At 35.7% G+C, this 72089-nt stretch overlaps 4 pseudogenes; 3 read left to right on the forward strand and 1 right to left on the reverse strand.

Moving 5' to 3' along the window:
• The first annotated feature begins 16915 nt into the window (after positions 1-16915).
• LOC101277221 (ATP-dependent RNA helicase DDX3X-like) lies at positions 16916-18858 on the forward strand (annotated as a pseudogene).
• Positions 18859-35704: 16846 nt separating this feature from the next.
• Positions 35705-38993, forward strand: LOC101279921 (elongation factor-like GTPase 1; annotated as a pseudogene).
• On the forward strand, positions 37404-37486 carry LOC117196617 (uncharacterized; annotated as a pseudogene).
• Positions 38994-55905: 16912 nt separating the features above from the next.
• LOC101276967 (tubulin beta chain-like) lies at positions 55906-57221 on the reverse strand (annotated as a pseudogene).
• Between the last annotated feature and the right edge of the window lie 14868 nt (positions 57222-72089).

The raw sequence follows: 72089 nt of genomic DNA on the forward strand, positions 1-72089 counted from the left end.
TGGTGGTGCTGAATTCTCTTAGCTTTTGCTTGCCTGCAAAGCTTTTGATTTCTCCATCAAATCTGAATGAGAACCTTTCTGGGCAGACTATTCTTGATTGTAGGTTTTTCCCTTTCATCACTTTAAATATATCCTGCTACTCACTTCTGGCTTGCAGATTTTCTGCTGAAAAATCAGCTGATAACTTTATGGGGAGTCCCTTGTACGTTATTTGTTGTTTTTAATAATTTTTCTTTGTATTTAATTTTTGTTAGCTTGATTAATATGTGTCTTGGCATCTCTCTCCTTTGGTTTATCCTGTATGGGATTCTCTGCATTTCTTGGACTTGGGTGATTATTTCCTTTCTCATGTTAGGGAAGTTTTCAACTATAACCTCTTCAAATATTTTCTCAGACCCTTTCTCTTTTTCTTCTTCTTCCAGGACCCTTATAATTTGACTGTTGGTCATTTAATGTTGTCCCAGAGGTCTCCAAGACTGTTTTCATTTCTTTTAATTCTTTTTTTTTATTCTGTTCCATGGCAGAGATTTCTACCATTCTGTCTTCCAAGTCACTTATCCCTTCTCCTACTTCAGTTATTATGCTATTGATTCATTCTAGAGTATTTTTCATTTCAGTTATTGTCTTGTTCATCTCTGTTGTTTGTTCTTTAGTTCTTCTAGGTCTTTGTTAAATTTTTCTTGTATCTTCTCGATCTGTGCCTCCATTCTTTTTCTGAGATCTTGGATCATCTTTACCATCCTTATTCTGAATTCTTTTTTTAGATAGATTGCTTATCTCCAAGACATCTTACAGGATGAGTGAAAGCATTTGCAAAGCACATATCTGTTAAAGGATTCTTACAACTCAGTAGTAAGAAGACAAACAACTCATGTAAAGATAAGGATTATAAATAGGCACATGAAGTATGCTCAATGTCTTCAGCTTTTAGAGAAAGGCAAATTCAAATTATGAAATATCACTACAAATATTCCAGTATGGATAATATGAAGATGATAAATGTTAGATATATAGATGATAGGTAGATACATAGATAGATGATAGATATTTAGATAGATATGGATTGATAGATGGATGGAATAATAACAATCCTGAGAGTACCAATAGCTGATTGGGGGTAAAGCAGTTGAATTGTCCATATATTGCCAATGGAAATTCAAATTAGCACAGCCTCTTTGCCTAATGGTTTGAGAGTTGCTTCTAAAATCACATCAACTTTTGATGTGATCCACTTATCCCACTCCACAACTGAAATGTATATATATATATATATATATATATATATATATATATATATATATATATATATATATATATAGTGCTTGTATATATTCACTAATACCCAAAAACTGGGATATTGAACATATGGCTCAACATATGGTTGAACATCTATAAAAAGGAATATTATTTTGCATGACCTGCTGGTACAACACCCTACCCTGCCATCCTTCCCAAAAAAGAAAATAGATGGATCTCAGAAATTTGAGTGATTGAAGAATGGGAAATGGGAATGTCATGCTATCTGATCCTATTTATATGAAAGTCTTGAAAAGGCAAAGCAGTAAGGATGGAAGTCAAGTTAGTGGGTGCCAGGTTTTTCATATATTTTCCAAAAGTCACCAAATCATATACCTAAAAAGAGTGACTATTTTAATATGTAAATCCTATATCAATAAACTTGTAAATAAAAGTTACAGAAAATAAAGATTTAAAAAACAGTCATGGAGGTTACAAGGACATATAGTTTGTTTCCATTTTCAGAATGGTACCTCTATTAATCTCTAATAATCTCTTCTATAGAACCCAATCTTTTCTGGGAGACATTACTCAGGCCTAATTGGGCTGCACTTCCAGAAAGTTCAGTCACTGGAGAAGAAATAAACCCATTTCATAATAATTTCTTATGGTACCTAGAATCCTCACAAGATCAGAGGCTGCTGAAACTTAGTAAGCTAGTTTCCTTTGATGGCATTTAAGTCAGTGAGAAGACAGAGGGAATAAGAAGGATATATTGGAAATACATTACTAACCTCTCCATCCCTGAACACAAAGAAAAAATATCAGGTGGTTTATGCTTGCAGTTTGTCAGTGTGCTGCTCCATGGAATCTGACAGTGATGATTATGTGACTCAAATAGTAAATTCACCCTTGGTCTGTTATGTATATAACTCCCCAAAACTATTTTGGTGAAATAATTTCTTTATATTTTAAGGATTTTCTTATATACACTCTTCAGCATAAGGCAGATTATAAAACTCTAAATTTCATTTTGAATGAGAGTTATTTGTTCTGTGAAATATGGATGAAAATCAAATTTTACCCTTGAGTAAAGGGAGACCTTATTGCTAAAATAGTTTGCATTTTTCTGAATAGGAATATATAATTACTTATTCCCTTAGATTTAGCTATTCATATCAGTATTCATTCTTATTCTCTTTTTCCTCCTTTTCCCCTTTCCCACTATAAATTTTATTGATTCCTTTGAAATAATGAAGCCTCAAATAAGTACAACATTACTCCTAAACAATGTACCTCCATGTTGCATCTCTATGAAAATGAAAAAAAGATGCCTAATAAATAAATGATATTAAGAGATAAACACAGATCATCAAAGTAATAAATGCACATTTTAAGTAAGTTTTTTTTTCTTAGAAAATTTAATGCTAGCATTAAGCTATAGCACTTTCTTCAAGTTTCAGGTAGATCTACCCTTTAAATGTAGGCCATAATTTTCATCATAGTTGTGTTTCAATACTTGTTTATCACTACTTATGAGAAATCTGAAACATATTTTCCCTCTAAGGGTCTGTACAAAGGAAAGCTTTAAAGCACAAGGAGACAAACATAAGGACATTAAAGAACTATGATATATTTTGTACTTATGCCTACAATGTACACTAACATCCCTACTCTTAGCCAGATTAGTATAAATCCTCATGTTGAAGGTCTGTGTATTTAAATCCTTATTTATTACTTTACATAATGTCAGCTTCAATGGAAAAAAAAACCAAAAAAAACAAAACAAGGCATGCTAAAGGGAAAGAAAAAAACTTCTGAAAAAGTAAAGCAACTACCAGAATCAGACTCAGATATGACACATGTGGGAATTATCAGATGAGAGAATTAAATTATTAAGGTTAGAACTCAAAAGGAAAAAGTAAACAACATGACAGATTATGTCAATAATGTAACAGATGAAAATGCTAAGAAAGTATCAATGGGAACATTAGAAATTAGAAATACAGTAACAGAACTGAAAAATACTTTGCATAGGTTCATTAATAGACTCTACATAGGTGAGGAAAGAATCAGTGAGCTTGACGATAGATTAATAGAAATTTTCCAAACTGAAATACAAAGAGAAATATGAATTAAAAATTAAAATAAAATAAAAATAAGGAAAGAAAATGAACAGAACATCCAAGAACAGTAGGATAATCATAATAATTAAAAAGTAAAACTTACACACAATTGGAATATCAGAAAAGAAGAAAGAGAAAATGTAGAAGAAACATTTTAAGTAATATGACCAGTTAGTAAATTAGTAAATAAGTAATTACTAATTTAATGACAGGCACTAAGCCATAAATTGAAGAATCTGAGAGTACACCAAGAAAATTTAATAAAAAGAAAAAAATAACCTCACAACTAGGCATACCATATTCAAACTGCAGGGGAAAAAGAGAGGAGATAATATTGAAGGAGGATAAAAAAAAAAGGACACTCATTTAGACAGAAATAAGAGTAAGAATTTCAGCAGGCTTCTCATCAAAAAACATGCCAAAAAAAAGAGTGTGGGTTGAAACGTTTGAAGAATTAAAAGGAAAAAAAAAAAAAAACCAACACCTAGAAATCTATATCCTGTGAAATTATCCTTCAAAGGTGAAGAAGAAATAAAGACTCAGAAAAAATGATGAAAGAAATCATTTCTAGCATCTTTGCTCTGCAAGAAACATTAAAAGAAGTTCTTCAAGCAGGAAACAAATAAAAAGAAGATACAGGTCAGAAACTTGGAACTACATAAAGAAGAGAGTTGCCAAAGGTATAAATGAAAACAAAATAAAGTATTTGTTTCTTGTTCTTTGTTGATATGAAAGACAACTGCTTGTTTAAAGTAATTTTGTAATTATGTATCAGGAATATATAACCTATGGACAATTGATATACATAACAGCAATGTCACAAGGTATGGGAAGGAGGAATTGAGGATAAATTCTTAAAGGTAATTGAAGAGGTTGGCTCCTGGTTAAAAACCAATGTGTGTTTTTTCAGGCCTGACTGTAGGCAATTATAAAGGCTTTACCTGTCATGTCTTACAGGCCAAAGCTGCACTGCAGTCTCTGAAGAGAGTTGCGTCAAGGTCTGAGGCCCCTGGACAGTAAGCTCTTCACACATATGCAGCCACAGCCTCTGTGCCTTCATTCTGAGGTCTATTCAGCTGAGGCCTTGGGCAGAAGTCCTCTTCAGCCTCCTCTGGTGATGCCTCCTTAAGGGGGATAAAAGGGGATAAAATGGGGCAGGAAACCATGAAGACACTTTTCCCCATTATGCCTCGGTACCCAGTACTTTTCCACTCCTATCCACTCTCTCCAGCCTTCCCTGAACTTAGGATCCTTAAAAGTGCCAGACCCTTCTCTTCAGGATATCAGCAGCCAGCAAACCCGCACATCTGCGCTGTTCCCTCTGTCCCTTGACTGGTGCGCTGTTCCACCGGGGAAAATGAAACGCAGAGTTGGGTTACTTCATTCTAGCCTCTTGCTTATTGCCACTGCGGTAAATGATTAAAGACTAAACTCTTTCATTTGTTGGCTTGTTGCTTGAGTTGGCTTCTCTGACATCCAGCAGCTCATTTCTCTCTAGCTCAACTCAGCCGAGCTACTGACAGAAACCGCACCACACAGAAAGTTATAGCGAAATTTGATGGTGCACATACATTATTTAAACACACATATTGTAAATTCTAGGACAACCATTAAAATAGTTTTAAGAAAAACAGAAGGATAAATAACACACAAAAAGAAAATATAAAAATAGAATCAAATAAAAAGTTGGAGGTTTGAAACCTATCTGTTATAAATTGATAGATTAAGCAGGTAGAAAATCAGGAAGGACAGAGTTGACCTGAACAGATCTATCAATGAACTTGATCAAATTAACTTTACAGAATTCTCCATTCAGCAACAAAAGAAAACACATCTTCTCAAGCATACATGAAAGATTTTACAGAATTAGACCACATTCAGGCCATAAAACAGAACTGATCTGGGCAGGCTTGTAAGAAAGGTGGAATGCTACCTCTGTTAGCCCTCATGGGAAGTTCAAACCACAGAAACCCAGTGGTCACATAGGAAACCTTCCCCACAATATCAGACCCATGCTGCAGGAACCCAAGCCAGTCTTCCTTTCCTGCTTTTTCAAACCATTTTTGGACCTGCTTGGGAGTCAACCCTGCTCTCCCTAGAAAGTCTTATTATGTGATTAATAAACATGTCTATACCTACTTGGTGCATATGTGCTTTCATCTATACTCTAACCCTATGTATGTTTGTGTGTGTTTGTGTGATTTACACACAATTAGGGTAAGTGTAGAACAATGACCTGTAATAGGTAATCAAAAATACAATTATAAGGAATTTAACATTCAGTTTGGTTTAAAATAAAATACAATTAAATATTTTTGATTTTATTAAACATAAAACAATTTCTTTCCAAAATAGAAAGAACTGTGATTTCCCTTTAGATACACTTAATTTAGCCAAGCTTGTAGATGGTTTAAGAATACACAATTCTTTCCAATTCATTGAATCTTTTCTAACTATTGACTTACTCATTCCACCTTGAGGCCATGTATTTTTCTATCCCCCTCTGTGTCCAATATATATAAGAAAATCTGTCTGTGGATCTGAAAATCAAAATCTTTCTCACCCAACACAGATTCCTTTGAAAACCTAATAGGAAAGCAATTGGAAAAAGAGACAGGGGTTCTTCTTTACTTTTCTCTCATCCTTCCTGTTTGATACCTTTCTCTCATGACTTGGATTTATTTTGGTCTTGGTTTGTGGTCACATGCTAATTTGCACAGCTCAATTCACCCAGATGGAAAATATAGCTACCTATGGGGGTAACAGCACATTTTAGATATCACTTTTTTCAAGGTCTAATGGTTTATATATCCCCAGGACTAACTTTCTTAAACAGCAGGCAGTCAGCATCTTCCCTGATTGATAAGTAGTAAAAAGTGTTTTCTAAACTCTTTGTCTTAACATCTTGTACCCCTTATTGTATGCCCTAATAATTTCTAGTAATATCACTAGAGAACCAAAACTCACAAAAATCACCTTTTAGAAGAGAATATATTTGTGCAGAAATTTGTAGAATGTATGGCACTTATGTATTCTGCACATCTCAGTTTCTATGTGTAGTCTAATATTCATCTATCTTGTTGACACAAGGTTAGCTACTTTGGGAACTAGTTTTTGATTAATAACTTCAGGAAAGATAAAAATTTCCTTTTACATGAACTGAATGTGTTTATGAGCGTATCTAACATTGCATTCATTCCCTCTCCCCCATGTTTGCAAGTAAATGCAAAAGAAAAATCAGTTTGCAACAAAAATCATTTAAACTTTAATTTAGGAGGAAGGGATATCCATTTAGGGGAAAGTATATTTTAATTTATTATTAGAGACAAATTTTGCAAGAATATACTGAATAGTTCTGTCAGCATAAGCATGTCTATATCCTTTCAATGAACTAGAATTCATTTATGGTGTGGAAAGCTGTACAATTTCACTCTGCAGTCTCACTTACTTCAATGGAAGTACTTTAACACCTTTACTCTCATCAGCCCCCACCCCATGTTATAACATCCTCAACTAGATCAAAAACAGAAATAGAAGCATCAGAGTTACCCAGGGTCATCTGATTTTGTATTGGGAAATCACACTTTGAAATGTCTTTTGTATTTTATCTTTATTGTTGGTTGCTACCTTAACAGAAACTAGTATAAATACAATTTAAGAAAATAGAAAATGTTATCTTCCTCATGTAGGTAGCTGAATGCATGTGCTGTCTTTTCCATTTTTACATCATGTTTCAGACAATTACACATTTTTTTCCCTCTGGGATCTTAGAAAAACGTGATTTGTTGCCAAATGCATTAACTAGCAGGGGGTAGAACACAATGATATGATTCTTTGATGTTAGGCTCTCTTTACGTACTACCTCTAAGGCTTCATTTCTTACTCAGTAAGATCTTCGTATCCATAGGAACATCTGGAGTAGGTTTTTATATAAAGTGAAGCTTCACAAGAAATATTAGCTGTTTTAAGTAATGGTCAATCATTTAATGATTAAAGAAACTTGATCAACTGTGAAACTATTTTCTCAAGATTTCATATTAAGAAAATAAAAAAAAAACCTGGACTAGATAATAGTTTTGCTGATGCGCCCTATCCATGTTTTTTTCCTATACATGCTGCTTTGATCAGTTTATCTGCCACTGAGAATCTACATTCATATGGTATAGTATTTTACACACTGCAATTAAATGATAATTTTATTCTTATGTCTTCCCCTATAGGTTGTACTATTACTAAAAGAAAAAATAAAAAGAGATAACATGGCATTCATTTTAAAATCTTTAGTGCTTATCACATGGTCACAGTTCTCAAATGTCATTCAGTAAACCTTTGGTGATCTGAATGAAAGTGCTATATTAATGCTATTTATAGAATGCGGGTATTGAAATGAAATAATTTAATTAAGTGCCACATGTAATCAGAGTATATTAATCTGGAGTCTCACAAAAAAATTGTAATTTAAATCATGCCAATTCTGCTTCTCCCACTACTTAACATTTTGTTATTTTTATAACAACAATGCTACTCTAAAAAACAATAACACATTCTCAAAGCCTCCATTCTAAGGGCCATCTTACAGGCAAAATCTCACCATAATTATTTTTTTATTCTTGTATCAGAAGCCAAAAAACACTCATTCTTTATTAAATTCTGTTCTATTGAGATATATGGTGTATTGACTTAGAGGTTATCGTGTTTACAGTTCAGACATATAGGGAACAACCAGTGAATGATATCTCAGGTAAAACCCTGTTCATAAATAAAATGCTTAGGTAAAAGTTTTCCCATAACTCAATTCTCAGCATCATATCCAGTAAAAATTTAAACTTAGGGATATAGAAGTTTACTTCAGTAGAGAGGGCATTGTTTATCTTTGAGCTGGGAGCTGAGAAAGTTGGTTATATTTGGGGCTAAACATTTGAGCTAAAGCAACTTTACTGGATGCAGTGCAACATGGTGGGCAGGACACAGTTTCCTGCGGACAGTAGGAAGCAGGATTTTGGACATATAGTCACAGCTTAAGACTTACCTCTAAAACTTTCTGTTTTTAACATCAATATATGTCAATCTCTTCAGATGTTTTAAAATGGAGATAATTACAAATGTGTAAAATTAACTATAATTTTGGAATATGTATTTAAATCCATATCTACATATTTTACTAAAGTGAATTTATTTACAATTGATTTTCAATTGCTTTAAAATGAAAGCATAATAAATTTACTTTTACCTTTTTAACTTTTACAGCATTATATTCATTTTTAAATTTGTGAGCATGTTATTACCTATTTTGTGTTGATTATAGGATACAGAAAGAAATTCATATGCTTCAGAATTATTATTATTATTTTAAAGGACTTTTCAAAATCAATTTTAGATTCACAGCAAAATTGAGAGGAAAATGCAGAGATTTCACACATATCCCCTGTCTCCACACATGTATAGTCCCCCCCCATTACCAACCTCCCCCACCAGAGTGGTACATTTATTACAATTGACATACTTACCTTGACACACCATAATTACCCAAAGTCCATAGTTTACATTAGTGTTCACTCTTGATGTACATTCTATGGGTTTGGACCAATATATAGTGATATGTATTCATCATTCTAACCTCATATAGTGTATTTTCACTGCCTTAAATATGATCTGTGCTCAGCCTGTTCATCCCTTATCACTCCCTGCGCCCCACTCTTGACAAGCACCGATCTTTTTCTGGCTTCATAATTTTGCTTTTACAGAATGTCATATAGTAGTAGTCTTTTTAGATTGGCTTCTTTAGATCAGTAATACGTATTTAAGGTTCCTCCTTGACTTTTCATGGTTTGATAGCTCATTCCTTTTTAGCACTGAATAATATTCCTTTGTATATATGTACCACGATTTATTTATACATTCACCACTGAAGGACATCTTGGTTGTTTCTAAGTTTTGGCAATTGTGAATAAAGCTGTTGTAAACATCCATATGCAGGTTTTATGTGGACATAAATTTTCACATCCTTTAGGTAAATACCAAAGAACACAATTGTTGAATCATATAATAAGGGCATGTTTATTTTTGTAAGAAACTGTCAAACTCTCTTCCAAAGTGGCTATACCATTTTGCATTCCCATGAGCAATGAGTTCCTATTTCTCCACATCCTCCCCAGCATTTGTTGTTGTCAGTATTCCAGATTTTAGCCTTTTTAATGTGTTGTTTAATTTATATTTCCCTGATGACGTATGATGTGGAACATTCTTTTCATATGCTTATTTGAAATCTCTATATCTTCTTAGGTGAGAAGTCTGTTAAGGTCTTTGAGTCATTATCTTGATTGTTTATGATTTGTAAATTGCATGCCTACATGTAGGTTTTCTTGGTATTTGTCATGCTTGATGTTCTCAGAGCTTTCTGAATCTATGCTTTAGTATTTGGCATTATATTACAGAAATTATTGGTCATTATTCTTTTAAATATCTAATCTTCCTCTCTTTTTCTGTCCTGACATTTCCATCATGCATATGTTATACGTTTTATTATTGTCCCACAGTACTTGAATATTCTGTTCTATTTTTTAAGTCTTTATTCTCTTTGCTTTCCAGTTTGGGGGGTTTCTATTGAGATACGCTGAGCTCAGAGATTCTTTCCTCAAGCATGACCAGTCTACTAGTAAGCTCGTCAAAGGCCTTTCTCGTTTCTATTATACTGACTTTTATTTCTAATGTTTCTTTTTGGTTCATTCTTAGGATTTCCATCTCTCTGTTTACCTTGCCCATCTGTTCTTGTATGATGTCTATTTTATCCATGAGAGCCCTTAGCATATTAATCATAGTTGTCTTAAATTCTCCTTCTCATAATTCCAACATCCTTGCCATGTCTGGTTCTGACTTGCTCTGCCCCTTCAAGTTGTGTTTTTCACCTTTTGGTATACGATATAATTTTTCTTGATAGCCAGACAGGATGGACTGGATAAAGGAACTGCTGTGAATTGGCCTTCACTAATGTGGTGTTGAGGGCTCAGGGGAAACATTTTTAGTCCTGTGATTAAGTCTTAGTATTTTAGTGAGCCTATGCCTGCCTCTGGACTGTGATATTCACAAGTGTTTAAACTTTTTTCTACTCCCCTTAGGTGGGAGAAGTTGGCTACAGTGGTCTTGTTTTTTTTTTTTTTTCCTCCCCTTCTCCCAATCAGTTAGGATGTGATAACATGCCAGCAGGTTAGGCTCCACTGAACTAGTTTCTGCTGAGAGCAGGCTTTGCTAAGAACAGAGTGCTCTGGTGTATTTCAAAATGATTCGTTTTCCCCAGCCTCTGCTTTTTGTAGGAGGGGATTTTCCTCTGATATTTACAGTGGGGAACTGGTTGAGCTCCTGGAGGTAATTATCACATTGTGCTCCCCACACCAGGACTCATTCCCCATGGAGTTTTAACTCTCACAATTGTCCCCACTGAACCTCCAGCAATTTGGCAATTGCAGTTCTTGTTTTCCTACTTAGGCACTGGCTCCCATGGCAGTTTCTGCTCATGTCTCTGCTTTAGTTAAGTTGTTATTCTCTGTATTTTTTGTCCATCTGATCTCTTTTGGGAACAGTGATTTGCCTTCTGTCCTCACCTCTCTTGGGGATTCTAGAATAATTGAAGAAGATTTTTAAGTCTTTCAGCTTTTACTTGTGTTGGGACAAAGTGGTGGCTTCTACATTTCTTACATTCAGAACTGGAAACCTCACAATTATTATTTATTTAGTAAATGTTCATTGAAATTTTACTGTGTGCCAGAAATCTACTAGAAGGGGATCCAACACAAGTAAGACAGACAAAATTTATTTATTTTCTAGGTGTTTATGATTTACTAATGGACAATTACAAAGACTTTTAATATTAACTGATTCAATATTAGAGCTAAAAAAGGAAGCACAAATCGTTAAAGATCTTGCTGTAGAAGAATACATTCTTTCTATATGGCTGAAATTCTGTTACTTATATAATCTAACTGATCTCATAATAATTTTGCCATAAAAAAATTATTGTAGTATACTAGATTAAGATACTGAAAAGAAAATCAAAGAAGTAGAACGACTTTCCTATGGGCAACCAAGCATAAGACAAATGAGAATTCAAATCACCAAACTTCTAGCTGTTTTAAGTATAAATAGATGCTATGGTCTGAATGTTTATATGCCACAAAACTTCATCTGTTGAAGTCTTAACCCCCAAAGGTGATGGTATTAGACCCTTTGGGAGGTGCTTAAGTCATGATTGTGGAACTCTGGTGAATGGAATTAGAGCCTTATAAAAGAGATGAAGAGATCCTGGGACATTTCCGCCATGTGAGGACACAAGAGAAGTCTCACTTGACATGCTGCCCCCCAGATCTCAGACTTCCAGCCTACATAATTGTGAGAAATAAGTATTTATTTTGTAGAAGCTACCTAGTCTGTTGTATTTTGTTATATCACCTAATGGACTTATACAGTATATAACCTACATAAACTTCAGTAAATTGTCTTAATAGTATGGTCTTTTTCAGGCTAGCGTATAATTCATGAATACTGAGAATCTAAAACTATTGTTTATCAATATTAAAGGAAAGTGAGTGCTTAACAGAAAGGTTAGAAAATAAATTTAATTCTTAATAAGTTTACAACTGGCATTCAGACTTTCTGGCTGACATCAGACAAGTTATTAATATGTTAAAATTGTGAATTCACTAACTGTATAATAAATTGGATATTAATACTGACTCCACTGTGTAGACAGTTTATGTGATTCAGCCAATACACTTCTGTTAAATGCTCAGAAGACAGAAAAATCACATAAAGGTAGTAGAAATAATTCTTAAATTTTATTTTCTCATCAAGAATAGGGATTTTTGTGGTGTATATGCTATAAGAATCTATTATAAAGACACTAAATGGTCACCAGAGCTCACATGTCAAAGATTTTTATTTTGAAGACAAATTTATTATCACATCACTACTGGTGAAAAAAGAAAGAAAGAGGAAGAAAGGAAGGAGAGAGGGAAGGAAGAAAGGAAGGAAGGAAGGAATTAAAGACCAAACAATGTGACAGCAGATTACCTCACTGTATAGAAATATAGAAATAAATGAAAAGATTAACAAGGCACCCAAGTTAAGGGAGGTGTCTATGATGTAACAGACTTATAGTCAGAAAGTGTGGAGCTAAACCCTCATCTAGGATTTATTGTGTTTTACTTTGACCACCACTCTTTATTTCTCTAAATTTCAAATTCCTCATTTTAAATGCTGGATGATTATGCAGTCCATAGAACTGCTGTAAAGGTGAAAAAAAAGTGAGATGTTTGGAAAAGCCATTGACATATTGTGTAGCACCCAGTTGAGGCTCTATAAATACTTGATCCTTTCTTAATCAATCAAACAGTTAGTGACAGTCAAAGGAGATAGAACTTGAAAAAAATGAAAATAATAACAAGAACAAGGAGATATAGAATGAAGAGAAAACTTAAAACCCTACACTTTATTGTTTTTAACAACTAAACTCAATGAAACTAACTGAATATTATAGCTCAGAGTGGGAGTCAACTGATGGATGTGACTGTGCCCTGGGTAAGATATTTCCTGGAATCACTTATGTTGAAGAGTTCTTCAGCATAGATGAATGTTATATCTTAATAATGTTAATATAATAATCATCATAATAATCATCATAATAATACTCTAAGTAACTCTGCAAAGTCATTATCTAGGAAATCAGATAGTTTCCTTTTATTTATCTGTGGGAAGGAAAAATTAAAGGGATTGAAAAATTATTATTAAAAAATTATGGCTCTAGTGGCATAGCTTTCAATCCTGGGGCTGTGAAGAAAATATTTTTAACAGTTCGTCAATATGCAGATTTTTACAAGACTTCCTCACTGATCCACCTTCACCTCAGTGATAATATGGGGACAAGTTACATAATTATCCACTAGATTAGAAACACAAATATTTGTAGACATATATTGCCTCTGCTAATTTTTTTACAGCTAGTATGGGGAATAGCTTAGCTTGTTTAGGGAATATTTATAATTTAAATAATAAAAGCTTGAGGACCTATAAATAAATTTCATCTTTCTCAGTTTAGGAGAGCGAGCTAGTCAATTCAAGAGACCAAGGGAACACTAATCTCTCTCAAATAAATCCCAAACTATACAGCTTTGGGAATGCTTGCTACCCATTCAAATAACCATAAAGATGAATGTTTTGATATTTCACTTGGGGGCTTAGGGTTCAGAATGTAAACTTAAATTAAAATATATATTGAAGGTTATCTCATTTGAGCTTCTCTCCTAAAATTACATAAATGTAGTTTGTTAATCTACCAATTTCTTTAGTTACCAATTAGGGTACATTTTTCTTATTCAAATATTTTGATTATTTATTTTTAATCATGCTATATTGAAACATATATAAAATCAGAAAAAATTGTCTCTCTAGCATGTACCACCATATTTACTTCACTTTATTTTTTAAATTAATTGTTATTGAAGCATAGTTGGTTTACAATGTTGTGTTAGTTTCTGCTGTACAGCAAAGTGAATCAGTTATACATATACATATAGCCACTGTTTTTTTAGATTCTATTCCCATGTGGGTCATTACAGAGTTTTGAATAGAGCTCCCTGTGCTATACAGTAGTTTCTTATTAATTATCTGTTTTATATATAGTAGTTTGTATATGTCAATCCCAACCTCCCAGCTTATCTCTCCCCCCATTTTTCCTTTTGGTAACCATAAGTTTGGTTACCAAGGGGAAACCAAACTGTGTCCTACATCTGTGATTCTATTTCTGTCTTGTAAATAGGTTAATTTGTACCATTTTTTAAGATTCCACATATAAGCAATATCATATGATATTTGTCTTTGTCTGTCTGACTTACTTCACTCAGTATGACAATCTCTAGGTCCATCCATGTACGCTGCAAATGGTATTATTTCATTCTTTTTTATGGCTGAGTAACATTCCATTGTATATATGTGCCACATCTTCTTTATCTATTCTTCCATCGATGGACATTTAAGTAGATTGATGTCCTGGCTATTGTAAATAGTGCTGCAATGAATATTCGGGTACATGTATCCTTTCAAATTATGGTTTTCTCCAGATATATGCCTAGGAGTGGGATTGCTGGATCATATGGTAGCTCTATTTTCAGTTTTTTAAGGAAACTCCATACTGTTCTCCATAGTGGCTGTATCAATTTATATTCCCACCAAAAGTGTAGGAAGGTTGCCTTTTCTCCACACCCTGTCTAGCATTTATTGCTTGTAGAGTTTTTGATGATGGCCATTCTGACCAGTGTGAGATGATATCACATTGTAGTTTTGAGTTGCATATCTCTAATAATTAGTGATATTGAGCATCTTTTCATGTGCCTCTTGGCCATCTGTATGTCTTTGGATAAATGATGTTTTAGATCTTCCACCCATTTTTTGATTGGGTTGTTTGTTTATTTGATACTAAGCTGCATGAGCTATTTGTATATTTTGGAGATTAATCCCTTGTTGGTTACTTCATTTGCAAATATTTTGTACCATTTTGTGAGTTTTATTTCCATGGTTTCCGTTGCTATTGAAAAGTTTTTAAGTTTAATTAGGTCCCATTTCTTTCTTTATTTTATTTTCATTACTCTCAGAGGTGGATCAAAAAAAATCTTGCTGTGATTTATGTTAGAGAGTGTTCTGCCTATGTTTTCCTCTAAGAGTTTTATAGTACGCAGTCTTACATTTAGGTCTTTACTCCATTTTGAGTTTATTTTTGTGCCCACATGAAATTAGGACATTCTCTAACACCATACAGATTGTAATTTTAAAACTAGGGAAAAAGAAAAGAAGGAAGAGAAAGAAAGCAGGAGGTTGGGTGAGAGGGAGAAAAAGAAGGAAGGACAGAAATAGCTTCATGTATAGAACTAAAACTTGATCTTCCTTGTCCCGTCCAGTTCTACTTCCTCAGAGGAAATCTGTATGTTGAAATAGTGTATCTAATTCCCATACTTAAACATTCTTTACCATGAATGCTTAAATTCCTGTCAAACACAAAATTTCTCAGCATATGTCTTATCTTCTCCTGGAGCCTTTGTTGTAATTATTTCTGGGAAATTTCTGAATACCTGGGAAAGAGAAGAAATTCATGTTGTTATTTATTGGGTTTTGGTAGAGGTAGAAAATTTCACATCAGGTGGAGTTTGGGAAAACTGTTTACTCAGAATAAAAAGAAGAAATCTGATAGTTATTTTTCCAGTTAATCCAGAAGGCATGATCGCTGTAAAGCAGAGAAATCTGCATTAAAGGAATAATAGTATCTATGTGAAACATCCATTTATTATGCTTTAGTGTTAATTTAAAAGGAAGGGTGGTATCTCGTACAGAATATTTCATTGACATAGGAATCAAGTATCTTGACTTATTCTCTCAAATCTGTCACTAGATAGCAAGCTTGACATCAGCAAGTCAGTTAACATCTTCATCCCCATTTCTTTATCTATAAGGTAATGAAGGGTTGGATATGTATTTTTATAAGTATTTTACAGCTTGAAAATCATATTATTCTGAAAATTATATGGTATTATAATTTATCAATTCCAAAGGAACAAAAATCACAAAGAAGTATTGATTACACTTCATCTGTGCATAATCCAGGAAAGATCACTAATAAAATAATTTCTTTTGTATTGGACATTAGATTATCTGCATTGCATCTTGAGACCTGAAAAATTCTATTTATAGAATTAGGATTATGGAAATCTATTAACTTGTTACATTTAAACATTTTGTATTTTACTTACAGTATTTAAAATGGGAGGGTGAAGAGTTTGCATTGCACTTGTCAACATTTAACCTTGAATATGTCAAGAAGTATTAGCCAATAATTTGTTTGTTTGTATAATATATTCCTAAATCCACAGAGTTATAGTGATTCTAACTACACATAATATTTGATATAAACTCATTTGTTGTCAAAAATGAAATTCAAAGCAATCTCTAAAATGATAGTTTTCACTTTGCACTATTACATTGTGGCATTGTGCTACTTGCAAACCATTAAGTGAATTCACAGTTATTTACTTAGTACCCAAAAACTTAACTCCTTTTCACAGAGAAAAGTATAGACCATTAAGTTACACTGTAACTCAGAATAGAATAAACAAGGAAAAAACAAATTATAAAATCTCAATCAATCTTTCTGGCTGAAATATATACAATAACATTTAACCTGGTATGATAGTCTGATTAGAGAAGTATTAATTAAACACATCTGAAGAGGTGGTTTTTAAATAATTAAATAATTTAAAATTTATTTAGAAAACATATAAACCATTAAAATACACATTTATCAAATATTTTTCTTAGCCATACTTATAATCATTGAGTGATAATGTTGTAAAGCTTTTTTTTTGAATTGTAAATTGTTCAGAGACATTTCTTTCAAACATGGTTATATATCTGGAGATCTCAGTTTGGGGAACAAAATTCTACATGTGTTAGAGAACCACAGTTCTCCAGCGAGAGTCATTTACTGTTCATCAAACATACTCACTCAGCAGCAGAGGGAGATTCCAAGTTATCTGTATTCTTCACAGATGGATCCTGTGTTAGTAGAAAATGCCCTTGGGCTGGACCAGCAACATTAATTCTCCAGATAATCAGAGTCAAGGAAGGACAGCCGGCAAAGGGTGATATATTCCTTTCCATTCAAGGAACAAAGGAATTACTAAACAAGTCAATGATAAAGACAGTTCAGAGTGGAGTTCTAGTAAAGATAAGGATACATGTAGTATTTTGAGTCTCATAATGATTCAAGAGGAAAGTCTAGTTTCTTCAGTGATGGTGGAAGTGACTAAAGGGAAGGTTTGATGATAATGAAGAGAGTGACTATAACAACACTGGCTACCATGGTGACAGGTGTGGCTTTGGAAAATTTGAACATGGTAGAAACTGTCATTGGTGTGACAAATAGAAATGTTTGGAAAACCATTTCCAAGTGACTGCTTGGAGCAGGAACTTTTTTCTGAAGATAACACTGAGATTAACTTTGAGAAATATGACATTTCAATTGAGGCAAAAGCCAATAGCTGGCTCCCACACATTGAAAGTGTTATTGATGTTAAGATGGGAGAAACTATTATGGGAAACATCAAGCTTACTTTTTATACTCACTTGGCTCCACTGCAACCTTGTGCTATTCTTTTTATGAAAGAGAAAGACACTTGATGTCTTGTACCCAAACAGCATCTGTAAATATTCTTTTGCCGATCTTGAGTCATATTTATTCAGATGGTCAAGGAGAGACTTTGAGGGCCATGAAGAAAAACAGAAGGTAAGGGTAATATCCAATATCCAATCTCTTTGGTATTAGAATCAACAAGAGAGATTTGGCAGTACCAATCTATAAGGAAGCCAGAAAATTTTCATACTGGCCTGGAGATAGTCCTTACATCATTTATGGTGATGCTAGTATTGGTTAGCAGATTCGATACTTAGAATGTGGATGGCACATGTTAGTTGCTACTCCCAGAGGCCTGGTAGACATGATGGAAAGAGAAAATATTAGAGTTCCACAAATACTTGGTGTTGGATAAAGTGGATCTTATATTGATATGGGATTTGAACCTCAGATATATGGGATACTTGAACAAGATACTATGCCACCAAAGAGAGTTTATCATAACATGTTTAGTGCTGCTTTCCCTAAGGAAATACAGATACTTGCTCATGATTTCTTGGATGAATATATCTTTTTGGATGCAGGAATATTGGCTCTACCTCTGAGAACCTCACATCAAAAGAGTAAGACAAACAGTTATTTCTGCTTAACCTTTTAAGTGCAACAGGAAAGAATTCATTGACCTTAGTGTTTGTGGAGACCAAAAATGTGCGGATAGTCTGGAGGACTTTTTACACAATGAAGGATATGCTTGTACCAGTATCCATGGAGAATGATCTTGGAGAGATGATGAAGAAGTCTTCACCAGTTCCTCTCAGGAAAAAGCCCAATCCTAGTGGCTAGAGCAGGAGCAGCAAGAGGACTTCACATTTCAAATGGGAAAGAAGTTGTAAATTTTGACTTGCCAAATGGTATTGAAGAAAATGTACGTTGCATTGACTGCACAGGATGTGTAGGAAACCTTGGCCTTGCCACCTTGTTCTTTAACAAGAGGAACATAAATATGACCAAGGGTTTGTTGGATCTTCTTGTGGAAGCTAAATAAGAAGTGCCATCTTAGCTTGAAAATAAGACATATCAACATCATTACAAGGGTAGCTGTAGTGGACATTCTAAGAGTAGTAGATTCTGCGGAGGATTTGTGCCAGATATTATTCACATAGTAGTGTTTTTAGCAATTCCAGCTTCAGTAGCAGCTGTACTGGCAGCAGCAGAGGTGATGGAAGTAGCTACAGAGAGTTTGGTGGATGTGGCTATGGAAGCTTTTATAACAGTGATGGATATAGAGGAAATTTTAACTACTGGGGGATTGACTAGTGGGGCAACTAGCCTACTTTGTAGTAGATCATCCTGCCAAACAAGCTAATATGGAAACCACATGTAATTTAGCCAGATTATACCTTTTATAGTCTCAAGAATTTGTAACAAATTACCAACTGTGATACTCCATTGATTCTTTTTTTCTTAAAGGGAACTCAATGTCTCAAAGGAAAAATCTGTCTGAAAGGAAAAATCAATGGTCTTGTTCAGAAGATAGTTTGAAGACTTCCATTGCTGTAATTTGGATTAACTCCCCTCCACCTACCCCCAACCCAAACTGCATTTATAATTTTGTGACTGCAAATCATTTGTTTGTTAATGTAATATGCTTTAACTTTAGACAATTTTTATTTTGATGTCCTATTGGGTCAGTAATGCTCAAGATATCAATTGTTTTGACAAAATAAATTTACTGAACTTTGGCAATTTTTTGTTGTTGTAAATCTATACATTTTAAACTTAAGCACACATTTACACACAAAACACTATTTGTTACTTAAGTATTTAAAGAGTAGACTGACTTTATTATAGTAAATGTCTCTTTTAAGGATATTTGACTTCCCAAATATGTCATTATAGAGAATAGCAGATATATGTTTTCCAGATTAAAATATTGGGATAGTAATGCCATCCTTTCTCCCTAATATAAAAATGTGCTTTGCCTTATGATTGTAAGGAGACCTGATTCTAATGAAGAAAATGGCAGACACATGGGGCATACTGACAATTACCAGAGAGACTCAGTGGGTCCTGATGAATGTACCTAGCACAGGAAAATTAAACAGTACCTCATTACAGTTTGCTAATACTAGGCTCATCTGTGTACACATTTAATTTATGGATTTAATTTACTTTTAATGTAAAATATAACTTCCAAGGATTTAATATATCTCTTGTCCTTAATAAACCTGTCATGAATGTGAGTTAGTCTTATATGATTTTTAGAAGCAATCTTGGAGTCTAAGAAAAATTCAACTAAATCACAGTTTTTAATGTTTACTATATGAATAAAATATGCCTGCAATAATACTTTAGTAGTTAGTGGTGACATTTGCCTTGAATGGAAAATAGCAAATAATTTAAAAAAAAAAAAAAGAACAAAAACAATGACATCCCTTAGAATTTTCTATATTAGCCTAGTTTAGTAAGGTAGGACATATGACTTGAAAGTGCTGATCTTCTGGATATTCAATTTCAAGTGACTGGTGTTTACAGAAAAGAGTTCAAGGAGCAAAATCTAGAAGAATGAAAAGAAATGAGATTTATTGTGAGACTTAAGGGCAGAAGTTAAAAACTCTTAATCATGAGCTAAAAGTTCACCAATGTCTTTATTCTGATCACATATATCCTGTTTACCACATTTACATCTGTTGCTTTAATTTAAAAAATTCTCTCCTAAATAGCACTTCAAAAATATATCAGCTTTAATTTTTCATTTTAAGTATTTAGGAAAATATTCTACAAAGCAGAAGTTAAAAGAAAGAAAGATGAGAAAAATAATAAGAAAGCCTCACGCACTGTGATTAATATGCTTTACTGGTTTATCTTGCTTCCGTATCATGAATCAGGTTAGAAATGTGATTTTTTACTCAGCTTTTATTTTTATTTATTGGTTTAACACATCTGGAATATACACCACATCACTTTTCTGTTGAAATTTGTCCTTTTCTGTGTTCATATTAGAAAACAAAACATAATTTCCATTTTAATTAAAGCTGGGGACTGAGAAATCTAAAGTTGAAAACTTTTTTTATACTCATTTCTTTTTTAGTTAGAATATAAAATGTGTCTAAAGAGCCTTAGCTTATTTTGAGTCCTGGAAGAAAAAGGGATATTTCTGAAGGGCTCAGGAGGTTGTAAGTCAATTCCACTGCCTGACTGAGAGCAGAGGGCCATCCAGAACCAGCATTTCTCACAGGTTCAAGCTAAAATGGCACAGTGCATTACAAGTTACAAACACTTTAGTAAGTTCAGCATTCTTTTTCCAAGAGACTAAATAAACAAACAAGTAAACAAATAAAGGCTGTAAACTATTCTTGTCAAGTTTTCATTGTCATTTGATCCTCTAATCTCACTATAATGAAAATGAATTTTTTACTAAAATAAAATAATAATAAAATATATATAGTTTTGCAACGAGCTCCCAAAGATATAGTTTTGCAATGAGCTCCCTCCTGCAATTCCTACAGCAGGAATTACAAACCTGCTGTATAGCCAAAAAAAAAAAAAAGGAAAAAAAAAGAAAATAAAATGGAATTACAAAAAGTTAAATAACTGACTGGTATTTAGCATCAGTTTGGTAAACTTTTTACATTAAATTGAGACATAACTGTTTCCCTAACAATTATAGTGAAATGTTAGGTAAACCCAACAAAGTAGTGATAGACAGGAAAATAATTTTTCCCAATTACATGTGTTTATATTAATAAATATTCTGCCAACGTCATGAGCTTCTTCCATGCGTCTGAAAGATCAATAGACTTGACTTGTTGAATTGTGGCTGAACTAATTACATAACTTCAAGCTTGAGAACATATTTTTCACTTACCAAGAAACAATTTAAAAATGAATAGGTACACATAAAGGATAAAATGTACTTGGGCACCTCATGAAAGAACTGTATAGAGCAATGGTTCAGGATACAGAAAAACTGGGTGTGAATCTCAGCTCTTTTTTCCTTATATGCAAACTTGGACAAGTTACATATTATTTTGTATTTGTTTCCTCATTTATAAAAGGAAAATAGTAATATCTACTTCACTAGATTTTTGTGAAAATTAAATGAATTGATGCATGTGAAGAGCTGAATAAAGAGCCAGCTATATTACAAACTCTTGGAACTGAGATATGACAGACTTCTTCTTTTTTTTTTTTTTTTTTTTTTTGTGGTACGCAGGCCTCTAACTGTTGTGGCCTCTCCCATTGTGGAGCACAGGTTCTGGATGTGCAGGCTCAGTGGCTATTGCTCAGGGGCCCAGCTGCTCTGCAGCATGTGGGATCCTCCCGGACCGGGGCACAAACCTGTGTCCCCTGTATCAGCAGACGGACTCTCAACCACTGCACCACCAAGGAAGCCGTGACAGACTTCTTTTATGGTAGCAAATATAAATATAATATTTCCCTAAGTATTGGTCACTAACTGGTTGATTATATTCTTTGTTTCTAAGTTATTGACTTTAGTTTTTATCTTATTTATCATAATTTTAGTTTGTTTCCCTTTCTATGGTGAGAAATTATTGTTTAATTGTAGACTTAGTATTACTTGTGTATCATTTATAGAAAATGCTACAATTCAATGTGATGATTAAGATATTCTTTTCAAAGAGTATTTAAATAAAAGTAAATGATGTCCTCAAGTAAAGGTGACTATTCTGCAATGTAAAATAACTGAATGGATAAAGTGTATTGAAGATTGTTAGGCCAAAAGGAAAAAAAGAAAAGGAATAATATGGTCTTATATCTCTAACCTCTGTCTATAAGTTTTAAACATAATGATAGGGAGCAGAGTTAAGATGCAAGAATTGTAGGATGCAGAATTTGTCTCTCCTACAAGTACATCAAGAATACATCTACAAATGGAACAATTCTAACAGAGTACCTGCTGAACATTAGTGGAAGATTTCAGACACCTACAAGGACAAGAAAAATCCCCTCACAACTGGGTAGGATGAAAGAAAGAAAAAAAGAAAAGAGGAATCAAAAAGAGGACCAGCAACCCTGGTGGGAAGCTGAAGGTGAAGAGAGGTTTCCACAGTCAGAGAAACCTCCTCACGGTGGGTAAATTGGCTGGGACAGAAGGGGACTTTCAGGGGATTAAAGGAGAATGCAGCAGACAGTCTGTGGAAGGCAGGACAAAGTAAGAACTGTGCGCTTGGTCTATATTGCTGCCCTGCACACCCCAGTCTGAGTTGTGTGTCTCCTGTTGCAGAGGTGGGCTGGATGCTGGAAAGTGAGGTTTGGAACATGGACCCAGAGATGGGACAGCTGTTTTCTGTGAAAAGACAGCCTGAAGGGACAGGAGTAAGGAGCTCCACAACCAGGAAAGTTTGTGGAAAAAGCCTGGGACACCATAGAAGCAAGGCATCATTGTTGAGTAGCATGCAAGGGATGGGGCTCTCACTGCTGGTTTCCCCACCTGCTGTCTTCAGCCTCCATGGGCACCAATCTCAGCAGGCTCACCCTTCCCTCAGGCCAAGGTCTCTTCCACCCTCATAGGCTCTGGGATCTTGAGCACCACCCATCACAAAGCCTCCTCAGGAATCAGCCATGGGCACACCTGTCTGAGATGCGACTCTACCACTCCTGGCAGGGACTGAGTACTAAAGCGTGGGGTTAAGAGAGCAGACTGGGCAGAGGAGCACTGTTGGCTGTGCAGATATAACAGAAGGGATGGGAGTGAGGAGCTCTGTGGCTGGGAGTACCCATAAAAGAAGCATGGTCTGCCTAGGAAATGAAGTGCCATTGCTGAGTGATTTGCAAAGGGTGGGGCTGCCACTGCCCCCACATACCAGCCCTTGCCTCCATAGACACTGGGAGGGACTCCCACCAGAGAAAGTGTGCCACAGTCTGGTGCAACTACCTTCCAGTTTATGCTACAGGCACTTCATGCACACCCCAGTTGTGGCTGCCATACCCCTCCATGGCCTGAATGAGTAAGTGTACCCCAATCAGTCACTGCTTTCACTCCTTTTGCCTGTATGGGGAACAGAAGCCTGAGGGTGGCACACATGCAGAGGTGGAGCCAAAAGCAAAGCTGAGCACCAGGGGTGCTGCAACTAAGGAAAGAGGATTGGAAAGCTCTCCATGCAACTGCACAAGCCTACAATTTGAATGTTGGTACATTTAATGTTGTCCCAGAAGTCTCTGAGACTGTACTCATTTCATTCTTTTTTCTTTATTCTGCACTGCAGAATTGTTTTTGACCATTCTGTCTTCCAGCCCACTTATCCATTCTTCTACCTAAGTTATTCTGCTACTGAGTCCTTCTAGTATATTTTTCATTTTAGTTATTTTGTTGTTCATCACTGGTTGTTTGTTCTTTAGTTCTTCTAGGTACTTGTTAAATATTTCTTGTATCTTCTCGATCCATGCCTCCATTCTATTTACAAGATCTTGGATGATCTTTACTATAATTACTCTGAATTCTTTTTCAGGTAGATTGCCTATTTCCTCTTCATTTATTTGGTGTTGTTTGTTTTTACCTTGCTCCTTCATCTGCAACATATTTCTCTGTCATCTCATTTTGTTTAACTTACTCTGTTTATGTTCTCTTTTTGGCAGGCTGCAGGATCATAGTTCCTCTTGCTTCTTTTATATGCTCACTGTTGTGTGAGGATGGTCCAAGTGTTTGTGTGGGCTTCTCAGTGAGAGGGACTTGTGTCTGTACTCTGGTGGGTGGAACTATTTTCACTCTGATGGGCAAGGCCACGTCATGTGGTGTGTTTTGGTGTGTCTGTGAGCTTTGTACAACTTTAGGCAGCCTGTTTGCAAATGGGTGGGGCTGTGTTCCTGTCTTACTGGTTGTTTGGTGTGTGGTGTCCAACTCTGGATCCTGCAGCCAGTTGGGTGGAGCCGGGTCTTGGTGTCAAGATGAATACTTCTGGGAGGGTGAAAGCTTATTAATATTTCCTTGTCTTGGGAATTCTCTGGCAGTCCAGCATCCTGGGCTCAACACTCCCACCCTAGAAACCCAAGCCTGATCCCTGGCTGGGGACTCAAGAGCCCACAAGCTTCACAGCAGTGCCAGAGTAAAAAGAAAGAAGAAAAAAGGAAAAGAAAACAAAGAGACAAATGAAACTCAATACAAACAGCAAAGACAAAAACAAACAGGAACACACACACACAAAATAAAAAAGAAGAAAGAAAACAGACAAACCATACCCAAAACAAATAATAAAAAACAAAACCAAAGAGAAACAAAGAAGCAGACAGAAAAGGAAAAAAAAAAGAAGAAATAAAAAAAACAACAGAACAAACAAAAGAACTCAAAAATGAAAGCTATCCATAAGGACTAAACTAACAAAAACAAACAAACAAATATATATATATATATATATATATATATATATATATATATATATATATATGTAAAAAAAAAGAAAAGAAAAAAACAACATTAAACACATAAAAACCACCAAAAAAAAAAGAAAAATAAGAAAAAAATCCCACAAAAGAACAAAAAGGTAAAGTAAAAATAGAGAAATTTAAGAAATATTAAAAAGTAAAAATATAAAAATAATAAAGACAACACCACAACTATGGAACAACAGGAAACACACAAAAAAAGAATACTAGTACTAAGCATATTTTCCCGGGGCCTCCTCTGTCTGTGTCCTTACTCCCACAGTGAGCCACAGCCAACCTCTGCCTCCCAAGGAGGCCCTCAAATACCTCTAAGTAGATCTCCGGACCTCCTGTGGGCCTTGTGGGTCCAGATCAGTCTCTGACCTGGCCCAATTCCTGCGTGTACTTGCTCCCAAAGTCCATTGTTGCTATAGCTAAACTGGTCTCAGTTGTGGGAACACTCGTTTTCTATTCAGATATTCCAGGGTTTACCAAGGTAATTGCAGGGATTTAATTAATAGCTTGTGCAGCTTCATGGAGAGCTTTCTGATCCTCTTCCTTAGTTGCACCACCCCTGGTGCTCAGCTCTGCTTTTGGCCCTACCTCTGCATGTGTGCCACTCTTAGGCTTCTGTTCCCCATACAGGCAAAAGGAGTGAAAACAGTGACTGATTGGGGCACACTTACACTTTCAGGCCAGGGAGGGGTATGGCAATCACAACTTGGGTGTGAATGAAGTTCCTGTAGCATAAACTAGAAGGCAGTTGCACCAGACTGTGGGGTACTTTCACTGGTTGGAGTCCCTCCCAGTGCCCATGGAGACAAGGGCTGGCATGTGGGGGTGGTGGCAGCCCCACCCCTTGCAAACAACTCAGCAATGGCACCTCATTTCCTAGGCATACCATGCTTCTTTTAGACAAAGAGAAAGAGAAAGGGTCTGAGAAAATATTTGAAGAGATTACAGTTGAAAACTTCACTAACATGGGAAAGGAAATTGGCACCAAAGTCCAGAAAGGGCAGAGTCCCATACAGGATAAACCCAAGGAGAAACATGCTGAGACATATTAATAAAACTAACAAAAATTAAAAACTAAGAAAAAATATTAAAAGCTGCAAAGGAAAAGCAACCAATAACATACAAGAGAATCCCCATAAGGTTATCAGCTGATTTTTCAGCAGAAACTCTTCAGGACAGAAGGGAGTGGCAGGATAGATTTAAAGTGATGAAAGGGAAAAACCTACAAAGAAGATTATTCTACCCAGCAAGAATCTCATTCAGATTCAATGGAGAACTCAAAAACTTTACAGACAAGCAAAAAGTAAGCAAATTCAGCACCACCAAACCAGCTCTACAACAAATGCTAAAGGAACTTCTCTAGGCAGGAAACACAAGAGAAGAAAAACACACAAAGGCAAACCCAAAACAATTAAGAAAATTGTAATAGGAACATACATATCGATAATTACCTTAAATGTAAATGGATTAAATACTCCAACCAAAACACACAGACTGGTTGAATGGGTACAAAAACAAGACCCATATATATGCTGTCTACAAGAGACCCACTTCAGACCTAGTGACACCTACAGACTGAAAGTGAGGGGATGGAAAAAAGATATTCCATGCAAATGGAAATCAAAAGAAAGCTGGAGTAGCAATACTCACATCAGACAAAATAGACTTTAAAATAAAGACTATTACAAGACACAAGGAAGGACACACATAATGATCATGAAATCAACCCAGGAAGAAGATATAACAACTGTAAATATGTATGCAACCAACATAGGCACTGCAATACAGAATGCAAGTGCTAATAGCCATCAAAGGGTAAATCGACAGTAACACAATAATAGCGGGGAACTTTAACACTCTACTTACACGAATGGATAGATCATGGGGACAGAAAATTTAAAAGGAAATAAAAAACTTAAATGACAAACTTAATTGGTGTTTATAGGACATTCCATTGGAAAGCAGAATAATATACTTTCTTCTCAAGTGCACATGGAACATTCTTCAAAATAGATCACATCTTGGCTCACAAATCAAGCCTCAGTAAATTTAAGAAAATTTAAGTCATATCAAGTATCTTTTCTGACCACAACATTGAGATAAGAATCAATTACAGGAAAAAAAAAATCTGTAGAAACACAAACAATAAGAAGCTAAATAGTGTGCTACTAAATAACCAAGAGATTAATGAAGAAATCAAAGAGAAAATTTTTAAAAAATCTAGAAACAAATGACAACAAAATCATTATAACCCAAAACCTATAGGATGCAGCAAAAGCATTACTAAGAGGAAGATTATAACAATACAATCCTACCTCAAGAAACAAGAAAAATTTCAAATAAACAACCTAACCTTACACCTAAAACAAATAGAGAAATAGCAACAGCAACAAAAACACACCTTAAACTTAGTAGAAGGAAATAAATCATAAAGATCAGGGCAGAAATAAATGAAATAGAAACAAAGAAAACAGTAGCAAAGATCAATGAAACTAAATGCTGGTTCTTTGAGAAGATAAATAAAATTGGTAAACCTTTAGCCAGACACATCAAGAAAAAATGGGAGAGGAGTCAAATCAATAAAGTTAGAAATGAAAAAGTAGAAGTTACAACTGACATTGAAAAAACACAAAGGATCATAAGAGACTACTACAAGCAACTGATATGCCAATAAAATGGACAACCATGAAGAAATGGACAAATTCTTAGAAAAGCACAACCTTCCAAGACTGAACCAGGAAGAAATAGAAAATATGAACAGACCAATCACAAGTAATGAAATTGAAACTGTGATTAAAAATCTTCCAGCAAACAAAAGTCCAGGACCAGATGACTTCACAGGTGAATTCCATTAAACACTTAGAGAAGTGATAATACCTATCCTTCTGAAATGCTTCCAAAACATTGCAGATGGAGGAACACTCCCAAACTCATTCTACGAGGCCACTATCACCCTGATACCAAAACCAGACAAAGATACTACAAAGAAAGAAAATTACAGACCAATACCACTGACGAATATAGATGGAAAAATCCTCAACAAAATACTAGCAAACAGAATTTAACAACACTTTAAAAGGATCATACACCATGATCAAGTTGGATTTATCCCAGGGATGCAAGGATTCTTCAATATAAGCAAATCAATCAATGTGATACACCATATTAAAAAACTGAAGAATAAAACCATATGATCATCTCAATAGATTTATAAAAAGCTTTTGACAAAATTCAGCATACATTTATGAAATAAACTCTCCAGTAAGTAGCCATAGAGGGAACCTACCTCAAAATAATAAAAACCATATACAACAAACCCACAGCAAACATCATTCTCAGTGGTGAAAAACAGAGCGCATTTCCTCTAATATCAGGAAAGAGACATGGATATCCACTCTTGCCACTATTATTTAACATAGTTATTGAAGTTTTAGCCACAGCAATCAGAGAAGAAAAAGAAATGAAAGGAATCCAAATCGGAAAAAATAGTAGTAAAACTGTCACTGTTTGAAGATGACATGATATTATATATATAGAAAAATCTAAAAATGCCACCAGAAAAGTACTATAGCTAATCAATGAATTTGTTAAAATAGAAGTATATAAAATTAATGCACAGAAATCCCTTGCATTCCTATACACTAAAAAAGAAAGATCAGAAAGAGAAATTAAGGAAACAATCCCACTCACCATTGCAAAAAAAGAATAAAATACCTAGGAATAAACGTACCTAAGGAGGCAAAAACCTGTACTCAGAAAACTATAAGACTCTGATGAAAGAAATCAAAGATGACACAAACAGATGGAGTGATATACCATGTTCTTGGATTGGAAGAATCAATATTGTGAAAATGAGTATACTTCCCAAAGCAATCTACTGAATCAATGAAATCCCTATCAAATTACCAATGGCATTTTTCACAGAATTAGAACAAAAAATCTTAAAATTTGTATGGAGACACAAAAGTCCCTTAATAGTCAAAGCAATCTTGAAAAAAAAAAAAAAAAAACAGAGCTGGAGGAATCAGGCTCCCTGACTTCAGACACTACTACAAAGCTACAGTAGTCAAGACAGTATGGTACTGACACAAAAACAGAAACATAGATCAATGGAACAGAATAGAAAGCCCAGAGATAAACCTACCCACTTATGGTCACCTAAGCTATGAAAAAGGAGGCAAGGATATACGATGGAGAAAAGACACTCATTTCAATAAGTGTTGCTGGGAAAACTGGACAGCTACATGTAGAATGAAATTAAAACATGCCTTAACACCATACACAATAAACTCAAAATGGATTAAAGACCTAAATGTAAGTCCAGACACTATAAGACTCTTAGAAGAAAATATAGGCAGAACACTTTGACATAAATCACAGCAAGATATTTTTGACCCACCTCCTAGAGTAATGGAAATAAAAACAAAAATAAACAAATGTGAACTAATGAAACTTAAAAGCTTTTGCACAACAAATGAAGCCATAAACAAGATGAAAAGACAACCCTCAGATGGGAGAAAATAAATATAAAAGATTCAATGGACCAAGGATTATCCTACCTAATATACAAAAAGCCCATGCAACTCAATATCAAAAACAAACAAACAAACAAACAATGTAATGCAAAAATGGGTAGAAGACCCAAATAGGCTTTTGTCCAAGGAAGACATACAGATGGCCAAGAGACACATGAAGAGTTGCTGAACGTCACTAATTATTAGAGAAATGCAAATCAAAACAACAGTGAGGTATCACATCACACAGGTTAGAATGGGTATCACCAGAAGCCTACAAACAATAAATGCTGGAGAGGGTGTAGAGAAATGGGAACCCTCTTGCACTGTTGGTGGGAATGTTAATTGATACAGCCACTATGGAGAACAGTATGGAGGTTCTTTAAAAAACTAAAAATAGAATTACCATATGATCCAGCAATCTCACTACTGGGCATATACCAACAGAAATCCATAATTCAAAAAGATACATGCACCACAATGTTCATTGCAGCACTATTTACAATAACCAGGTCATGGAAGCAACCTAAATGTCCATCCACATATGAATGGATAAAGAAGATGTGGTACAGATATACAGTGGAATATTAGCCATAAAAAGGAACAAAACTGGGTCATTTGTGGAGACATGGGTGGACCCAGAGACTGTCATACAGAGTGAAGTAGGTCAGAAAGATAAAAACAAATATCATATATTAACGTATATATTTGGAATCTAGAAAAATGGTACAGATGAACTGGTTTGCAAGATAGAAATAGAAACACAGAAAAGAGAACAAACCTATGCACACCAAGGGGGGAAATCTGGGAGTGGGGGGTGGGGTGAACTGGGAGATCGGGATTGATACATATACCATAATATGTATAAAGTAGATAACTAATGAGAACCTGCTGTATAGTACCAGGAGCTCCATTCTCTGTACAGTAGAAACTAGCACAATATTGTAAAACAACTATACCCCGATAAAAAACATTAGCATACAGAAATATCTTGCATTCCTATACATTAAAAATAAAAGATCAGAAAGAGAAATTAAGGAAACAATCCCATTTATCATCACAACAAAAAGAATAAAATACCTAGAAATAAACTACCTAAGGAGGCAAAAGACCTGTATGCAGAAAACTATAAGATACTGATGAAAGAAATCAAAGACAACACAAACAGATGGAGTGATATACCATGTTCTTGGATTGGAAGAATCAATATTGTGAAAATGACTATAATACCCAAACAATTTATAGATTCAATGTAACCGCTATTAAATTTCCAATGGTATTTTTCACAGAAATAGATCAAAAAATTTTACAATTTATTTGGAAACACAAAAGACCCCGAATAGCCAAAGCAGTCTTGAGAAAGAAAAACGAAGCTGAAGGAATCAGACTCCCTGACTTCAGACTGCACTACAAAGCCACAGTAATCAAAACAGTATGGTACTGACACAAAAATAGAAATAGAGAACATAATAGAAAGCCCAGAGATAAATTAACGCACCTATGATCACCTAATCTATGACAAAGAAAGCAAGATATACAATGGAGAAAAGACAGTCTCTATAATAATTGATGCTGGGAAAACTGGACAGCTATATGTAAAAGAATGAAATGAGAACACTCCCTAACACAATACACAAAAATAAACTCAAAACAGATTAAAGACCTACCAGACACTATAAAACTCTTAGAGGAACACATAAGCAGAATACTCTTTGACATAAATTGCACCAAGATCTTTTCTGACCTACCTCCTAGAGTAATGAAAATAAAAACAGGGACTTCCCTGGTAGTTCAGGGGTTAAGACATTGCCTTCTAATGCAGGAGGTGTGGGTTTGATCCCTGGTTGGGGACCTATGATCCCACATGAATAGCAGCCAAAAAACCAAAACATAAAACAGCAGCAATATTGTAACAAATTCAATAAAATCTTTAAAAAATGGTCTACATCAAAAAAAAAAAAAAAAGAGAGAGAGAGGAAAAACAAAAATAAACAAATGGGACCTAATTAAACTTAAAAATTTTGCACAGCAAAGGAAACCATAAACTAGATGAAAAGACAACCCTCACAATGGGAGAAAATATTTGCAAATGAAGCAACTTACAAAGGATCAATCTCCAAAATATACAAACAGCTCATGCAGCTCAATGTCAAATAAACAACTCAATCAAAAAATGGTGGAATACCTAAACAGACATTTCTCCAAAGAAGACATCCAGATGGGCAACAAACACATGAAAAGATGGTCAACATCACAAATTATTAGAGAAATGCAAATCAAAACTACAATGAAGTGTCACCTCACCACAATCAGAATGGCCATCATCAAAAAATCTACAAGCAATAAATGCTGGAGAGGGTGTGGAGAAGAGGAAAACCCCTTACACTGCTAGTGGGAATGTAAGTTGATCCAGCCACTAGGGAGAACATTATGGTAGTTCCTTAAAAAACTAAAATAGAACTATCATATGACCCAGAAAGCCCACTACTGGGCATATACCCAGAAAACCATAATTCAGAAAGGTACATGCACCCCAATGTTCATTGCAACACTATTTACAATAGCCAGGACATAGAAGCAATCAGAATGTCCATCAACTGAGGAATGGATAAAGATGTGGTACATATATACAAAGGAATATTACTCAGAAATAAAAAGGAATAAAATTGTGTCATTTGCAGAGAAGTGGATGGACCTAGAGACTGTCATACAGAGTGGAGTAAGTCAGAAAAAGAAAAATAAATATCATATATTAATGCATATATGTGGAGTCTAGAAAAATGGCATAGATGATCTTATTTGCAAAGTAGAAATAGAAACACAGACATAGACAACAAACTTATGGATACCAAGGGGGAAAGGGAGTTGGTGGGATGAATTGGGAGATCGGGATTGACATATATACACTGCTATGCATAAAATAGATAGCTAATGGGAACCTATTGTGTAGCTCAGGGAACTCTACTCAGTGCTCTGTGGTGACCTAAATGGGAAGGAAATCCAAAAAAAAGGTGATATATGTATACATATAGCTGATTCACTTTGTTGTGCAGCAGAAACTGACACAGCAGTGTAAAGCAACTATTCTCCAATAAAAAGCTTTTATTTTAATTAAAAAAAAGAAAAAAATAGCATTTGGGAGACAATACAGGCAGGCATGAATTAAGGCAGTGGGAATGGAGAGGAGGGGACTTATTTGGGGAACATTAAGGTGTGGAATTTTAGAATGACAGGGGATAAGGGAGAGGGAGAGTAAAGGAAAACTGACAGATGTGTGGAAAACCGATGGGATGGTGATACCATTAGTTGAAAAAATAAATCCAGTTTTGAGTGACTATAAATTTGAAGATACAGAGTTTGAGATTTTTATGGGATATTCAGGTGAGAATCTCTGCTTGTCAATTAGAAGTATATTTCTGGGACTGAAATGAGATAGATGTCCATGCCAGAGATAGAGATTTGGGGGTTAATCAACTTATAGACAGCAGCTAAAGCTGTGGGAATAAATGCCATCCACTGATGGTTTATAGAAAAGGGAAGGAGGGCACTTCTGGTTCTGAAATATGGCAGACCAGGAACTTGAGAACCTATCCAATGTAAACACATAAACATGTAAGATACAAGGCAGTAAAGCTTATTAGAGCAGAGCTACACTCAGAGGGTAGTGGATGGAGTGAGAGTTTGGGGTTAGTAGAGGCAAACCATTACATTTATAATGGATAAATAACAAGGTCCTACTGTATATCACAGAGAACTATATCCTGTCTCCTAGGATAAACCATAATGAAAAAGAATATAAAAAAATAATGTATATATGTATATAACTGAGTTACTTCTCTTTATAGAAGAAATTAATACAACATTGTAAATCAACAATATTTCAATAAAAAATTTAAAAAGTAAATATAATGATAAAGTTGATATAGTTATATTACAAGATTAAGATAATAGAAATACTAAAAATGATACTCAGAATTTTACTACACTATAAAACTCTTATCTCTCATTACAAAGGAAGGTATCTTATAGACAGGTAAATAAATGATTGATTTGAAAATATTTCAAATATCAGAATATGAACAGAATGAAATTTAGGAACTACATCCTATAAACAAAAACAGTATAACATACGAGCATGCCATCTCTCTATAGGAGTAGATAATATACTCAGATATTTAAGTCTACTGTTGCACTGGAAATAATTAACTGAAATACATGTGTGGCCTATACCAGTTTCTTATACTGAGAAAATATAAAACCCTGTCATGAGTAATACAAAATCATTTGTTAATCAAATTTCATTGAAATATTCTATTTTATGGTAAAATTTTAATTTTGTAAGAAAAAACGTTTAGAAGAAATTTTTAAACATTGTCAGTATTAACATCTTCACTCATAAAAATAATCATCATTTCATTCCTGCAAGGATAGTGGTATGCTGAAGGGATGCAGAATATTGCACAATATAATTAAATTGCTAAATTCACAAGATTCACTGGATTTTTGGCTCAAGTATCACTGAGTGATGGTTTTATTTCATATCTATAGTTAAGAAAGCTTAAGCTTTATTACTTTAAAATAATATTTGATCTGGGCATTATTAATGTGAGGTTATAAGTTGATATACAGGAATACTTTTTTTACTATGCTTCACTTCATTGAGTATCTCAGATATTGCATTTTATACAAATTGAAGTTTTGTGGCAACCCTGTATAAAGCAAGCCTGTAGGCACGATTTTTCTAACAGCATTTGCTCCTATGTGTTTCTTGGTTACAGTTTGGTGATTCTCACACTATTTCAAACTTTCATTATTATTATATTTGTTATGGTGGTCTGTCATCAGTGAGTTTTGATGCTACTATTCTAATTGTTTTGACATGCCACAAACCATACCATATGACAGCAAACTTAGTCAATAAATGTTGTGTGTGACAATCTGCTCCACTGACCAGCCATTCCCCCATCTTTTTCCCTCTCTTGGGACCTTCCTCTTCCTGAGATACAACAATATGGAAATTAGACCAATTAATAACCCTCCAGTGACTTCTAAGTGAAAGGAAGAGTCACACATCTCTCACTTTAAATCAAAAGCTAGAAATGATTTAGCTTAGTGAGGAAGGCATGTAGAAAGCTGAGATAGGCCAAAAGCTAGGCCTCTTGTACCCAACAGTTAGCCAAGTTGTGAATGCAAAGGAAAAGTTCTTGAAGGAAATTAAAAGTGCTACACCAGTGAACACATGAATGATAAGAAAGAAAAGCAGCTTTCTTGGTGACATGAAGAAAGTTGTAGTGGTCTGGATAGAGGATCAAACCAAATGCAACTTTCCCTTAAACCAAAGCCAATCCAGAGCAAGGCCATAACTCTCTTCAATTCTGGCAAGGCTGAGATAGATGAGGAAGATGCAGAAAAAACGTCTGAAGTTAGCAGCGGCTGGTTCATGAGGTTGAAGGAAAGAAACCATCTCCATAACACAGAAGTACAAGGTGAAGAAATAAGTGCTGATGTAGAAGCTTCAGCAAGTTATTCAGACACTCTAGTCAAGATAATGAAGGTGGATACACTAAACAACATATTTTCAAGGTAGACAAAATTACTTTATATTAGAAAAAGATGTTATCTAGGACTTTCGTAGCTAGACAGGATAAGGCAATGCTTAGCTTCAATTCTTCAAAGGACAGCCTGACTCTTTTTTAGGGGTTAATATAGTTGGTGAGTTTAAGTTGAAGCCAACACTCATTTATTACCATTCCAAAAATTGTACAGCTCTTAAAAATTATACTAAGTCTAGTTTTCCTGTGCTCTATAAATTGAATATCAAAGTCTGGATGATAGTACATCTGTTGACAACATGGTTTATTGAATATTTTAAGCCCAAAGTTGAAACCTACTGCTCAGGAAAAAAAAAAAAAATTCTTTAAAATATTCCTGTTCATTTACAAGGTACCTGGTCATCCAAGAGTTCTAATAGAGATGTACAACAAAATTAATGTTATTTTCACACTTGCTAATACAACATCTATTCTGCAGCCCATGAATTAAGGAATAATTCGACTTTCAAGTCTTATCATTTAAGAAATGAATTTCATAAGCTTATAGCTGCCATAGATAGTGATTCCTCTGATGGACCTGGGCAAAGTAAATTGAAAACCTTCTGGAAAGAATTCTCCATTCTAGGTGACCTTAAGAACGTTTATAATTCATGAGAAGCAGTTACAGTATCAACATGAATAGGAATTAAGAAGAAGTCGATCCCAACTCTCATGGATGACCTTGAAGAATTCAAGACTTCAGTGGAGGAAGTAACTGTAGATGTGGCAGAAGAAACAAAAGAACTAGAATTAGAAGTGGAGACTGAAGAAGTGACTGAATTACTGCAATCTCATGATAAAACTTTAATGGATGACGAGTCGCCTTTTATGGATGAGTGAGGAAAGTGGTTTCTTGAGATGGAATATATTCCTAGTGAAGATGAGGTGAAGATTGTTGAAATCACAACAAAGGATTTAGAATATTACATGAACTTAGCTGATAAAGCAGCAGCAGGTTTTTATAAGCAGCAGGTTTTGTAATTTTGAAAGAAGTTCTACTGTGGGTTAAACGCTATCAAACAACACTGCATGCTACAGAGAAATCATTTACAAAAGGAAGAGTCAATTGTTGAGGCAGACTTCATTGTTGTCTTATTTTAAGAAATTGCCATGGCCATCCCAAACTTCAGCAACCACCACCCTGGTCAATCAGCAGCCATCAACATCGAGGCAAGACTCTCCACCAGCAAAAAATTATGACTTGCTGAAGGCTCAGATGAAGGTTAGCATGTTAGACCAATAAAGTTTTTTTTTTTAATTAAGGTATGTATATTGTTTTTTAGACAAAATGCTATTGTATACTTAATAGACTACAGTATAGTGTAAACATAAATTTTATATCCACTGGGAAACCAAAAATTTGTGTGACTGTATTGTGATATTCACTTTATTGTGGTATTTGGAATTGAACTTACAATATCTCTGAGGTATGCCTGTAGTTATAATTCTAAAATATCAGCTAATTGGAAATATGTATGACTAGCATATTTTGATAGTCTATCAACTTTCTGTCCTTTTCATATAAACATTAAGGCTTTAAAATTTGATTATTATTTATCAGAAATAAATCTTTTTTCAAATTAAAATACATGTTATCTCTTCCACATTATCAAATGTAATTAAGTTATTCTCAAAATCAAAATGTTCAAGGGGAGAGTGTTGATAATAACAGCAACAATGTGAAAATACAATTCTCTATGTTGTTACCTAAAAAGTAAACTAAAAGTTAAAAGTTATAATAAGAGAAAATTAATTATATCTATGTATATATGTATATGCTTTCTATGTAGGTATAATTTGTATCTTATACAAGTATATATATATAATATATACTAATATATATATATTATATATATATAATTTCTGGGAACTAAATATATAATATTTACTTATCAAAATTACAGATAACCCCTTATATGATAGAGAGAAATTATACCAAAGTTTCTTAAAATATCTATGTTTGTGTCAAGTACAGTTTAAGAGAAGGGAAGACTAAACAGTTTATGTGCTATAATAATTCTAGTAACAAAGAGGAAGACAAAATACCAGCATATTAAATTACATATTATAAATTCAAACTGATAATCTAGAATCCAGTGCTAATGACAATAATACATTCATAAATTATGCATAACATTCATGGTTACATGAAACACAAACTTTCAAGAGAAAACAAATAATATATTATAATTAATTGGGATACAAGAAACTTAGTTAGAATATAAATTCAACTTAGAATAGTCCAGAGTAAAAGACAGAATACCTATTGATCATTATAAGAAAACAGGATATTTAGTAGTACTTTTCACATTGAATCAGAATTGGAGCCAAAGAACTGCCCAAACTAAGCCACATTTATAATGAGAGAGTCAGCTTTGCATAGTGGCAGTGTCGTAGCCAAAGAGGTTTATCCGATGCACGATTATTGTTAATTGAAAAATTTTCCCAATAATGAGAGAGTCAGTCATAGTCAGAAGATTTCATTAAGACTAAGAGGTGATCATGACATATTCCCTAAATTTCCAGGCTCCATAAAAAATACCGGGCAGGAAAAAAGTCAGAGTGAGTGTGGAAGAGAGGGAGACACAAGTGCACTGTTAGTGTAGTCAGTGTACAAGCTTTAGAGTAGAGTGTGGTTTACTCTCCCATTAGCCAAGGGTATGTATGTGTGTGAATATGTGTGTTTTCTAAAAAGAGAGATTGAAAGTTTGTCACCTGGATTTTAGGCAAAAGGAAAGAAACCTTTCTAAAAGGTTTAAAGAAAGCCTTTACTTGAAGAATTGACTCTGTAAAATATATGGAATTTGTGTGATGCTGTCTTGAAAAATGACAAAGAAAAAGTTGATAAAATGGTGACTTCTTTAGGATTAAAAATTAGAGCTCATGTGGCATGACATTCAGATCCTTAAGTTCAAATTAATGCCATCTGCAGTCAGTGACTACCCATATCCCATGCTGTTCTTGTTACAGTGTTTGAGAAACTTCCTAGTCTCCTGGATATTACATCTGAGAGAGAAAAGAAAACAAGATGATGTGCACAGCTTAACTCTCTTTCACCAAAACCCAGACACTAAAGCAGCTTTTATAAAATATGGAAATGAAGATACTGCTCTAGTTATTATCTTTGTTTCCAGAATGTTTGCAATTGATGCTAAGGCTTTGCCTTAGAATAAGCCAAGACTGTCCATTCAAAACGAAATCGCTCAGAGGCGTGAGCATGCAAGGCTAAGGCACATGAAGAAGCTTGTAGCAGCACAGGGCCAGGCATCCTTGGAGCCCATCCAGTATGGGCGTCCTCTTGAAACAAGTCCAAAGGTAGAAGAGCCAAAAGGTGATGAGCAGCAGGTGGAGAGTATGACCTCTAAACCTGTGCTCCAGGAAAGAAACAACTAAGGGTCTTTTATTGCATTTGTTCAAGTATTCAGTGGCGTGGCTCAAAGGGGAAAGAAAATTTTGTCTTGGGGCCCAAATACAGTTCTGTTGAGTTTCTGTAGTGTGTATCTTTAGGCTTCTCAACTCCAGTAGATGACCTTTCCCAAGTTCCCCACATGGCATACTGTAATCTGGAGAACCTGTATCTTCTGCTAGGAAGGGAGCTGGGAGACCTAGAGGAGGTACTTCTAGGAAATGTGCTAATAGAATGCCAACAAGACTTTGTGCTGAAATCTGCAGCACTGTGCAACTTGTCATCCTGCCCGCCATTTATATCACTCAACTTTGAAGCACCCTTATTGTGAAGGTTGCTGTTGGACTAAAACACCCAAGTGAAATGCCTCAGTCTGTCAAAGAAATTAAGCTGTTGAACCAAGCTGATCCCTGTGTCCAGATCTTAATTCAGGAAATAGAAGAGCACATCTTTATATGGAAGAAAAGATCATGGAGCAGGCAGAAAAGCAGAGAACCCTCAACAAAAATAAATAACTACTACTATAAGCAGATTATTTTCTTCATAATAAATTGAAAAGAATCACCCAGCATTTGATATTGAGAAGATATTGCATGCTGCAATATCTCTGTATATTCACTTTCAATAAAGTTCATCCATATAAGTATCTTTTAAAAATGCCAAAATTCTCCTGTCCATCTCTGAGCAATAGAGAAGAGAATTGAAGAGATATAGAGCAAGGATAAAAACAATAGGAAAGACAACATTCCATATTGTGTTTCTTGGACAGAAGGAGTGAGTTTTTCATAGGGTAAGTGGACACCCCAGAAATGAATAGAGCTTGAGCTGCTGTTATTTCTCCCAAGAGGATTGTCTACAGATAATGAACACAAAGAGCATGAACTGTGGATCCATGGGTGGCAGGAGGTAAGGGAATTCCTATAAAAGGACTAGGTAAAACTAAGTCTACATAGGTAGAATCTTCCCCGGGTCTTCCAAAGAACTCACAAATAAATCCTTTGAAAGAACAAGTCCTTGGACTATGCCAAATAGAGGACATGAATGGCCAGTCAGTGCCAACCAGAGTGTCAAAAACAACAAAGTAGAATAAAGCAAGTGCCAGTTGGGTAAAAAGATGCTTCCTTTCTCACCTTTTTTCAATCTCCTCAATAATTTGGAAAAAATCTAGCCTCAAGAAAGGAAAAGTGAATTAAAGCTAACCATAAACTTCATTTTTTATTCCCACCATTTACAGTCCTAGAAGAAAACATGAATTGGGCTCTGTACTTGAAGGAGGAGAAAAATTAAAATCAATTCATCCTTAACTTGATTGATCTTTAAAACTTCTAAGTCACCAGAGAATTTTGGTATCTGCTCAAGATATAACAGAGATAAACATGGAGATTTGACAGGGCCTGATTAAATTCAGTGAATTTACAAAAATGTCATTTATACCCCTCTGTTTTGAGACTCCTCAATATACTAGCTTCTATATTTATAACATTCTTCAATAGCTATGTTCCTTCTAATAGAGCTGTACTACTTTCAGTGCACTGCAAAAATTCTTTAAATATGTACGTGACTTAAAATTGTTTATATATTAAAAGAAAGGCTCTATTCCTCTAAAGGAAGTAATACAATAGAAGCATATATGGAAAGAGACTCAATTAATACTTATGCTTCCTCCTGGTGCCCTAGATATTCAGAGGTGGCAATGTCATACTGATATAATTTCCCTATATTATTTTAGAAATGGATAGGAGGAGACTAAATACGATTTAACTCTGTCTTTATGTTGAACAGAAAACATGGTAATGGAAGCAACAAGAGTCTCCAAAAATTTTTCTTCCTCCTTCTCTATTCAAGAAATATTTATCAACAAAGGAAAATGTTTCACATTTTTTAGAAGTGACTGAAGCAATATTTATCTTATCAACAAATGTTTTTTCTCTTCAAACAAGCACCCTCAATGCAAATACAAAAATTTATATCTCTAATCCACATAACTTGCTTTCTTAAATTAGTCACCTAGAAGATAAGTAATAGCCCTGTACTTGAATACATCATTTACTCTGGTCAGCTATTTTTTTCAGAAAATTCATTGAATTCAAAGCTAATTACTCAAAGGTAAGACTTGGTTCTCTGATTTATACAAAATTTACTCTTCAGCAAAAACCATGGTTAAGCTTGACACGTGATGATAGATAGATAGATAGATAGATAGATAGATAGATAGTTTTTAGTGACATATATTGAATTTGAAATCAAGACTATTTTATTCAGTTAAATTTTAAGCATCAGAGTTTCTGAATACCAGTCCTAAACTAATTTCATTCTAATGTAATGTTTTATGAATAATGTCCAATTTTGCACAGTGGTTTTTTTTAAACTATTTATTAGAAATAATACTTGAGAAGTTATAAAAGGGGAAAGCTAGCTGCATGTGATAAAAATGTTGATCAAATTTCAAGTGGGACAGAATATTTGAAAATATTTTTTGAAAACCTATCAACACTTTGTTTTGTGTCATCAATTCAAGCAATTTTTTAGTCTAGTGTTCTTTCTCTTAGGGAAGATATATAAGAGGTGGTCTGCCTTTTGTTTATAAAAGCCTACTCCCTGTGAATAGCCTACAAATGTGTATTTCTAAAGCTATTACAAAGAGTTGAGAGACATGTTGGTGCAGGGAAATAAGGGAAAATTCTAGAGAGAGAAAGAAAATATTTGAAGCTTAATTCTATGAAAGAGTCTAAGGGTGATGGAGAAACCTCAAGTATTTTTGGGGACATGATAATAAAACGTGTATCCGAGTATGAATACACATGGGTCTTATTCATTATTCAGTTCGAGAAGATATTCATTGAACTCTTTCCATATGAAGAGATGCATACCAATTTTATCGATCTTAATCAATGCAGTATTAAGTAAATCATTTAATTTTAGGAAGGTCAACAGTCCAATAAATGTAAATATTAAATATAAATTTTAACTGATGGTAAATAGTATTTGCTTAGGTCAACAACAGTTGTAAGTGTATTTTGACAAGTAGCATTCAATTATTGAAGTCCATACCTCTGTCTCAGTATTGAAAAAGGGTACCATCTAACCAATGTTTTAAACTATATCATACCACCCTACCCTACACATAGTCCCATAATTGGTGATTTCAGCTATCAAGAGATTACCAATAACTAGAAAGGAACATAAGTGATCATAACAGTTCTTGAATAAAGCCTTTATTTATAGATTATTTACTCAGCCCATTTTCACGCAATTTTCATTTGCTTGATTAGCTTGTTTCCAGTATTATAAAAATTAAAACTCACAAGAGGGTAGGCTGATAAACACAGGCACAATAAGAACTTTTTAATTATGAAAGACTGACCATAACACCAAGATACCCAAATGTGTAAATACACATGATATTATTAAGTTTATAAAATAAGCACGAGTATAAAAATCTACATAAATGAAACAAAACAAATCAATTAAATCCTAATGAAAATTTTATTTTAGTTATTCTATATGACAGTCTTTTTTACTGTAAAAAGTCAATTCCCACCTCTCCATCTCCTTACACACACACACACACACACACACACACACACACACACAACTCCTAACAGCACACCCTAATGATCCGATTCCTGCCACATTTATGCATCAGAATTCCTCCTGTGTATGTTTGTTAAAGAAAAAAACCTTGGAGAGAATTCTGCAAAAAGAAGTATATAGTCGTGAAAATCTCTTATTCCTATTGGATATCACCCCTGTTATTATGATAGAAATGAAAATGAGGAGATATTCTGATAGTCTGAATAGAGGCAGAACTGCTTCCGGCCCAAAGAGAGGAGGTCATTTTGTACACTTCAGGAAGTGCATGTTTGGATTCTCTGGGAACATCAGGACACAGCAATCATAACCAGGTATACTTGGCAAGCCTGTGTAAGAGAATGGAAAAATGGAGGCTACTCTAAGTAGCTTGCTTGTAAGAGAAAAAGAAGGATGGAAATTCCAAACGATAACTGTAGACTTTCTGTACAACAAATATACTACATGGATGATCCTCAGGAATGACTAATAGACCCTTCGGGTAGTTTTGAGATTCTGTTTTAACTTATTTAGGAATTAGCACTTCAATAGATATTTAAGATATGAACATTTTTGTTCCTGGTAATGAAATAAGTTCTTCAGAAATTTCATTTATGTACAATTATCCATACACAGGTAAAGTTGGTAGTTCCCTACTGTCTTGCACTGTGATTGCTATTCTCAGGAGTTTTACAAATCTCAACTGAAAGTGGTTGAGGCAAAGATCCATATCTTACACTTTTAAGAGAAATTTACTCTGAAATCCTGACTCAACTCCTACTTGGTGATCCCAACTGGACCAATTTTCACTTGAAATCTAGCCTTGAGCTCTAAGCAGTTTGCTCCTTAATGATTCTCCTAGGTCTTCTGGCAGCCCCTTTAGTCTTCTTGAATCAACAGTTCTTCTTAAGTAGAGAAAATAAAGCTCCAGGCCAAAATAAGACAGAAAGCGCAAAGAAAAAAAACTGGCACATCTTTCTCTCTTGTGATTATTTCATTCACTACAGGCCACATACTCAGTTTTTATAAAGTGAGAGAATCAAGATGGAAAGGAGAAAAGAAAAAAAACAATATAATTCCCTTTTCATTGAAGGTTAGGTAGTATTCAACATTCTTCCAATGATTGCTGGTCTATTTCATTAATATATATTTGTGGAGGTTTTATTATGCTGTAGTCTTTCTCAGTACTCCTTCTGTATGTCCATCATACTAAGTGGTCTCCCCTACCACCTTAAAGAGACAGGAATGCTTTCAGTAAATTTGGGGCCAATTTGTATTTTGCCTTCTCTCTTTTTATTTCATTTCCATGATAATTTTTATATTTTAGTAATATGTAATAGATTATTTGCTATAAATAAGTAAAATATCTGCCCTAAGTACATCATATGGGAGGTAATGTACTTCACTTAAAATGTGATATATCTTAGAATTATTATGTATTATTTAATGTACAGTTATGATATGATAGACTATTGAAAGACAGTCATGGTTGTGTCTTGGTTTAACATAATGACAATAGAGTATGAAGAAAGAAAATGGCTTTACATCACTAGCAGAATGAGTACCTTTTGGCAATAGATTAATTTTGAGTTCTGAACAAAAGTAAAAATTTAATTCTATCTTAAGTAATTAGTTTCTTAAGGATGAAGAAATCAAGTTGTTTGTGCTAGGATTGAATTAGATACTCAAGCACCTGGGGAAAAAAGGCAATCAGTACATACACATTTAAAGCTTACAAAAATCTTAAGTGAGAAACACGTTTGCCAAATTTTGGTATAGAGGTGACATTTAAAATCACAGAGATGGATGAGCTTGCCTAAGAAGAGAGAAGAGGCAGAAATTAGTAGATGCTCAGAATGTGGGTTCAGTAACTGAACAATTAGTGATCTCGTGGATGTTGCCTGCTAATATATTGTCTTTTTAATATGATTCTAGTCTGGAGGGTTTTCAGGTCATATCATCTTAAAGAATCAGAACTCTGAGTTTTTTCTATTTTAGAGAGTGTATTTATTTTTGAATATTGTTATTTTTCAAAAGAATGATCAGGTTTATTTTACATTATAACAATTAACATTTATTTCATCTTTGCTTAATTTTCAGTTTATCAGCTACCATGAAACAATTTGCACTATTTGATGCTTTTTATACTTTTACAGCATGCAATTATGAAGAAAATATACTATTTTATTTTTATTTATGAAATGTTAGATTTTTAGATATTTAAACTGTACTTAATTTAATATAAAATAGTTATTTAATATAGATTTAATGATAAAATCATTTAAACTTTTAAAAAAATTATTGCAGTATAGTTGATTTACAATGTTGTGTTGGTTTCAGATGTACAGCAAAGAGAATCAGTTATACATATACATATATCCATTCTTTTTTTCTTTTTTTTTAGATTATTTTCCCATATAGGCCATTACATAGTATTGAGTAGAGTTCCCTGTGCTATACAGCAGGTTCTTATTAGTTATCTATTTTATATATAGTAGTGAGTATATGTTAGTCCCAATGTCCCAATTTATCCCTCCCCCACATCTCCTGGTAAGCACAAGTCTGTTTTCTACATCCATGACTCTACTTCTGTTTTGTAAATAAGTTCATTTGTACCCTTTTTTTTTCAGATTCTACATATAAGCAATATCATATATTTATTTTTCTGTGTCTGACTTATTTCACTCAGTATGACAATCTCAAGGTCCATTCATGTTGCTGCAGATGGCATTATTTTATTCTTTTTTATGGCTGAATAATATTCCTTGCATATATGTACCACATCTTCTTTATGCATTTCTTTGTTGATGGATATTTAAGTTGCTTCCTTGTCATAGCTATTGTAAATAGTGCTACAATGAACATTGGGGTGCATGTATCTTTTTGAATTAAGCTTTTCTCTGGGTATGTGCCCAGGAGTGGGATTGCTGGATCATCATCAAAAAATCTATAAACAATAAATGCTGGAGAGGATGTGGAGAAAAGGGAACTCTCATACACTGTTGGTGGGGATGAAAATTGGTACAGCCACTATAGAGAACAGTATGGAGGTTCCTTAAAAAGCTAAAAATAGAACTACCAAAGCATTTAATATTAAATATCAGCAGCAATTAGGTAACTTAATACAGTTTTATCTGGATGTTGAAGATATTTATTTAAAAAATCCACATGATATGTTTGGAAAGGGATTTCCAGGAAAATTCCATATTCTCTTTACAATTGTGCTGAGAGATACTGGGAGATTATCAATAGTGAGTAAGAAGGAAAATATATCCTTAACAATTGAGAGGATGGTAACAACAGAAGGCAGACCTGAAATAAAGAATATAGTTATGTTATGGGGTAGATTATTAAACAGTCTCCTTTGGAATGCCATGAATAATTATTCCAGAAATTCCCTAGCCAGGTCCATTTCACTCTTGGAAACTTGAAGCCCTTAGTTCTTACTAGAAGGTCTGGTTAACTTGCATAGAATCATCCAAAATAAATATTCATTACAACCAGTGTCATAAAAAGAAGATAAGATGTTTCCAAGGTAATAATAGTGCAGGGACAGGAATGGGAATTGGGTTTCAGTGCTTTGTGTGTCCTCCATTTCCTGTCATGGGAAAGGAGACTTTTTATAAATGGGGCTCCAAATTATGAGCTTCTCTATGTGGCAAATGTAGGGGATCACATAATTCATCACTTCTTCTACAAATATTTTATATTTAGCTTGTTATAGTGTCTCTACAGTTAATTTCAGAAAGGCAAAAATATAGATGAGTCAAATCTAAATTAAAATTCTAAAATAAAAAAATATATATTTTATTACTCTGGTCTTACCTGCTTGATTTATCCCACTGGATTTCCCATTGACCTTTATGCTTTGATTCTTGTTATTAGAGAGGGGAACAAATTCATAAGTTTTTTTTATCCAGAAGGCAAACTCCCCCAGATAGGACAAATCATATGTTTGCTGACATTTACCCTTTAGACCATTTTTGACCTTTAATATTTAAGGATTTCTCTATTTTATACACATCTGAGTGACAACTACTAAACTTTTCTTTTATTTGGAAATGTATAATTATTGTACATATTGTCTCCATGCAGGGCATTCTGGAATACGGTAAAATGATAGTTTGTTACTTGGTTAATGTTTTATCAATATGTCCCATTTTATTTTTATAGCAAATAACTTTTTTATGATTTTAGCTGGAAAAAAAGCAACAATAAGCAAAACATTGAAAATCAGTACTGAGTTGTAAAATAGATGAATATTTTACTCACCTTTCATCCTGTGAAAATGCATAAGATTGCATGATTAATAGAAGACTTCAGCAAAATTCCTCAAAATATTTCAGTCAAGGGTATCAATTCACAAAAGATAGCCACACTAACTAAAAATATGAGCTTAGCTATTTTGAATGTGGGTTCATATGTCTTTGTGTATTTTAAATTTTGGTAGGCAATTCAATTGTAACAAATGTACTACTAAAGAAATAAAAGACGTGCTCAAGAAAAATTGGAACTGAATGCTGTGCTTAATAACTAAATCATAAATTTTATTTCTGTGAAATGTATTGACACATGTGATGCAAATTTAACAATTAAGTAACCATGCTACTTAAAGATATACAAGTCATATTATTTTTATGTTGATACAAAGTTTTAAGAAAATATGCTGTTGGTTAATGAAATTATGAAGGAATAAATCAAAAAGCAATAATCTTATGATAAAGTCATTTTAACTTCATTTCTCTCACAATAATATAGTATATTCTCCTAAAAATTTCACACAAGATAGGAATGTAACAAATTTGAAATTTGGTCATACTCTAAAGTTTATCCCCAAGAAAATTCAATTTATTAAAATCTTGTTACATGTGTTTACTGTTATATATATTTACATATGTTTGTCTGTTTAGCTCTACACAAACTGGATAACTATACACACATTATTTTGTACACTTCCTTTTTAACTAAATAGTTTGTGTTTATTATGGTCAATACAAATAGAGTTAGGTATGTATATAGTGTTTACAAAATATACTAGAGCAAGTTCTTTGGGGGAAAATATCTATCACTGCAAAACTGTCTGTTATTAAATTTGTAAAATGGTTTTATTCTATTATGGAGCATATCAGAGTGTTAAGTCATAGCGTGAACTTAAAAGGGGAATCTATGTTTGCCAAATTTATTTTTGGCTTGAGATCTTTCTTCCTTTCTTTCTTTCTTTTTCTATTCCCACTTATTTTTGGCTCTTGGGGAAATGTCATCTTTTCAATATGAAAAAAAGCAACAAGTTCAGCAAAAATTAGAAATCTGAAGTGTAGAATAGGACAAAAGCAGTGTAGGGGGGAAAAGGCAATAGTAAAAGCAAGAGATGAGATGTTGCCAAAAGATGGAGGGTGTCCTGTCCCCTATCTGGGGAATGACATTTAGATGACAGCACATACCTTTACATATATGTACAGAATGACTGATATATATATTTTTTTTCTGTAAGAAATAATAGGGTTGTAGAGGGGCTTTCTGGAGACTTAGGGACCAAGGCTAGTCTCTCTCTTACTCCTCTTGACCCCTTTTTCCCACCAGGGTTAAGGAAGGAATCCAACATTATGAAGGAGGCAAAGTGGAAGAGGGAAGGATCCCCCTTGACAGGGTGGGGGTCAGACCCCTGCAAAGGAAACCACCAAGGACAGAGCTTGGAGGAGACTGAAAATGGAGATAGTACTGTTAACACCTCCCCAGAAACTGAGAGAGGAGTGGGGAGATATCTGGAAACTAGGACTTCAATAACCTGGATGCCCTTCTTAAAAACCCCACCTCGGGGGGGACCTAGAAGATGGCGTAAGTGTAAGACGCGGAGATAACCTTCCTCCCCACAGATACATCAGAAATACATCTACACGTGGAACAGCTCCTACAGAACACCTACTGAAGGCTGGCAGAAGACCTCAGACCTCCCAAAAGGCAAGAAACTCCCCACGTACCTGGGTAGGGCAAAAGAAAAAAAGAAAAAACAGAGACAAAAGAATAGGGATGGCACCTGCACCAGTGGGAGGGAGCTGTGAAGGAGGAAAAGTTTCCACACACTAGGAAGCCCCTTCGTGGGTGGAGACTGCAGGAGGCGGAGGGGGGAGCTTCAGGGCCGCGGAGGAGTGCACAGCAATAGGAGGGCAGGAGGGCAAAGCGGAGAGATTCCCGCAGAGAGGATCGGTGCCGACCGGCACTCACCAGCCCGAGAGGCTTGTCTGCTCACCCGCCGGGGCGGGCGGGGCTGCGAGCTGAGACTCGGGTTTCAGTTTCAGTCGGAGCACAGGGAGAGGACTGGGGTTGGTGGCTTGAACATAGCCTGAAGGGGTTAGTGCACCACAGCTAGCCGGGAGGGAGTCCGGGGAAAAGTCTGCACCTGCCGAAGAGGCAAGAGACTTTTTCTTCCCTCTTTGTTTCCTGGTGCGTGAGGAGAGGGGTTTAAGAGCACTGCTTAAAGGAACTGCAGAGACGGGCGCGAGCTGCGGCTAAAAGCGCAAACCCCAGACATGGGTGCGAGCCGCGGCTAAAAGCATGGACCCCAGGGACGGGCGGGAGATGCTAAGGCTGCTGCTGCCACCACCAAGGGGCCTGTGTGCGAGCACAGGTCACTCTCCACACCCCTCTTCCAGGGAGTCTGTGCAGCTCGCCACTGCCAGGTTCCCGGGATCCGGGGACAACTTCCCCGGGAGAACGCACGGCAGGCCTCAGTCTGGTGCAACGTCACGCCGGCCTCTGCCGCCACAGGCCCACCCCACATGCAGTGTCCCTCCCTCCCCCCGGCCTGAGTGTTCCAGAGCCCACGAATCAGCGGCTCCTTTAACCCCATCCTTTCTGAGCAAAACACAGATGCCCTCCAGCGACCTACACGCAGAGGCAGGGCCAAATCCAAAGCTGAGCCCCTGTGAGCTGTGAGAACAAAGAAGAGAAAGGAAAATCTCTCCCAGCAGCCTCAGAAGCAGTGGGTTAAAGCTCCACAATCAACTTGATGTACCCTGCATCTGTGGAATACATGAATAGACAACGAATCATCCCAAATTGAGGAGGTGGGCTTCGAGAGCAAGATCTATGATTTTCTCCCCTTTTCCTCTTTTTGTGAATGTATATGTGTATGCTTCTGTGTGAGATCTTGTCTGTATAGCTTTGCTTCCACCATTTGTCCTAGGGTTCTATCCGTCCATGGTTTTTTTTTTAAATTTTTTTCTTAATAATTAATTTTAATAACTTTATTATACTTTACCTTCGTTCATTCTTTCTTTTTTCTTTCTTTCTTTCTTTCTTTCTTTCTTTCTTTCTTCTTCCTTCCTTCCTTCCTTCCTTCCTTCCTTCCTTCCTTTCCTTCCTTCCCTCCTTTACACAATGAATCATCCCAAATTGAGGAGGTGGTCTCTGAGAGCAAGATTTATGATTTCTTCCCCTTTACCTCTTTTTCTGAGGGTGTATGTGTATGCTGCTGTGTAAGATTTTGTCTGTATAGCTTTGCTTCCAACATTTGTCTTAAGGTTCTATCTGTCCCTCTTTTTTTTCTAAATAATTATTTTTCAATTCAATAACTTTATTATACTTTATTTTATTTTACTGTATCTTCTTCCTTTCTGTCTTTTTTTCCTTCCTTCCCTCCTTCCTTCCTTCCTCCCCCCCTTTCTTTCCTTCTTTGTTTCTTTTTCTTTCTTTCTTTCTTCCTTCCTTCCTTCCTTCCTTCATTCCCTCCTTTCTTTCTTTCTTTCTTTCTTCATACTTCTACTAATTCTCTCACTTTTTCTCCCTTTTATTCTGAGCCGTGTGGATGAAAGGCTCTTGGTGCTCCAGCCAGGAGTCAGGGCTCTGCCTCTGAGGTGGGAGAGCCAACTTCAGGACACTGGTCAACAAGAGACCTCCCAGCTCCACATAATATCAAATGGCGAAAATCTCCCAGAGACCTTCATCTTAACACCAGCACCCAGCTTCACTCAACGACCAGCAAGCTACAGTGCTGGACAACCTATGCCAAACAACTAGCAAAACAGGAACACAACCCCACCCATTAGCAGAGAGGCTGCCTAAAATCAAAATAAGTCCACAGACACCTCAAAACACACCACCAGATGTGACTGCCCACTAGAGAGACAAGATCCAGCCTCATCCACCACAACACAGGCAGTAGTCCCCTCCACCAGGAAGCCTACACACCCCACTGAACCAACCTTAGCCACTGGAGACAGACATCAAAAACAGTGGGAACTACGAACGTGCAGCCTGCAAAAAGCAGACCCCAGACACAGTAAGATAAGACAAATGAGAGGACAGAAAAGCACACAGCAGATAAAGGAGCAAGATAAAACTGCAACAGAACTAACAAATGAAGAGGAAATAGGCAGTCTACCTGATAAAGAATTCAGAAAAATGATAGCAAGGATGATCCAAAATCATGGAAATAGAATGGACAAAATGCAAGAAACAGTTAACAAGGACCTAGAAGAACTAAAGATGAAACAAGCAACGATGAACAACACAATAAATGAAAGTAAAAGAACTCTAGATGGGATCAATAGCAGAATAACTGAGGCAGAAGAACGGATAAGTGACCTGGAAGATAAAATAGTGGAAATAACTACTGCAGAGCAGAATAAAGAAAAAAGAATGAAAAGAACTGAGGACAGTCTCAGAGACCTCTGGGACAACTTTAAACACACCAACGTTCAAATTATAGCGGTTCCAGGAGAAGAGAAAAAGAAAGGGACTGAGAAAATATTTGAAGAGATTATAGTGGAAAACTTCCCTAATATGGGAAAGGAAATAGTTAATCAAGTCCAGGAAGCACAGAGAGTTCCATACAGGATAAATCCAAGGAGATATATGCCAAACACATATTAATCAAACTGTCAAAAATTAAATACAAAGAAAGCATATTAAAAGCAGCAAGGGAAAAATAACAAATAACACACAAGCGAATCCCCATAAGGTAAACAGCTGATCTTTCAGCTGAAACCCTACAAGCCAGAAGGGAGTGGTAGGACAAACTAAAAGTGATGAAGGAGAAACACCTGCAACCAAGACTACTCTACCCAGCCAGGATCTCATTCAGATTTGATGGAGAAATTAAAACATTCACAGAGAAGCAAAAGCTGAGAGAGTTCAGCACCACCAAACCAGCTTTACAACAAATGCTAAAGGAACTTCTCTAGACATGAAACACATGAGAAGGAAAAGACCTATAATAACGAACCCAAAACAATTTAGAAAGCGGGAATAGGAACATACATATCGATAATTACCTTAAATGTAAATGGACTAAATGCTCCCACCAAAAGATACAGATTGGCTGAATGGATACAAAAACAAGACCCTCATATATGCTGTCTACAAGAGACCCACTTCAGACCTAGAGACACATACAGATTGAAAGTAAGGGGATGGAAAAAGATATTCCATGCAAATGGAAACCAAAAGAAAGCTGGAGTACCAATTCTCATATCAGACAAAATAGACTTTAAAATAAGGACTATCAAAAGAGACAAAGAAGAACACTAGATAATGATCAAGGGATCGATCCAAGAAGAAGATATAACAATTGTAAATATTTATGCACCCAACATAGGAGCACCTCAATACATAAGGCAAATACTAACAGCCATAAAAGGGGAAATCAACAGTAACACATTCATATAGGGGACTATAACACCCCACTTTCACCCATGGACAGATCATCCAAAATGAAAATAAATAAGGAAACACAAGCTTTAAATGATACATTAAACAAGATGGACTTAATTGATATTTGTAGGACACTCCATCCAAAAACAACAGAATACACAATTTTCTCAAGTGCTCATGGAACAATCTCCAGGATAGATCATATCTTGGGTCACAAATCAAGCCTTGATAAATTTAAGAAACTTGAAATTGTATCAAGTATCTTTTCCAACAACAACGTCATGAGACTAGATATCAATTACAGGAAAAGATCTGTAAAAAATACAAACACATGGAGGCTAAACAATACACTACTTAATAATGAAGCGATCAGTGAAGAAAATCAAAGAGGAAATAAAAAAATAACTAGAAACATATGACAATGGAGACACAATGACTCAAAACCTATGGGATGCAGCAAAAGCAGTTCTAAGGGGGAAGTTTATAGCAATACAAGCCCACCTTAAGAAGCAGGAAACATCTCGAATAAACAACCTAACCTTGCACCTCATGCAATTAGAGAAAGAAGAACAAAAATACACCAAAGCTAGCAGAAGGAAGGAATCATAAAAATCAAAACAGAAATAAATGAAAAATAAATGAAGGAAACAATAACAAAGATCAATAAAATTAAAAGCTGGTTCTTTGAGAAGATAAACAAAATAGATAAACCACTAGCCAGACTCATCAGGAAAAAAAGGGAGAAGACTCAAATCAATAGAATTAGAAATGAAAAAGGAGAAGTAACAACTGACACTGCAGAAATATAAAAGATCATGAGAGATTACTACAAGCAACTCTATGCCAATAAAATGGACAATCTGGAAGAAATGGACAAATTTTAGAAATGCACAACCTGCCAAGACTGAATCAGGAAGAAATAGAAAATATGAACAGACCAATCACAAGCACTGAAATTGAAACTGTGATTAAAAATCTTCCAACAAACAAAAGCTCAGGACCAGATGGTTTCACAGGCGAATTCTATCAAATATTTAGAGAAGAGCTAACATCTATCCTTCTCAAATTCTTCCAAAATATAGCAGAGAGAGGAACACTTCCAAACACATTCTACGAGGCCACCATCACCCTGATACCAAAACCAGACAAGGATGTCACAGAGAAAGAAAACTACAGGCCAATATCACTGGTGAACATAGATGCAAAAATCCTCAACAAAATACTAGCAAACAGAATCCAACAGCACATTAAAAGGATCATACACCATGATCATGTGGGGTTTGTCCCAGAAATGCAAGGATTTTTCAATATACGCAAATCTATCAATGTGATAAACCATATTAACAAATTCAAGGAGAAAAACCATATGATCATCTCAATAGATGCAGAGAAAGCTTTTGACAAAATTCAACACCCATTTATGATAAAAACCCTGCAGAAAGTAAGCATAGAGGGAACTTTCCTCAACATAATAAAGGCCATATATGACAAGCCCACAGCCAACATCATCCTCAATGGTGAAAAACTGAAAGCATTTCCACTAAGATCAGGAACAAGACAAGGTTGCCCACTCTCACCGCTCTTATTCAACATAGTTTTGGAAGTTTTAGCCAAAGCAATCAGAGAAGAAAAGGAAATAAAAGGAATCCAAATCAGAAAAGAAGAAGTAAATCTGTCACTGTTTGCAGATGACATGATCCTATACATAGAGAATCCTAAAGTTGCTACCAGAAAACTACTAGAGCTAATCAATGAATTTGGTAAAGTAGCAGGATACAAAATTAATGCACAGAAATCTCTGGCATTCCTATATACTAACGATGAAAAATCTGAAAGTGAAATCAAGAAAACTCCCATTTACCATTGCAACAAAAAGAATAAAATATCTTGGAATAAACCTACCTAAGGAAACAAAAGACCTATATGCAGAAAATTATAAGACACTGATGAAAGAAATTAAAGATGATACAAATAGATGGAGAGATATACCATGTTCTTGGATTGGAAGAATTGACGTTGTGAAAATGACTCTACTACCCAAAGCAATCTATAGATTCAATGCAATCCCTATCAAACTACCACTGGCATTTGTCACAGAACTAGAATGAAAAATTTCACAATTTGTATGGAAACACAAAAGACCCTGAATAGCGAAAGCAATCTTGAGAATGAAAGACGGAGCTGGAGGAATCAGGCTCCCTGACTTCAGACTATACTACAAAGCTACAGTAATCAAGACAGTATGGTACTGGCACAAAAACAGAAAGATAGATCAATGGAACAGGATAGAAAGCCCAGAGATAAACCCACACACATATGGACACCTTATCTTTGATAAAGGTGGCAGGAATGTACAGTGGAGAAAGGACAGCCTCTTCAGTAAGTGGTGCTGTGAAAACTGGACAGATACCTGTAAAAGTATGAGATTAGATCACTCCCTAACACCATACACAAAAATAAGCTCAAAATGGATTAAAGACCTAAATGTAAGGCCAGAAACTATTAAACTCTTAGAGGAAAACATAGGCAGAACACTCTATGACATAAATCACAGCAAGATCCTTTCTGACCCACCTCCTAGAGAAATGGAAATAAAAACAAAAATAAACAAATGGGACCTAATGAAACTTCAAAGCTTTTGCACAGCAAAGGAAACCATAAACAAGACCAAAAGACAACCCTCAGCATGGGAGAAAATATTTTCAAATGAAGCAACTGACAAAGGATTAATCTCCAAAATTTACAAGCAGCTCATTCAGCTCAATAACAAAGAAACAAACAACCCAATCCAAAACTGGGCAGAAGACCTAAATAGACATTTCTCCAAAGAAGATATACAGACTGCCAACAAACACATGAAAGAATGCTCAACATCATTAATCATTAGAGAAATGCAAATGAAAACTACAATGAGATATCATCTCACACCAGTCAGAATGGCCATCATCAAATATCTAGAAACAATAAATGCTGGAGAGGGTGTGGAGAAAAGGGAACACTCTTGCACTGCTGGTGGGAATGTGAATTTGTAAGCCACTATGGAGAACAGTATGGAGGTTCCTTAAAAAACTACAAGTAGAACTACCATAAGACCCAGCAATCCCACTACTGGGCATATACCCTGAGAAAACCAAAATTCAAAAAGAGTCATGTACCAAAATGTTCATTGCAGCTCTGTTTACAATAGCCAGGACATGGAAGCAACCTAAATGTCCATTGACAAATGAATGGATAAAGAAGATGTGGCACATATATACAATGGAATATTACTCAGCCATAAAGAGAAACGAAATTGAGCTATTTGTAATGAGGTAGATAGACCTAGAGTCTGTCATACAGAGTGAAATAAGTCAGAAAGAAAAAGACAAATACCGTATGCTAACACATATATATGGAATTTAAGAAAAAAGAATGTCATGAAGAACCTAGGGGTAAGACAGGAATAAAGACACAGACCTACTGGAGAACAGACTTGAGGATATGGGGAGGGGGAAGGGTGAGCTGTGAAAGGACGAGAGAAAGTCATGGACATATATACACTAAAAAACATAAGGTAGAATGCTAGTGGGAAGCAGCCGCATGGCATAGGGATATCGCCTTGGTGCTTTGTGACAGCCTGGAGGGGTGGGATAGGGAGGGTGGGAGGGAGGGAGACGCAAGAGGGAAGAGATATGGGAATATATGTATAACTGATTCACTTTGTTATAAAGCAGAAACTAACACACCATTGTAAAGCAAGTATACCCCAATAAAGTTGTTAAAAAAACAAAACAAAACAAAAACCATCTCTTCCTTGTAGGGACTTCTACCTGTTGCTTGGTTTCCTTTCCCCTGGGCTACCACACAGGTCTAGGTTGGTGGTCATCTAACTGGGCTGTCAGCCCACAGTTCTACATGAGATTTGATGAGACACAGCTTCTTGATGAGTTATCTTGAAAACGAAGTTGGAAATGTTAACTGGACAGATGGGAGGAATGGGCACCAGAAGGAAATACAGGGTTACCCAGAATGGCAGAAACGGTTCTGCCAGAAGTGGAAAGAGAGAGGAGATATTTAACAAATGACAAATATTTATTGAGTGCCTATTATGTGCCAGGCACTGTTCTAGAACCTCTACCCACCTCCCATAAAAAGAAAAAAAAAAGAGTCAGAAAATGCAAATTCTGAGGGAGAGGAAAGGGATGACTGAGGAAGAAGTCTGAAGGGACTGAGAAGACTTAGGTGACGGGGTTTGACCTTAGGCCTCCTATTCAGCCTCCTCACTAAAAATCTCTTCTTCTGCTGTGGCATCTTGCTACTGGTGGTATTCAGAGATGAGGTCTTTCATGTTGCTCTCAGCCTTGGTGATATCCATCTCGTCCCTGCCCTCGCCTGTGTACAGTGGAGGAAGGCGTTCCAGCAGAACATGGAAGAGAACTGCACTCAGGTGAACTTGAACAACTCCGGTATGGCCGTGCTCTTGCCAATGAAAGTGACCACAACCTTGAGGCCACAGATTGGGATGTTGCAGACAGCTGTCTTGACGTTGCTGGGGATTGATTCCAGGAAGTAGCTGCTGCTCTTGTTCTGCATGTTGAGCTTCTGCTCATCCACCTCCTTCATGGACATTCACCCACAGAAGACAGGAGCCAAGGTGAGGTACCAGCCATAGTGGGGGTCACAGGCAGCCATTGTGTTCTTGGCATAGAAGATCTTCTGGGTGAGCTCGGGCACAGTGAGTGTCTGATACTGCTGGCTTCCACCTCTGGTTAGAGGGGAAAAAACAGGCATGAAGAAGTGAAGACATGGGAAGGACACCATGTTGACTGCCAGCTTGCAGAGGTCAGCAATGAGCTGGCTAAGGAAGTGGAGGCAGGTGGTGACACCACTCTTAGTGGTCAGGATGAGGCGGTTCAGGTCCCCTTAGGTTGGTGTGGTCAGCTTGAGGGTGTGGAAGCAGATGTTGTAAAGGGCCTGGTTGTGGATGCAGTAGGTCTCATCAGTGTTCTCCACCAGCTGATGGATGGTGAGGGTGGCATTATAGGGCTCAGCTACAGATTCGGACACTTTGGGTGAGGGCACTACACTGAAGACTTCATTATGCCATTGGGATAGTCTTCACATGTCTTGCTGATGAGCAAGGTGCCCATTCCAGAATCTGTGCCCCTTCCAGCGAGTGGGTCAGCTGGAAACCCTAAAGGCAGTCGCAGATCTCTGCCTCCTTCAGAACCACATCCACGACTTAACCAGCTCGGCACCTTCTGTGTAGTGGTCCTTGGCCCAGTTGTTGCCTGCCCCAGACTGACCAAAAACAAAATTGTCTGGTCTGAAGATCTGACCAAAAGGACCTAAGCGAATAGAGTCCATGGTCCCAGGTTCTAGATCCACCAAGATGGCATGAGGAACATATTTGTCACCTGTGGCTTCATTGTAGTTCATGGAGATGCAGTCCAACTGCAGGTCTCTATCCCCATGATAGGTGTCGGTGGGGTCTATGCCATGTTCATCACTTATCACCTCCCAGAATTTGGCACCAATTAGGTTGCCACACTGATGGGCCAGGATGTGAACAATTTCCCTCATTGTTAAAATTTATTCTATTTTTTTGCTTGCCTCAAGGTGTGTATGGGGCAAGAAAATGATATGTAATTAGTTTTTCTCTGCTGCTCGTCACAGGCTGGAAGGATTGAATGGGCCCTGGAGGTTGGAGAAACAGGATACAAATGCGGCATCAGGAAGGTTCTGAGAGAGGATCCTTCTTTCTAATACCACAATTTACTACCTATAAGAAATGTAATTCCATTTTCTAGAAATATATTTTATTATTGAAATTATTTTCACAGTTTAAAATGTGTTATATATTTTGAAATAGTGTCTATAAAAGTTCCTATCTAAAAAAAAAAAAAAAAAAAAAAAAAAGTTCCTATCTTTAAAACTTCTTGCTATTGATGTCACCATATATATTTTAATATTTGAAAGAGATAGTAGAAATATTATAACTTATAATATTTTATTTGCAATTATTATAGTGCTATTTAACCATTTAATATACTTATTTTCTATTATTTTGTCTTTATTTGTAACAAAACTTTCTTTGTAGTAACACAGTTTTGAAATTGTCCATTGTTATATCTTGACTACATACCATTTTTTCATAGATATGTTTCTCATTATCTTTACTTTTCAAATATGTATTAATCATAAATTTTACTAGACCCTTAAATTGGGTTCATATAAGAGTGTATATTGTAATACCCATATAATTTAGGTGAATATTGGGTTTTTTTATTGCTTTTTAAAGTAATTTATACTTTAATTTCTAAATTAATTTCATTAAGATAATATTTTTGGAATTCCTTAATGTTATTTCTAGGCATAAAATATAGTTAGGTGTTGTAAAATGTTTCATGGAAGCTTACATGCATGATTTATTCTCTACAAGGTGTAGATTTTAGTACAAAACAATACTAAAATTAATATATATTGAAATTTTATTAAATATTGTTTATTTTTATCTCTTTGATATGCCAAGGGCTGGAAGGAATAGGTTAAAATACATTAACAAACATAAAATGTTTCTTCTGTTATCTTTGTACTCCCTATACATTTTTTACTGTGTGTATATGTGGTGTGTATATGCCTGTGTTTATTTTCCTTATACAAATTTCAAGGAAATTAAAAGTTTTTGTAATTGCACATTTTAAATAATGATACTTTTTTCTGTGAAAAAAGTGTTTTTTACATTTTAATTCAAATATCTCAGATATTAATATGATGACCAATTAAAAATTATTCCTGTTCTACACTTGTCAATTTTTATTTTTTTCTTTGTTTTAGTCATTGCTCTTGTGGACATCAAATAGATTTGACTTTTACTTGGTCTTATATTACCCACATGAGAAAAATCTTCTTTAAATACATATTATTATGTAAAAATTTAAATTGGTATTAATTCTAAGTGGTTTTAAATTTTTAAAATATTGTTGCTTCTGCTGGTAATGTTGTTTTATGGTTCCTTGCTTTTTTTAAATTTTATTTTACTTTTTAGGAAGTTATATTTTCTTTGTCAAATTGTATTCTACATATCTTGTTTTTATTCATAGTGTTTTTAACTCCAAATAAGTTTATTATTTTCCTAGATATCTCAACAACTCCAAATAAGAAATAAAACTGTTTATTGATTTCTAGTGATTAAAAGGAAAAAATTAATACATACAACAAATCCTTACAAACCATCCCTTTCTTCTTCTATTTTTCCAAAGGTTAAAAAACTTTTTCCAGCCTATTTTCATCACATGCCTAGAAAATTTAATTACCTCTTTAAAAATCCTTAAGTTTTATTTGTTTTTAAGCAGAATTATTTTTGTTTCCTTCTATGAATAAATTAAATTTATACTTATCCATTGTTCTGTGCTATCATAGATTTCAAGGTCATAATCTTATTTCAAATCATTTATTAGTTGTGTTCTGTTTAGTATACTATTTTGCTGTACTGGGATTTTGATCTTGACACATTTTTAAAGTACACAGCAAGTCTTTGAATATTTCAAAAAGATTGTTCTATTGGAATTATATGAAAATGCTATTGTTGTTGTTATAGGACTCTCAATTTTATCCTGGGGGAGTAATTGACAGTGAGGGACAAAGGGGACCTGAGGCTCTGTCTGAGCAGAGCAAGGGGAACAATTGCTGACAGCTGCACAGGCAGCTCACTGGTGCATCAAAGACAGCTCCAAACTCTGTGTGCAGCCAACATGAGCTGACAGTCCACATAAATCTCACTCGCATCAGCACTCCTTCTCACTGGGGTAAGTGTCTTGTACTGGGAGAGGGGGAAAAAAAACAACTTCAAGGGAACAAAGCCAGCTCAAGCCTGACCCTCATGTCTTCTGCTCCAGCAACTTGGAATCAGACCTTGCCACCAATAGGGTGGTGATGGTCACTGAGAAGAGGGGAAATCCACCTTACACCTGGCTCCAGCTCTAGCCCTTTCATCTCCAGCCCCACTCCCTACCAAGTAATAGCTGCCAACACACACTGAGGAAGGATGTGACTGGTATCTATGTCAAATCCACTTCTCCCACCAAAGGTAGGATGTTGCCACATAAGAACAGTGCTTGCTTCAAGACTTAATAGGTAATCATTTCACCTAAATTCATAGGGGCAGAGAAAGTTAAGCAAAATGAAATGGCAAAGGAACTGGTCTCAACTAAAAGAACTGAAAAAATAAATAATGAAACAAATAAGCAATAGACTAGATAAAGAATTCAACGCATGCTAATAAGAATGTTAAATGAGTTAGAGGAAAAAGCAGATGAAAACAGTGAGGATTTTAAAAATGAAATAGAAAGCATAAAAATGAACCAGTCAGAACTAAAGAATACAATAGTTGAAATGAAAAACATACTAGAAGGCATTAATAGCAGACTAGGTGATAAACAGACGTGCTCTGGAAAACAGAGTAAAGGAAATCACCCAATTAGAACAGCAAAAAGGAAAAAAAAAAAAATGAAGACATTTCTGGAATAACATGAAGCATACCAACATTTGCATTATAGGAGTCCCAAAAGGAGAAGAGAGAGAGAAGGGGATCAAAAATGTATTTGAAGAAATTATGGCTGAAAATTTCCCAAACATGATGGAAGAAACAGATATCCAAATACAGGAAGCACACAGGGTCCCCAAAGAAGAAGAACCCAAACAACCCACACAAAGACATATCATAATTAAAATGGCAAAATGTTAAAAAGAGAATACTAAAGGCATCAAGAGAAAAGCAAATAATCCTATACAAAGGAACCCCCATAAAGTTATCAGCTGATTTTTCAGCATAAATTTTGCAGGCCAAAAAGAGTGGAATGATATATTCAAACTGCTAAAAAGGAAAATCTGCAACCCAGGATACCCAGAAAAGTGTCATTACCTAACAAACATGGTTTGAAAGTATAAATACACCTCAATGTTCATTGCTGCACTCTTTACAAGAGCCAAGACATGGAAGCAATCAGCAGATTAATGGATAAAGAAAATGTGGTACAGCTATACAAGGGAATATTACTCAGCTACTAAAAAGAATGAAATAATGTCATTTGCAGCAGTGTGGATGGACCTGATGATTATCAGGCTAAGTGAAGTAAGTCAGACAGAGAAAGCTAAATATCACATGATATTGTTTACATGTGGAATATAAAAAAAAAAGATACAAATGAACTTATTTACAAAACTCACAGACTTGAATAACAGACTTATGGTTACTGTCGGTGGTGGGGAAGGGAGGAGAGGAGGGATAGATTGGGAGTTTGGGATAGACCTGTACACATTGCTATATTTAAAAGAAAATGCCTTTCCATTATATATATATATATATATATATATATATAGAGAGAGAGAGAGAGAGAGAGAGAGAGAGAGAGAGAGAGAGAGAGTTTAGAATAGAAGAAAAGATAAAGAACTCTTCAGACAAGCACAAAGTAAAAGAATTTATCAACACTATACCCACCCTAAAATAAGTTTTAAAGTGTTTTCTCTAAGTGAAAAATAAGTAAAAATCTATAGGAAAGAGAAAAATATCACTAGGAAAGGCAAATATATATAAGGACTAAGGTTCAGGCACTTAAATAAGCCAGTACAAAGATTAAAAGACAAAAAAAGCAAACCAAAACTGTAAAAACAACTATAACTACAATAAACAGTTAAGAGATAAACATAAATATGTGAAATATGACACCAAAAAGGCAAAACATGGGGAAGGAGGGTAAAAATGTTGACCTTTTAGAGTATGTTTGAATTTAAATAACTACCAGTTTAAAACAAGTATACATAGTTATAGGTAAATATATATGAACCCCATGGTAACCACAAATTTAAAACCTACAATAGATACACAAAAACTAAAAAGAACACAAGCATAATACTAAAGAAAATCATCAAACAAAAAGGGAAGAAACAAAAAGAAGAAAAAAGAACATAGAACTAAAAAAAATCCAGAAAACAAGTAATAAAATGGCAATAAGCACATACCTATCAATAACTACTTTAAGTGTCAATGGACTAAATGCTCCAATCCAAAGATATAGGGTGGCTGACTGGATTTTAAAATAAATAAAATAAAATAAGACCCATCTATATGGAACCTACAAGAGACTAATTTTAGAGCTAAAGACACACACAAACTGCAAATTAGGGGATGGAAAAATATATTTCATGCAAAAGGAAACAAACAGAAAGCTGAAGTAGCAATACTCATATCAGGCAGAATGCCTTCAAAACAAGGGCCCTAACCGAAGACAAGGAAAGGCATTATATAATGATAAAGGAATCAATACAAACAAAGGATATTACACCCATTAACATATATGGACCCAATACAGGAGTATCTAAATATATAAAGCAAATACTAGCAGTCATAAAGGGAGAAATTAGCAATAAAATAATAACAGTAGGAGATTTTAACAACCCACTTACAACAATAGACAGTTCATCCTGACAGAAAATCAGTAAGGTAATACCAGTCTTATGACACAATAGACCATTTGGACTTAACAGAAATCCATAGGACTTTACATCCCAAAACATCAGAATACATATTCTTTTCAAGTGCATATGGAATGTTCTCTAAGGTAGATCATATGCTAGACCACAAAACAAGTCTCAACAAATTTAAGAAGATAGAAATTATCAAGTATTTTTTCAGATCACAATGGTATGAAACTAGAATCAATCACAGGAAGAAAAATGGGAAAAGAAAAAACAGTTGGTGAATAAACAACATGCTACTAAAAAACAAATGCCTTAATGAAGAAATCAAAAAAGAAATCAGAAAATACCTGAAGACAAATGAAAATGGAAACACAACTCTCCAAAATCTATGGGATGCAGCAAAACTAGTTCTAAGAGAGAAGTTTATACCAAGTTTATACAAGCCTTCCTCTAGAAACAAGCAAACAAAAAGACTCAAAAACAACCTAACCTGCCTCCTAAAGTAATTAGGAAAAAAAAAAAAAGCCAAAAGTCAGCAGAAGGAAGGAAACAAAATATTAGAGAGGAAATAAATAAAATAGGAAATAAAAAGAAAAAGCAATAGAAAATATCCATGAAAAAATGAGTTTTTTTTAAGATAAACAAAACTGATAAACTTTTAGCCAGGCTCACTAAAAAGAAAATAGTGAGGACCCAAATAAACTAAATATGAGATGAAAGAGGAGAAATATACAACAACATTCCACAGAGCTACAAAAAAACCATAAGAGAATACCTCAAATATGTATATGACAACAAATTGGAAAAGCTAAAATAAATGGACAAATTTCTAGAAACATATAACTTGCCAAGACAGAATCAAGAAGAAATAGACAATTTGAACAGACATATTACTAGTAGTGCAATTGAATTTGTAATGAAAAAAAAAAAAAAATCCAACAAACAAAAGGCCAAGTCCAAGACAGCTTCACAGGGGAATTTTACCAAACATATAAAGAAGAGTTAATTCTTATCCTTCACAAACTATTCCAAAAAGTTGAGGACAGAACACACCCAAATTCATTCTATGAAGCCATGATTACACTGATATCAAAACCAGACAATGAGATTACAAAAAAAATGACAGACCAATATCTTGGATGAATATAGATGAAAAATTTATCAACAAAATATTAGCAAACGGAATCCAACAATATATAAAAAGTATCACACACCATGATCAAGTTGGATTGATTCCAGAGACACAAGGATGTTTCAATATTTGCAAACCAATCAGTGTGATACACCACATTAACAAAAGAAAGAATAAAAATCTCATGATCATTTCAATAGAGGCAGAAAAAACATTTGACATCCATTCATGATAAAAACTCTCATCAAAGTTTGTATGGAGAGAACATATTTCAGCATAATAAAGGCAAGTTATGACAAACCCACAGTTAACATCATACTCAACAATAAAAATCTGAAAGTCTTTCTTTTAAATTCAGTAACAAGACAATGATATCCACTCTTGCCATTTCTATTACACATAGTATGAGAAATCCTTGTCAGAGCAATTAGATGAGAAAAAGAAATAAAAAGAATCCATATTGTAAGCTAAGAATTTAAACTTTCAGGTGACAGGATACTCTATATAGAAAACCCTTAACTGTCTAGCAGAAAACTCTTAGTCCTAATAAATGAAATCAGTAAGTTCTAGGATACAAGATTAATATACAGAAAACTGTTGCTTGTCTATACACTAATAATAAACTACCAGAAAGAGAAAGAAAAAAAATTAAAATCATATGAAAAAGAATAAAATACCTATGAATAGGGGAATGAGAGGAAGATGGCGGAAGAGTAAGACGCGGAGATCACCTTCCTCCCCACAGATACACCAGAAATACATCTAAACGTGGAACAACTCCTACAGAACACCTACTGAAGGCTGGCAGAAGACCTCAGACCTCCCAAAAGGAAAGAAACTCCCCACGTACCTGGGTAGGGAAAAAGAAAAAACAGAGACAAAAGAATAGGGACGGCACCTGCACCAGTGGGAGGAAGCTGTGAAGGAGGAAAAGTTTCCACACACTAGGAAGCCCTTTCGCGGGCGGAGACTGCGGGAGGCGGAGGGGGGAGCTTCGAAGCCGGAGGAGTGCACAGCAACGGGTGCGGAGGGCAAAGCGGGGAGATTCCCGCACAGAGGATCGGTGCCGACCAGCACTCACCAGCCCGAGAGGCTTGTCTGCTCGCCCGCCGGGGCGGGCGGGGCTGCGAGCTGAGGCTCTGAGGCTCGGGTTTCGGTTTCGGACGGAGCGCAGGGAGAGGACTGGGGTTGGTGGCTTGAACATAGCCTGAAGGGGTTAGTGCACCACGGCTAGCCGGGAGGGAGTCCGGGAAAAGTCTGCACCTGCCGAAGAGGCAAGAGACTTTTTCTTCCCTCTTTGTTTCCTGGTGCGTGAGGAGAGGGGTTTAAGAGCACTGCTTAAAGGAACTCCAGAGACGGTCGCGAGCCGCGGCTAAAAGCGCGGACCCCAGAGACAGGCGGGAGATGCTAAGGCTCTGCTGCTGCCACCAAGGGGCCTGTGTGCGAGCACAGGTCACTCTTCACACCCCTCTTCTGCGGAGCCTGTGCAGCCCGCCACTGCCAGGTTCCCGGGATCCAGGGACAACTTCCCCGGGAGAACGCACGGCAGGCCTCAGTCTGGTGCAACGTCACGCCGGCCTTTGCTGCAGCAGACCCGTCCCGCACTCCGTGCCCCTCCCTCCCCGCCGGCCTGAGTGCGCCAGAGCCCCCGAATCAGCGGCTCCTTTAACCCCGTCCTGTCTGAGCAAAAAACAGACGCCCTCCAGCGACCTACACGCAGAGGCAGGGCCAAATCCAAAGCTGAGCCCCTGTGAGCTGTGAGAACAAAGAAGAGAAAGGGAAATCTCTCCCAGCAGCCTCAGAAGCAGCGGATTAAAGCTCCACAATCAACTTGATGTACCCTGCATCTGTGGAATACCTGAATAGACAACCAATCATCCCAAATTAAGGAAGTGTACTTTAGGAGCAAGATCTATGATTTTCTCCCCTTTTCCTCTTTTTGTGAATGTGTATGTGTATGCTTCTGTGTGAGACTTTGTCTGTATAGTCTTGCTTCCACCATTTGTCCTAGGGTTCTATCCGTCCATGGTTTTTTTAAAAATTTTTTTCTTAATAATTAATTTTAATAACGTTATTATACTTTACCTTCGTTCTTTCTTTCTTTCTTTCCTTCCTTCCTTCCTTCCCTCCTTTAGACAACGAATCATCCCAAATTCAGGAGGTGGTCTCTGACAGCAAGATTTATGATTTTTCCCCCTTTACCTCTTTTAGTGAGGGTGTATGTGTATGCTTCTGTGTAAGATTTTGTCTGTATAGCTTTGCTTCCAACATTTGTACTAAGGTTCTATCCGTCCCTTTGTTTTCTAAATAAGAATTTTTTAATTCAATAACTTTATTATACTTTATTTTATTTTTACTGTATCTTCTTTCTTTCTATCTTTTTTCCTTCTTTCCCTCCTTCCTTCCTTCCTCCCTCCCTCCCTACCTCCTTTCTTTCCTTCTTGCATTCTTTCCTTCTTTGCTTCTTTCTTTCTTTTTTCCTTCCTTCCTTCCCTCATTTCCTGCTTTCTTTCCTCATACTTCTACTAATTCTCTCTACTTTTTCTCCCTTTTATTCTGAGCCGTGTGGATGAAAGGCTCTTGGTGCTCCAGCCAGGAGTCAGGGCTCTGCCTCTGAGGTAGGAGAGCCAACTTCAGGACACTGGTCAACAAGAGACCTTCCAGCTCCACATAATATCAAACGGCGAAAATCTCCCAGAGACCTTCATCTTAACACCAGCACCCAGCTTCACTCAACGACCAGCAAGCCACAGTGCTGGACAACTTATGCCAAACAACTAGCAAAATAGGAACACAACCCCACTCATTAGCAGAGAGGCTGCCTAAAATCATAATAGGGCCACAGACACCCCAAAACACACCACCAGACATGAAACTGCCCACTAGAGAGACAAGATCCAGCCTCATCCACCACAACACAGGCAGTAGTCCCCTCCACCAGGAAGCCTACACATCCCACTGAACCAACCTTAGCCACTGGAGACAGACATCAAAAACAGCAGGAACTACGAACCTGCAGTCTGCAAAAAGGAGACCCCAAACACAGTAAGATAAGCAAAATGAGAAGACAGAAAAGCACACAGCAGAAAAAGGAGCAAGATAAAAATGCAGCAGACCTAACAAATGAAGAGGAAATAGGCAGTCTACCTAAAAAAGAATTCAGAATAATGATAGTAAGGATGATCTGAAATCTTGGAAATAGAATGGAGAAAATAAAAGAAACAGTTAACAAGGACCTAGAAGAAATAAAGATGAAACAAGCAACGATGAACAACACAATAAATGAAAGTAAAAGTACTCTAGATGGGATCAATAGCAGAATAACTGAGGCAGAAGAACGGATAAGTGACCTGGAAGATAAAATAGTGGAAATAACTACTGCAGAGCAGAATAAAGAAAAAAGAATGAAAAGAACTGAGGACAGTCTCAGAGACCTCTGGGACAACATTAAATGCAACAACATTTGAATTATAGGGGTTCCAGAAGAAGAAGAGAAAAAGAAAGGGACTGAGAAAATATTTGAAGAGATTATAGTTGAAAACTTCCCTAATATGGGAAAGGAAATAGTGAATCAAGTCCAGGAAGCACAGAGAGTCCCATACAGGATAAATCCAAGGAGAAATACGCCAAGACACATATTAATCAAACTGTCAAAAATTAAATACAAAGAAAACATATTAAAAGCAGCAAGAGAAAAACAACAAATAACACATAAGGGAATCCCCATAAGGTTAACAGCTGATCTCTCAGTAGGAACCCTACAAGCCAGAAGGGAATGGCAGGACATACTGAGAGTGATGAAGGGGAAAAACCTGCAGCCAAGACTACTCTACCCAGCAAGGATCTCATTCAGATTTGATGGAGAAATTAAAAACTTTACAGACAAGCAAAAGCTGAGAGAGTTCAGCACCAACAAACCAGCTTTACAACAAATGCTAAAGGAACTTCTCTAGACAAGAAACACAAGAGAAGGAAAAGACCTACAATAACGAACCCAAAACAATTTAGAAAATGGGAATAGGAACATACATATCGATAATTACCTTAAATGTAAATGGACTAAATGCTCCCACCAAAAGACACAGATTGTCTGAATGGATACAAAAACAAGACCCTTATATATGCTGTCTACAAGAGACCCACTTCAGACCTAGAGACACATACAGATTGAAAGTAAGGGGATGGAAAAAGATATTCCATGCAAATGGAAACCAAAAGAAAGCTGGAGTACCAATTCTCATATCAGACAAAATAGACTTTAAAATAAGGACTATTAAAAGAGACAAAGAAGGACACTACATAATGATCAAGGGATCGATCCAAGAAGAAGATATAACAATTGTAAATATTTATGCACCCAACATAGGAGCACCTCAATACATAAGGCAAATACTAACAACCATAAAAGGGGAAACCGACAGTAACACATTCATCGTAGGGGACTTAAACACCCCACTTTCACCCATGGACAGATCATCCAAAATGAAAATAAATAAGGAAACACAGGCTTTAAATGATACATTAAACAAGATGGACTTCATTGATATTTATAGGACGCTCCATCCAAAAACAACAGAATACACATTTTTCTGAAGTGCTCATGGAACATTCTCCAGGATAGATCATATCCTGGGTCACAAATCAAGCCTTGGTAAATTTAAGAAAATGGAAATTGTATCAAGTATGTTTTCTGACCACAACGTCGTGAAAGTAGATATCAATTACAGGAAAAGATCTGTAAAAAATACAAACACATGGAGGCTAAACAATGCACTACTTAATAATGAAGTGATCACTGAAGAAATCAAAGAGGAAATAAAAAAATACCTAGAAACAAATGACAATGGAGACACAATGACCGAAAACCTATGGGATGCAGCAAAAGCAGTTCTAAGGGGGAAGTTTATAGCAATACAAGCCCACCTTAAGAAGAAGGAATCATCTCAATTAAACAACCTAACCTTGCACCTCAAGCAATTAGAAAAAGAAGAACAAAAATACCCAAAAGCTAGCAGAAGGAAGGAATCATAAAAATCAGAACAGAAATAAATGAAAAAGAAATGAAAGAAACAATAGCAAAGATCAATAAAACTAAAAGCTGGTTCTTTGAGAAGATAAAGAAAATAGATAAACCACTAGCCAGACTCATCAAGAAAAAAAGGGAGAAGACTCAAATCAATAGAATTAGAAATGAAAAAGGAGAGGTAACAACTGACACTGCAGAAATAAAAAAGATCATGAGAGATTACTAAAAGCAACTCTATGCCAATAAAATGGACAACCTGGAAGAAATGCACAAATTCTTAGAAATGCACAACCTGCCAAGACTGAATCAGGAAGAAATAGAAAATATGAACAGACCAATCACAAGCACTGAAATTGAAACAGTGATTAAAAATCTTCCAACAAACAAAAGCCCAGGACCAGGTGGCTTCACAGGCGAATTCTATCAAACATTTAGAGAAGAGCTAACACCTATCCTTCTCAAACTCTTCCAAAATATAGCAGAGGGATGAACACTCCTTAATTCCTTCTACGAGGCCACCATCACCTTGATACCAAAACCAGACAAGGATGTCACAAAGAAAGAAAACTACAGGCCAATATCACTGATGAACATAGATGCAAAAATCCTCAACAAAATACTAGCAAACAGAATCCAACAGCACATTAAAAGGATCATACACCATGATCAAGTGGGGTTTATTCCAGGAATGCAAGGATACTTCAATATATGCAAATCTATCAATGTGATAAACCATATTAACAAATTCAAGGAGAAAAACCATATGATCATCTCAATAGATGCAGAGAAAGCTTTTGACAAAATTCAACACCCATTTATGATAAAAACCGTCCAGAAAGTAGGCATACAGGGAACTTTCCTCAACATAATAAAGGCCATATATGACAAGCCCACAGCCAACATCATCCTCAATGGTGAAAACCTGAAAGCATTTCCACTAAGATCAGGAACAAGACAAGGTTGCCCACTCTCACCACTGTTATTCAACATAGTTTTGGAAGTTTTAGCCACAGCAATCAGAGAAGAAAAAGAAATAAAAGGAATCCAAAACAGAAAAGAAGAAGTAAATCTGTCACTGTTTGCAGATGACATGATCCTATACATAGAGAATCCTAAAGATGCTACCAGAAAACTACTAGAGCTAATCAATGAATTTGGTAAAGTAGCAGGATACAAAATTAATGCCCAGAAATCTCTGGCATTCCTATATACTAATGATGAAAAATCTGAAAGTGAAATCAAGAAAACACTCCCATTTACCGTTGCAACAAAAAGAATAAAATATGTAGGAATAAACCTACCTAAGGAGACAAAAGACCTGTATGCAGAAAATTATAAGACACTGATGAAAGAAATTAAAGATGATACAAATAGATGGAGAGATATACCATGTTCTTGGATTGGAAGAATCAACATTGTGAAAATGACTCTACTACCCAAAGCAATCTATAGATTCAATGCAATCCCTATCAAACTACCACTGGCATTTTTCACAGAACTAGAACGAAAAATTTCAGAATTTGTATGGAAACACAAAAGACCCCGAATAGCCAAAGCAATCTTGACAACGAAAAACGGAGCTGGAGGAATCAGGCTCCCTGACTTCAGACTACACTACAAAGCTACATTAATCAAGACGGTATGGTACTGGCACAAAAACAGAAAGATAGATCAATGGAACAGGATAGAAAGCCCAGAGATAAACCCACGCACATATGGACACCTTATCTTTGATAAAGGTGGCAGGAATGTACAGTGGAGAAAGGACAGCCTCTTCAATAAGTGGTGCTGGGAAAAATGGGCAGGTACATGTAAAAGTATGAGATTAGAATACTCCCTAACACCGTACACAAAAATAAGCTAAAAATGGATTAAAGACCTAAATGTAAGGCCAGAAACAATCAAACTCTTAGAGGAAAACATAGGCAGAGCACTCTATGACATAAATCACAGCAAGATCCTTTCTGACCCACTTCCTAGAGAAATGGAAATAAAAACAAAAATAAACAAATGGGACCTAATGAAACTTCAAAGCTTTTGCACAGCAAAGGAAACCATAAACAAGACCAAAAGACAACCCTCAGCATGGGAGAAATTATTTGCAAATGAAGCAACTGACAAAGGATTAATCTCCAAAATTTACAAGCAGCTCATCCAGCTCAATAACAAAGAAACAAACAACCCAATCCAAAACTGGGCAGAAGACCTAAATAGACATTTCTCCAAAGAAGATATACAGACTGCCAACAAACACATGAAAGAATGCTCAACATCATTAATCATTAGAGAAATGCAAATCAAAACTACAATGAGATATCATCTCACACCAGTCAGAATGGCCATCACCAAAAAATCTAGAAACAATAAATGCTGGAGAGGGTGTGGAGAAAAGGGAACACTCTTGCACTGCTCGTGGGAATGTGAATTGGTAAGCCACTATGGAGAACAGTATGGAGGTTCCTTAAAAAACTACAAATAGAACTACCATATGACCCAGCAGTCCCACTACTGGGCATATACCCTGAGAAAACCAAAATTCAAAAAGAGTCATGTACCAAAATATTCATTGCAGCTCTATTTACAATAGCCCAGAGATGGAAACAACCTAAGTGCCCATCATTGGATGAATGGATAAAGAAGATGTGGCACATATATACAATGGAATATTACTCAGCCATAAAGAGAAACAAAATTGAGCTATTTGTAATGAGGTGGATAGACCTAGAGTCTGTCATACAGAGTGAAGTAAGTCAGAAAGAAATAGACAAGTACCGTATGCTAACACACACACACACACACACACACATATATATATATATATATATATATATATATATATATATATATATGGAATTTAAGAAAAAAGAATGTCATGAAGAACCTAGGGGTAAGGCAGGAATAAAGACGCAGACCTACTTGAGAACGGACTTGAGGTTATGGGGAGTGGGAGGGGTGAGCTGTGACAGGTTGAGAGAGAGTCATGGACATATACACACTAACAAACGTTTTAAGGTAGATAGCTAGTGGGAAGCAGCCGCATGGCACAGGGAAATTGGCTCGGTGCTTTGTGACAGCCTGGAGGGGTGGGATAGGGAGGGTGGGAGGGAGGGAGATGCAAGAGGGAAGACATATGGGAACATATGTATATGTATAACTGATTCACTTTGTTATAAAGTAGAAACTAACACACCATTGTAAAGCAATTATACCCCAATAAAGATGTTTAAAAAAAAAAGGATAAAAAAAAATACCTATGAATAAACTTAACTAAGGAGGTGAAAGACCAAACTCTGAAAACTATAAAATATTCATGAAGGAGGTTGAAGATGATAATAAAGACATGGGAAAATAGCCTGTGCTCTTGAATTTGAAGAATTGATATTGTTACAATGGCCATACTACAATCTACAGATTCAATGCAATTTCTTACAAAATACCCATGACATTTTTCACAGAACTAGAACAAATAATCCTAAAATTTAGATGGAGCCATAAAAGACCCAGAATTTCTAAAGCAATCTTGAGAAAAAAGAAGAAAGCTGGAGGTATCACCCTCCCTGACTTCAGACTATACTTCAAAGCTAAAGTAATCCAAACAGTATAATACTGGCCCAAAAAACAGATACTTAGATTAGTGGAAAGTAATAGACAGCCCAGAAATAAACCCACACACCTGTGGTCATTTACTCTACAACAAAGTTAATCTACAAGAATATACAATGGAGAAAAGATAGTCTCATCAATACCTTGTGCTGGGAAATCTGGACACATACATGTAAAGGAATGAGGTTAGAACATTTACACCATATACAAA

This window comes from Orcinus orca, chromosome 18 (genome assembly GCF_937001465.1).
Source record: "Orcinus orca chromosome 18, mOrcOrc1.1, whole genome shotgun sequence".
Taxonomy (NCBI): domain Eukaryota; kingdom Metazoa; phylum Chordata; class Mammalia; order Artiodactyla; family Delphinidae; genus Orcinus; species Orcinus orca.